Here is a 72,089-nt window from a genome sequence, read left to right as displayed (position 1 = left end):
TTCATGCATCACCAACGGTTCATGCACCGGGATCTGAAGCCGGAGAATCTTTTGGTGAACAATGGCGTCATCAAGATTTCGGATCTGGGTACTGCTACGGAGATCGACTGCGGCGGCCAAGTCCATCATCATTACGTCACCACAAGGTGGTACAGAGCCCCGGAGATGCTGTTTCGAGCCTTCGTGAAAAACGAGAGGCTTCGACCTTTTGAGTACGATGAGAAAGTAGACATGTGGGCGATGGGGACAATCATAGCAGAGCTGTTTCTCATGCGGCCTCTCTTCGAGGGTGACGATTCGCCGGATCAGCTGTACAAGATATGCGAAGTCATAGGGGCTCCAACTAGGGATTCACGGACGATGCCTAAACTTGGGCCGGAGAATGGTGTGGGTCTTCGAGCATTGATGCCATATGCCAGTGAATCGGCTATCGATCTCATAGCGTCTCTTTGTTCTTGGGACCCTTCGAAAAGGCCTACTGCTAAGGAAGCTCTCCAGCATCCCTTCTTCAAGAGAGGGCAGAATGTTGACGCTCCTCCTGGGTTCTCATATTGCACTCATACAAGGAACAATGTGGTTCCAAAGATGACAGAGTTATCAACCATGCAGCCAATACTGGGAGCCTATTGAGGCAAGGAGACCAGAGTTGCAGTAGATGTCCCTGTTTGACTATTGTAGGAGTCTTAACAATTTATTTGCCAGTAATTAATGAGGCACAAATAGATCTGATTTTGAATAGGAAGTAATGATGTAATTGTACAAACTTTGAACTGATCTGTTCTTTTAATGAAGATGGTGACATTCATCACCCTTATTGTTCCATCATTTCTTATGTAACTCTATTGTTAACTAGTCTGTTCTGCATTTCTTTCAAGTAATCTCTAATCTCATTTCTAGTCTGTTCTCCATTTCTTTCATGTATTATCTCGAATCTCATTTTCTGTACGAAAAACAAACAAAAATGTTACCAAAAATATCATCTTATGCGTAAGGAAATAGCCAAGAAAAGGAAAAACAACCTGCATATAATTGCTCGAGTACATGTAAAACGCCCACTATCTAAATTTACAGTACATCCTTCCAAAAGAAAAATGAAATTTACAAAGCATTTTCACCACCAAAGTTCTCTTCAACCATCTTGTATGAAAATAACTGCTATGATACTGCTGGTTATCCCGTAAATAGAAGTAATTTCATACATCAGTCAAGATTAATGAAGATATAATCACAACATATGCCAAGAAAAAGAAAATGGCTATCTGCATGACGAACTTTGGATTTTCCCTCATGTTTGGTGATGTAACTGCCCTGTAACCAGAAAGCATACATTTGTTAAAAAGCTACAAAGCATGAGGGAAGACAATGCCTGGTCCGGTTAAAACAGCTGTTACTAGATTGTCACCCTGATATATGTAAAACAGTTAGGGAAACTTGATTCTTGGAAACAAAAAGAAAAGGCAAGATTAAAGATGTAAAATCTGGGGATCCTAAAAGCATTTAGCAGAGGGTTATCATTATCTAAAGGAGAAACATCCCAAGAACAGGGTCATTTGCATCCGAAAGAATTTATCAGCACTGTGGAGGACTTTATTTGGTCATCCACTGTATACGGGTTCAATCAAATCACCTAACAGGTCGTTCCCACTATAACCCCTCAGTCCTAGTAATCCAGCTCTCAGGAGTTGAGGGTATGCAACCACGTTATCAATATAGAAGCAATAACACAAGGAGACTACAAAGTTCCAGAAATTGAAGCAACTTACACCAAACACTGCTTTTCTCATGGGCCCATTGTATTTGATTTGAACGTTGACTGTTGTAGTCACAGCCGCTATACAAGAAACATCAACAGATAGTACCTCGCCCACCTCAAGATTTTTTTGTACAACTAGCAAAAATGAAGAAAGCCAGAAAAATTCTAAGATTAGTCCAAGTCCAACTAAGTGATAACTATCTAGATTGGCCAAGAAGGAACATTATTCGAAGAGTTTTCAACAAAAGTGGCAGAACTTTTGGAGAGACATGACATGACTATGAATGTGCAGCATGTGCCATGTTCGTGCACAACTATTTTATCCAGTCCGTAATCCTTCAGAATTTCAAATCTGTGTCTGAAGTCTTGATAAAACAATTTCTGAATGGGGTGCCTTGATCATGCAGCCTGATATGATCAAGAATTATCCACACGATCCTAATGCAACACATGGACAATCTTTTTATGGACAAAGGACAGCCAGCAGGACCGATATCCAAACCAATCAGAAATATGATCTCATGCCTAACATCAATTTCCATAATCTTTCAACCTCACTATTCCCAAACCCGTAGACATCAAGATTCATTAACGAGAGCCTAAGACTACACTGCACGCCTTTCCCAGACTACAGATGAGTGCAAAAAGGTCGCCCCCAAAGCCAATGTGTTAGTTCCACAGAAACAAAGCCGCTAACTGTTGAGGCTGATGATCTTGGTTTCAATTATGAATATATAGACTAGTGGTGACCCAATCATACCATGAATGCAGCACCTATCATCCCTAACTGACTTGACTTCAGACAGGCAAAGCATTACCCATATTGAATTAGCGGTTAAATCACCACTGTTTTCAACCACATTCAGTGCAGTGTCAAACCTCTTAGCCACCATATTCTGGATCCCTAAAGTTAGAACTTGGAATTCAAGAATCAACCAAGTACCGTACAGCCGAAAATCAGAACTGAAAGTACTAGAATGGCCTAGAGGGGGGGTGAATAGGCAACGTTCTGGAATGTACGCACAAAATCGAAACTGATCTCAAGGATTATAATAAGATTGCTATCCCAAGACAATGAGAAATATAACAAGCAGAAATCAACGTAACAAGCAAACACACATATAAGAACCAAGGAAAACACAGAAGATGTTTGCGCAGTAAAAATCCTCAAAGTGAGGTAAACAACTGCGTGGCCTTAACTCTTGAAGGCCAAGTACTCAAGCACACACTATAAGATAGTAGTCAAATTACAAAGTAGACTTACAACCTCTCAGATAACTCTGAACGCGATTACCTCTAGCTAAACTCATTCAAGCTGGTTGAACTACTTCACACAAATTTGCTCACTTCCTCTAGATGCACTTCACACGTATCAACTCGTCAATATTCAATTCTTGAATATGCTTGACTCCTAACTGAACTCGTAGGTCTTTCAAACATGAGAATGATATGGATGATGTATGAATGAATCCTTGACTCACTAATTCACTTAGACATGAAACAAATGAATTAAAGATCAAGATACAGCTTTGCCTTTTGAAACAAATGAACTTTTCTGTCTTGCAAAGCGTAACACATGAAACCTAATGCAAAACCTATATATGCAACGAGAGCCGACTCCCCCTAAAACAATTAGGGTGTGATAAAGACTAATTAAAGTAGATTGATATCTAATAGGAATCTAATTTTCTAAAAGATAACAAAACGATTTTTATCCTAGATAAAACATATACATGCTTTACCAGTAACCGACTAAATCAGTGACTTAAAAACTGAAATAAAAACTTGATGACTTTCCTTAAACACATGACACATAGACAACGTACACAGAGGGAATACTAAACAGACGACCTCAGAATTGAAGCATAGCTAACAATCCTGGAACTCAACCATGCACAATGTAATGAATGAACCTTACCAAAAACTTCCATACGAGTCAGTAGGATCTTGTCTTGCGTTACATGCCTTGAACTTTAATTCCAATTATTTGGATCATTCTTTTCACACACTCTCTTAAGCTAGAACTCTCTAGTTTTGTATAAAGGGAATGCCAACATACAAGTTCCTATACTAACAATCTCCCCCTTTGGCATTCCTATACAAAACTACACTCTACTAATCCTAAACTCAACGCAAACGTCTTCCATCATATTTGACACTTCCATTGTACCTGAAACACTCAACCAACATACCAAGTGAAAAGCAACTGAAATTGCATTAATCAAAAGTTCAAAGCAAACAACAGTCACAAGATCAACTTCTAACCAAAAGTTTAGGTAAACAGAATCAGCTAGCACAAGGAAACCAAAACAGTAAGTAAGCACAAGCTAGCAAGAATCATTCTCCCCCTTTTTGTCTAGGAATGACAAGGGGACCTAATCGATATACTTAATGCGAACACCAGCCGGGAGAGCAAAGTGATAGCCTCCCATGTCAACAGAAAATGGTGCTAAAGGATCTGCAACCTCCTCAACAACAAAATCAGAAGAAAAAAAATAATAGAATACAAGGACCGAAAAACTTCTTCTTTTTTTTTTTTTGAAATGTAGCACAAAGTTGACATTGTATAATCAAGGCCCAATATGAAGACCAATGTCAAGTGGTGTGCAATTGATATATTGTACCCGGTAAGTTGCAAACACAAACAAGGACCCTAGTAGGAACAATAAGAATGGATCAAACTAAAGGCTAACAGGGTGTAGTGAGCAACTCCCCATCAATATGAGCCAATAGATAAAATGAAAAGCACAAACCTGATGATGAAGCAAGCAATGAGGCATGACTAGATCCCTGTGAGAGTAGTGAATCTCAATGAAGTGTGCATAAGCGAAGATTTTAACAATTTACTCACTTACCGCGTTAGACAAAATTAAGCGAGAACTAAGAGCAACCAGCCAACCTAGAGAATTTAGACACGAACAAAAGTATGTGCTCACTCCACTTGAATGAATAGTGAACAAGAACCAATGTGGGGTGTAACTCTATCGAAGTAGCCAAGCCGAGGCCTCAAAAACGTGTTCACATGCAAGGATCCATATCATTATTATGATATTTTTTTTTTTAATGGAATCCGCATCCTTATAACACCCTTCTCCTTTTTTTTTTTCTTTTTTTTTTCGGACATTAAAGCACAACCTTAGTGACCCATGTAGTGAGTTTTACATTAGTGGCTCTCAGACCAGTTGGTCTTAAGGCACTAAGTATAACAAGGATACCCCATGGACTTATCAACTCAAATCACTAGGTATGATATCAAACAACCACCGGGGGACCAAACCATTCCTGTTTCTTCCCAAACCTCATATCGTTCGTCACGACCGAGGCTTGTTTACTTTGGGAATAGCCTGACCAAACTCCTTCAAGAGTATATTTTATTTTGGAAGGAGCAAGATAACACACAAAAGAATCGAACCCAGTAATTGAGAAACCTCAAGTTCAGACAAACTTTGGACAAGGTGTGATCCCCACAAGAGATTCAAGTGTGCATGTGATTACATCAAGGGGCAAGAGTGACCAACAGACCTTGGGTCATGCTAGACTCCTAGGTTGGCAAGTGTAGCAAGGTCGGAACACTTGTCATTGTATTACCAGTAAGCATGAAATCAGGAATCAAACGCCTTAACCACAAGTCAAATTTCTCACAGAACCATCACAAGGAGTGCAGACATGCATGCAATCCTTATACTAGAATTAAGAAACAACGCAATGGGACAAAACATGCACCTATACTAAATGAATGAAACACACGGTACATGTATGCAAATGTAACTAGGCTCAGAAATGGAGAGAGAGGATCAGAGTTTAGCACACACCCCTATAGCTTTACGGAGTGATGCAAATCGAGTGTGATCTAGGGGTTTGGTAAGCAGATCAGCTAACTGATGTTCAGTGGGTACAAAGTCAAGTTCAAGTATGTCTTTTTCAACCAAATCACGAATGAAGTGATATCTAATATCAATGTGTTTAGTGCGAGAATGTTGAACAGGATTCTTTGATATATTGATGGCACTTGAATTGTCACAAAAAATAGCAAGCTTACCTTGGCTGAAACCATAATCCATAAGCATCTGCTTCATCCATAACATCTGTGTACAACAACTTCCAGCTGCAACGTATTCCGCTTCGGCAGTGGAAAGAGAAATACAATTCTGCTTCTTGCTATGCCATGCCACCAGGTTGTTGCCCACAAAGAAACAGCCACCAGAAGTGCTTCGTCGATCATCCAAGTTTCCTGCCCAATCCGAGTTCGAGTAACCTGCAACTTCCACATTAGTCTCAAAAGTATAAAAGATACCAAACTCGGACGTACCTTAGACATATCTAATGATGCGCTTAACTGCCTCAAGATGAGATACCTTGGGATTTGCCTGATGTCGAGCACATACACCGACACTGAATGAAACGTCTGGTCTACTTGCAGTAAGATATAGTAGACTCCCTATCATGATTCTATATAGTGTTTGGTCAACACTCTTTCCAGAAAGATCCTCACTAATTTTTGTGCTAGTGCTCATGGGTGTGGGGACTGCAGTTGCTGTTTCCATCCCAAACTTCTTCACCAAGTTTTTTGCATACTTGGATTGTGACAAAAACATACATTCTTTTAATTGCTGAACTTGCAGACCCAGAAAGTAATTTAATTCCCCACACATGCTCATTTCAAACTCACTTTCCATCACTGTAGTGAACTCTTTCACAAGAGTATCAGAGGTAGACCCAAATATTATGTCATCCACATATACTTGGGCTATCATTATGTGCTTATGAATTCTCTTAACAAAGAGTGTTTTATCCACTACCCCACGCTCATATCCTTTGCTCAGCAAATGAGCAGACAAACACTCATACCAAGCCCTAGGGGCTTGTTTCAAACCATACAAAGCTTTCAAACCATACACATGATCGGGATTGTGAGGGTCTGTGAATCCTTGTGGCTGTTCTACATAAACTTCTTCATGCAAAACACCATTTAAAAAAGCACTCTTAACATCCATTTGATAGACTTTAAACCTAAGATGACAAGCAATAGCAAGCAAAAGTCGAATTGATTCAAGTCTTGCAACCGGGGCAAAAGTCTCATCAAAATCTAATCCCTCAACTTGTGTATACCCTTGAGCTACAAGTCTAGCTTTGTTTCTAGTGACAACCCCTTTTTCATCAGTCTTGTTTTTGAAAATCCATTTTGTGCCAATAACATTGCAATTTTTACGTCTAGGAACAAGAAACCACACATCATTCCTACTGAATTGATTAAGCTCATCATGCATTGCATTAATCCAATCATCATCACACAAGGCTTCTTTGACATTTTTAGGTTCAATCAACGAAATAAAGCCAAAGTGTGAAACTTCATTGATTTTCTCAACATTATTTTCCACAAAACAGAACAAGGCAGATTCACTTACCTCACGGGCTGCTCGGCTCCTGGTTTTCAATCCATCGTTCAAATCTCCAATGACGTCTGAAGCAGAGTGATCCTTTTGAACTTGCTTATGTCCTCGTCTGTGTACCGGAGGAGCACCGAATAGTCCCTCATTTATTTCATTTTCCTCTTGATCACCTTCTCCCCCAAGTTGTACCTGATCCTTGCTAAGTGGAGGATAATCTTCATCTGCAAAGAAAGGCACTGAATGAACAACATAGTCATCAATAGTTACATTGATCGTTTCAAGAACAGCTTTAGTTCTCTTATTGTACACCCTATAAGCTCGACTATTTGACGAATACTCAAAAATACCATTATCACTACGAGCATCAAACTTTGCAAGATGTTCTCGATCTCGAAAAATGAAACAAGGACTACCAAAGGTTTTTAGATGACTCACATTGGGTTTTTTACCTTTCCACAATTCATAGGGAGTTTTCTCAGTACCTGGACAAAGAAAAACACGATTTGTGGTGTAGCAGGCAGTGTTGATAGCCTCTGCCCAAAACATGTGTGCTACTCCAGAACCACACAACAATACTCTTGCCATTTCAATCAAACCATGTTCTTCCTTTCAACAATACCGTTTTGTTGTGGTGTGATGGGTGCAGAATATTCATGCATAATACCAAGCTCATCACAAAAGTTAGCAAAAGATGCATTTTTAAACTCAGTACCATGATCTGTTCTAAGGTTAACAATGCAGGTATTTGAAGACAATTTCTCATTTAAAATTCTTTTGCATAGTCCTTTAAAGCTAGTGAAAGCATCAGACTTTTCTCTTAAGAAGTTTACCCATGTGAATCGTATAAAGTCATCAACAACAACAAGAATGTACCTCTTACCTCCTATACTCTCCGTCTGAATAGGCCCAACTAAATCCATGTGCATCAAATCCAATGGTTGAGAGGTTGTGACTTCATTGATTGCATGGTGTGAGCTCTTTGTCTGCTTACCTAGCTTGCACCCTTCACAAACAATATCTGTTTGTCCACTCAATTTTGGTAAGCCACGGACACCTTCCTTGTTGGACAACTTCACAAGATCTTGAAAGTTTACGTGCCCCAACCGCTGGTGCCAGAGTTCCAAAATATCATCTGAGGTTTTGATTTTCATGCATACCTGTGACATGTTAGTTTCATTTGCATGAATGCAAAAGCAATTATCTTTGGAGCGCTTACCTCCCATGATACTTTTACCACCATCATCAAGCACAACACAATTTTTCTTGTTGAAATAGACACCTTCATAATCATCGCACATTTGACTCACATTGATCAGGTTAGAATGCAAACCTTCCATATACAGAACATTTTGCAAGTTAGGGATACCTGGTGCACAAACACTCCCTTTGCCCATTACCTTTGCTTTCCTCCCATCTCCAAAAGTGACAGAACCACATGTGAACTCATTTGAGAATGAAGTGAACCAGCTTTTGTCACCTGTCATGTGTCTAGAGCAACCACTATCAATGTACCAAGTGTCAACCCTTCTTGCTTCTAAAACAGTTAAGGCAACAAGACAAGTAGCTTCTATAAAGTCTGAATCATTAGAATCCACAGATGTATGCAAGCAAGTATTATCAGTGACAACTGAATCAGAACAAGGAAAATTCACAGAAGCAACATGACAAGAAAGTGATCCTTTTTCTACCCAGATTTGTCTCAATTTAGGAGTCATGGACTTCGGGATTGAAACAATCTTAGCGATCCTGTTAACCTCTTTCAAATGTTCTTTCAGTTTGACTTGCAAGGACTGATTTTGAATTGACCTTCTAGACACACTCGACCCCTGGAAGGTTTTTCTGAGAAGATTACACCTAGGTCTAATGTGACCAGATACACCACAGTAGTAACAAACAGGGATGAACCTTCTAAACATTGAAAGGTTTTCAGTCTTGGGAGTCATATTTCCCTTCACAAACCTGATGGGCTTTGACTCTTTAGAGGTAGTGCCTGTAGAATATCCCAATCCCTTCTTGTCCCCTTCAGTTTTTCCAATGCCAATCATTTTTGAAACTTTTTCAGAACCTATGGAAAACTTGGAAAACCTTTCTTGTGATTCTTTCATGGAAAGCTCTAGACTCAATTTTTCAGAGGACAGAGAGTTAACAAGACTAATTTGAGTATTCAAATTTTCTTGCAGACTCTTGATACGATCAACATAAGTTGTTTTCTCAATCTCCCAGTTTTCAGTACAGGATTGCAGACGCCCAGCAATCCCCTCCTTCTCTTGTTCTGCCAGACTCAGTTTATCGCTCAAAGATTTATTGAGCTTCATCATTTTGGTCGAGGCTCTGCACATTTCCTGGTATTTGTCAGCCAAGGCTTGATCAGCTAATCTTCACCATCAAAATCCTCTCCTTCAGACTCACTTGAGGATGGATGATGCAGAGTAGCTGTCAAGGCAACATTTTCTTCTCCATACTCAGAATGAGTATCAGACTCAGAGTCACTCCAAGTAGTGTTCATGGCCTTGTTTGACCTAGCCTTGAATCTCTTATTTCCACAATCAGCCGCAAGATGACCGAAACCCTGACACTCAAAACACTTAGGTCTATCATTAGAAGATTTCTTATGAGTGAACCTAGCTTTAGTGTCTTTTTCTGAAAAGTAGTCATGACTCAAATTTCTCCTAGAACTAGACCCAGAGGAGTTCTTGGCATCTTGAAAAGACTTACCAGATCTAAGAAATTTTTTATACTGTTTAGACAAAAGAGCAAAATCTTCAGCAGTAAATTCAGAATCACTATCCTTTTCCTTTACAATTTCTTTTGGCTTTTCATCCTCTTTCCTAACAGCATTCAATGCAATGGTTTTCACTTTCCTATCTGGCTTGATTTTCATTTCAAAAGTTTGAAGATTCCCAAGAAGTTCATCTAAGGTATAGGTATCTAGATCATGATACCTCTTCAATGGCAGTTTGTTTGTTTTGAAAGCTCAAAGGCAAGGACCTAAGGAATTTCTTAATGATCCTATTCTCAGCAATAGGGTCACCTAGGCTATCACACTCATTTGTCACATTTATGAGCCTAGAATGAAAATCATCAATGGATTCATCATCTCCCATGGTCATGGTTTCAAACTCAGTAATTAGTTTCTGAAGTTTCTGAATCCTAACTCTCTTGTTTCCTTCATAAGTCATTTGAAGAAGATCCCATGCCTTCTTTGCAGTCTTACAAGTTCCAATACGCTTCTTTTCTTTCTTAGAAAGAGCCGTATACAAGCTGTGTCGTGCTTTAACATCATTGTTATAGTCACGCACTTCAGTTCTGACCACTCATTCCTCGGCTTAAGTTCTTTTACAGACTCAAAACTCTCAGCGGCTTTAGACTTAGATTCCTTTGTGGGAAGCTCCCACCCAGTTTCAACAATTTTTCAGATATGTTCATCCTGTGAATGCAAGAAAGCCTGCATCATAACTTTCCACTGAGAATAATCCGCCCCATCAAAGAAGGGCGGACAGTTTATAGACCCTGAACGCTCTCTATCACGACCCATCCTAGACAACCCACAGATCTCACTAGAAAGACTAGTGACCCGCTCTTATACCAAATGAAAGTACTAGAATGGCCTAGAGGGGGGGGTGAATAGGCAACGCTCTGGAATGTACGCACAAAATCGAAACTAATCTCAAGGATTGTAATAAGATTGCTATCCCAAGACAATGAGAAATATAACAAGCAGAAATCAACATAACAAGCAAACACACATATAAGAACCAAGGAAAACACAGAAGATGTTTGCGCAGTAAAAATCCTCAAAGTGAGGTAAACAACTGCGTGGCCTTAACTCTTGAAGGCCAAGTACTCAAGCACACACTATAAGATAGTAGTCAAATTACAAAGTAGACTTACAACCTCTCAGATAACTCTGAACGCGATTTCCTTTAGCTAAACTCATTCAAGCCGGTTGAACTACTTCACACAAATTTGCTCACTTCCTCTAGATGCACTTCACACGTATCAACTCGTCAATATTCAATTCTTGAATATGCTTGACTCCTAACTGAACTCGTAGGTCTTTCAAACATGAGAATGATATGGATGATGTATGAATGAATCCTTGACTCACTAATTCACTTAGACATGGAACAAATGAATTAAAGATCAAGATACAGCTTTGCCTTTTGAAACAAATGAACTTTTCTGTCTTGCAAAGCGTAACACATGAAACCTAATGCAAAACCTATATATGCAACAAGAGCCGACTCCCCCTAAAACAATTAGGGTGTGATGAAGACTAATTAAAGTAGATTGATATCTAATAGGAATCTAATTTTCTAAAAGATAACAAAACGATTTTTATCCTAGATAAAACATATACATGCTTTACCAGTAACCTACTAAATCAGTGACTTAAAAACTGAAATAAAAACTTGATGACTTTCCTTAAACACATGACACATAGACAACGTACACAGAGGGAATACTAAACAGACGACCTCAGGATTGAAGCAGAGCTAACAATCCTGGAACTCAACCATGCACAATGTAATGAATGAACCTTACCAAAAACTTCCATACGAGTCAGTAGGATCTTGCGTTACATGCCTTGAACTTTAATTCCAATTATTTGGATCATTCTTTTCACACACTCTCTTAGTCTCTTAAGCTAGAACTCTCTAGTTTTGTATAAAGAGAATGCCAACATACAAGTTCCTATACTAACAAGAACTATTATATCATCAACATTTCCATGAAACGTATGCCAATCACCAATCTACCTTATCTAGCTTTCGACTAATCGCCTACCTAATATGGTTCTCACTCGACTCCATTTCATCTCAATTTTATCATTACAACACTATCTAACCAAATCTCAAACATCCTATCAAACTTTGCAATTCTTCAATCAACATTGACACTCAAAATTCCAAGAAGATGCAAAGATCGCTACATCTTCCACATTACAGTCGACAAACACATATCAATTTCAGCTAACCAAAACACTACTCCCACAAATCAAAAACCCCAACCGGAACCAAAATTAACAGATCAAAAACCCTATATTTCAAAGGAAAACCCCGAACAGCGATTACCTGGTACACGTAAGGCTGAAATGACGTTGAGAAAAACGGTGCAGCCATGGCGAAGAACGACGATTCAGCTCAGAATTCACCAAGATCAAGCAGGAACGATGAATCAAATCTCACCAACTCCTCAGTTTTTTTTTTGACTTTGTCAAGGGGAACCCAAAGGCTTCCTAGGCCTAAGATAAACCCCTTCGGCGCATGTGAAATGCTCCAATGCACGTTGCCTGGCCACTTTGACAGCTTCGGGATTCGAACCTAGGTTGGGGAGCACACCCAACTAGACAAGAACCACTAGGCCACTTGCAGTGGTTTACCAACTCCTCAGTTCTTCCGTCCCATTTTGCTTTTGCTTCGTCTTCGATTTTCTTCTCTGTTTAATTTTGTCTACTTGGTTTTTAAGGGTACAGTAAATAAGTCTGATCGCTCCAGAAGAAAAGAGAGACGACACTGTAACTCCCGTAACGTCGTGCTTTGATGAGACGAGATAGAATTACTGAAATAACCTTCGTGGCAAGTGATATTACAGCTTCGAGCGGAGGGACTTGGTGGTTTGGTTTAGGGCAGTTTTGTCAGTGCGAGTGGGTTGGACGTTGTGTGCGAGGACTTATTGAAGTGGCGGGGCGTGATTGGTTTGGGTATCAAAAGTCGACGTGTTCAAATGTTGTGAGTCGTACCATTTATGGAAGGCCGGTGAAATGATTCTAAGGCGGAATACACCGGACAACGTCGTTGTGGTGCATGGGGCAGCCGCACGTGGCGGTGCGGCTGACCAATCAGTGCCCAGCAGGGAGGTATTTTGGATATTGCACTTTTAAAAAGCAGGGGCAGTTTTGGAATAAAGAGAAAATTTTCTGACATCTGATTGGGCAGACGTACCATGTGTCTGGTACGTCTAACATACGCAAAAAAAATTTCTTACCATTGTCTTCCATATGAGTAATTTTCTCTCATATATATTTATATATATACACACACACACAATGCCCTTCCACTAAGAGATCCTTTTTTTGGACATTTTAAGGGATCCATTGTAGGACCCACTTTTCGATCGTATTTTGACATTTCGACCGTTCAATTTTTTTGTTTTATGCAAATTTTCAGCTAAATTGATTACCGTTAAGGTATCAAACTAACTTAAATCATTGAATGAACCAAATCTATCCAACTTGAACCGTTCACGTTTATAATTGTAAATCACAGTTTTGAATGTATTAACGATTATTAATTTGGCTGAAAATTTGCTGAGATTATCTACTCATATAAACCTAAGGGGTTTTGTCTATTTACCTCATTTCTAGGGATTTTTTTCCCACTTACCCCATTAAGTTTTTTTAATTCCCTCTTACCCAATACACTCTAAGGGAGTCTTCCCTAATACCCCATTAAGATTTTTTTTTTGTTTTTAATTTTTTTTTAATACCATTTTACCCCTCACTCCATTGTTACTTAGAGAGAGAGAGAGAGAAAATGGAAGAGAGAGAAATCATAGGAGACTTCGCCGGAGCACGTCACCGGCCGCCAGAATCCGGTCACCGGTCGCCGGATTCCTGCCAACTTTCGCCGGATTCCGGCGACCGGCTGCCACCCACCGGAATTTGCTGAAAATCTCACCGAAAAGTTTTTTACCCCCCAATATACGTCTATTGCCCCAATATTCTATTGCACCCAAATAGACGTCTATTGGCCCCCAATAGACGACTATCAGTCATGTATTGCCCCCCAATAGACGTCTATTGCCCTCCAATAGAACTTTCGGTAGCCAGAATGGGAACTAATCTTCCTAAAATTAGACCAATAAAACTTTGATTAAAGAAAAAAACGAAGAGATTATATCAATTTTAAAACGTCTATTGCCCCCCAATAAAACTTTTTTCTTTTTCTTTGAGGGCCTTCTGCTCTCATTTTACCAAAAAAAGAAGAAAAAATAAACAGATTGTATAATTTATTCTAAAAAAGAACAGATTGTATAAAAAAAAACAAGTCCAAATTAGATGATGGAATTCTTTTCAAAGCAGTGCATGCATAGAACAAGACCAAATTGTCTAAAACTTTTTTTTTTCCCTTTCACTCTTGGCCTCTGCCCACAGTTTACTAAAAAAAAAAAAAAAAGATTTGGCCACCCAGAAAATACTCTGGGCACCAAATCGGAGCAAACCCAGAAATCGGGTCGGAAGTTGAGTGCAGCTGAGGGATCCAAACCAGCTTCAGCGGAGCCACCCACGACGATGACCAGATCGGAAACCCACGACTCTGTGGAGCACGAAGAAGAAGTCGAATCATCCAAGGATGGAAATTCGAGTCCTTTGAAGTTCCTAATCTCTCTGAACAAATGCGCCAGTAGCGCGATCCAGATCGGTGAAGTCCTTCCTGAAGGCCCCGCCGCTGTTGACGGACTTCCAGCGCCGACGACATAGTTGACGAGTTGCAAAAGCTCCGACACGCCGCCGGCAAGCTCCACAGCGAGGCTCTGCTTCGAGACGGAGTTTGACTCCGGTAACTCCGACCGGAGCTTCAGGTGTGGACTATCGCCACCATGTCGTCCAAGATCGTGATGCCGGAATTCGACGCCGCGCCAGAGGTGGAGAGAGAGAGAGAGAGAGAGACCGGATGTGGAAATCGGGGAGAGAGAGAACACGAGGGAGAGAGAGAGGATAAAATGTAGTTTATTAATTCAATCAAGGGCAAAAATGTCATTTTATTTTAAACAGGGTAAATGGGAATAAAAATTTGTTGCTGGGGTAATTGGGATAAGTTTGGCCAATTTTGGTGCTATAGGTCAAGAACCCTAAACCTAAAAACTGAACGGTTGATATGTGAATATGTGATCGAAAAATGGGTCTAATAAGATATCCCTTAAAATGGCCAAGAAAATGGACCTTAGTGTGTGTGTGTAGTCTTAAACGTGCAATTCAAGGCACATAAGAGCAAGAAACGACTTCAATATCGTTGAAGTTTTCGTCAATCTCTTCAAATCTTAATAAGGTGTGTCTTGAAAAATACACATTTAACCAACATATTCATAAAACAGTCGAAACAATCACCGTTGAGAAATATTTATTCAACTTAGATCTGGGAAATATCAAACCCAAATTGTAATTAAGCGCTACAAAAGAGAAGACATTGATGAGTTCATAACTCGTAACAATACTATCTCTATCGCCGTCGTTTCTGTCTCCATCGCTGCAAGCTCTGTTTTGGTTAAGCAGCTCAAAACTTGAAAGTTGCGAGGTCGTTTCCTTAGCTCTCTCTGTTGCTCTCTACGGCTCTATTCCATCAAGCCTTCCCATTATTGTATATAAAAAATAAAATGAGTTGTTTCACAAATGAAATTGAGTTTTTAATACCAATGCTTCACAGATGTGCAGTCAAATAACATTTACCTCGAAACTCTCATTGGAGATTGACTTTCCAACAGAATCAAAGAAATGTTTTACTCCTGCTAAGACGAACTTGTCTCGGATGGCTGAAGCCAGAAAATTCCGTGACATTTCCTACCATGCCCGGCAATATAAACGACGAAAAACTTGTAACAGGTGTATTGCAAACTCAACTTTTATCAATAACAACAAAAGTGAAATAAGCAGTCTAACCAGACTTTCTAAATAAGTTGCAAAAGTAATCAATTAATTTGAGGTTTGCGATACTCGAAGTTTGAAAGACAATCATGAAGAAAGATAAAGAGTGTTTATCAGCTTGGAGACTCACGATGTCTTGCAGGTCTAAGAATAACATGAAATTTGAAGTAGATTTGTGGACATTTTAGTTTATAAAGGTGATTACCAAAAAGAAAATGCTTCAGTCTAAGATAAGATTGGGTGATTGGCTTACTCTTTCAGTTCAGGGGAGTGTCCTTTTACATGAAAAATCTCATTCTGCAACTAATTTGGCTGCTTCATGAGGCTTCATGATAGCCACATTCTTTCTAATACTGCAAAAATCAAAACATAAGCATAAGAGTAAAACGCCACATTTTTTCTAGTAAGATTCAGCCCCAATTATTCAGTTTCAGTTATTCATTAATATGCTCAAATATGAAAGAAAGAATTCAGTATTATTATTACCTCCATTGTAATAATCCATTGGGAGCAATTTGATCCATATATACCACAAAGATCTTCCTGCAAGCATTGAAACATATAAAAATCTAATATTTTTCTTTTGTTTACAAATGTAAGTAACTGGGGACTTGACTTACAGGATTTAGCACACATATGTTCTTCTGAGGTTTGAGTATCAACTGGTTCATACATAAGCAACACGGCTATTTAGGTCTTTCCACAACCAGTTTCCAGATACACAATTATGTTCTCCTCCAAAGCTTTGTTTCACAATTAAATTGATACCTTCAAAAGCAACACATAAAAACCAATAAACAAAATAAAAAGACCCCACATGCAATGTATATTCATTCTCTTTGACCCATTTTGGGTGTAGAAATTAGGCAAGCAATCATGTGTTCGGGTTTTGCAACCAAAATTACCTCATTCTCATTGCCATAGACTGGAGCAAAATCAATATGCCGATATCGTGCCTGCAGTTAGAAGAATAAAAAAAGAGACTGAAATTTGATCTCAATCGGGTACAAAATTCAACAATCCTAAGGTTATTTTCTTCAATCTCTGAGAAGATTGGGTAAAAAGGGAAGAGGAAACCCTTGATGGCGGCGGCGGCGACACCGACCAATTACTGCTGCTGAGTCTGATACTGCGTAACAGTAAATGTCGATCTTGAGTCTTGACAAAGGCTTCCTGAAGACAGAAAGAGTTGGGAATTTTGCTTATACTGGGGAAAGAATTTGGCCTGAGCCGGAGAAAGATGAAATTTAACAGCGATTTGAGAGAGAAATGGAAGGGAGCGATACAGAAGAAAGAAGATCGGCGGTCGCAAACCTAGGACAGAAAATCAGGGCAAAATCGTAATTTCACAGTGACTGCTCAGCTCGAACCGGTACTGTTCATAAGCCGATTATGAACAGTGCATTGAGAATTACTGAATTAGTATATAGTAAATTTGTTTACTAGCTACTTATACCCAAGACGTTTTAAATATCTACGATATTTCCGATATCTCTCCCGATATCTCCTTTTTTCGACGGACCGATATATCTATGGGGGTAAATATCTTATCTTTTACCGTTTCTACGAAATTTCTCCGACATCGTCAAATATCTCCGATATATTAGATATTTGTGAAATATCCCCGATAAAGTGAAGAAATATCTGTAAAATTTGAGGTAAAAATAAAAAAAAAGCTCAGTAATTTTCTAAATGAAAATCTGTGTGAAGAGAGATCTCCTAAAGGTAAATCTTAGTGAGGAGAAATCCCTTCAAGGTGAATCTAGGTGAGTAGAAAATCCCCTCAAGGCGAATCTAGGTGAGGAGAATTGGAGAAATACCCTCAATAATCGATGGGATAACACATTAAGTCAACCATTGCATGCAGCAGGTATTATTTCTCTATCTCGAAATACGTTTGTATCTTGATAATTACTTAGTTAGATGAAGATCTATACTATATAACTTTTTGGTTTCTTGTTTGTAGCACATTTCTTAAACCCAAATTTTCATAGCACACGTTTCACAAACTCTCTGGCAACAGTTGTCGAACAATTTAACATAAATGGAGAAATTGCGAATACGTTTGTGGATGAGGTAACTTCTTATTGATGACAACCTTAAAAAAGTTATAAAAAGGGGTCGGATTTTCACGTATTATAGACGCGAGTGAAGCGCGTTTTGGCAACTGGCGCGGGCTTAACCGCCTATCTGGTGTTGACGCGTAGATTCGGATAATCTTCGTGGGGCCCAAGTAAACTAAGCCATTAAGAGCAAATCCAGCGGTTTGAACTTGACCGGGCATGGAGTCAGAATTGATGATGTGCTGCCCAGCTGAAGCAATTTTCAGCTTCCACCGGCCCAAGCTTCATCGGGCAAGAATTGGCTTTGCATGACCAAGGGCAAAAAAAAGGGCAAGGGCCTGACTATTTTCCTAACCCAGTCAAGCATGCTGCCAGGTCAGCCCAAGCCCCACACGTGGCTGACGTCAGCCACTGACGCCAAAAGTGAGACGCACTGGAGAAGAACGTGGAAGGCACGGACCAATTGTCCAGAAGAAGATGCGTATTTGCCACTATTTTGTCGCGTAGCGACAGACAGTGGCCAACGAGAAGGCAACACGTGCCTCTGAGACGTGGGGCAGCCGGCATTTTGATTCCAACGGTCCTTTAATCTGGGCCGTTGGTTTCAATTGGAACAGTGATCCAACGGTAATGAAGGGTGAGTGAAAAAAAAGGGTGATTCAACGGAAAGAAACGGGAAGAAAAAAAAAGGGTAATTCAACGGAAATAAACGGGAAGAAAAAAAATGTAAAAAATGTAAAAATTTCTCTATAAATACCTACAATTTTTTGTAACATCTCACACCCAAAAAATTATATTTCATAGTTACACCTTCCTCCTCTTCATATAACTTTGATTTTCCAAATTTGTTTATATCCAATATGGCCGAACAACCAAGAAACACACGTCCAGTGGCCGGACAAGAGGGAGATCAAAATGAAGATGATCATTCCCAAGACAAAAGGAGATGGACGGATGAGGAAGATGTTCAATTGTGCAAGTCTTGGAAAGCTGTAAGCCAATGTCCGGTTGTGGGCACAAATCAGAAAAAAAAAAAAAAAAAAAAAAAAAACGACTTATGGAGGCGCGTGAAGCGACATTTTGACGCAAATTGGCCGCAAAGCCGATCAGCCCAATCTTTGCAGGGAAGGTGGAAAATTTTGAAGGTTGAACTCTTTGAGTGGCATTGTGCATTAAGGCAAGCAAAAAATTAGTACAAGAGCGGTTCGAATGCGGTTGATGAGGTATGTATTTGTTGATAAATCATTTAATTTGTTGATACATTATAGTAAAATATTACATGATAAATAATGTAGTAATTATAATATCGTTTTAATTGTAGTAATTGCTTTTCGTTACAATTAAAATAATTATGTAATTACAACGATGTTTATATTTGTACTTATTGATTTTTAACGCAAAACGGTGAGATACTTTCTTATTAAAATTATGACCTTTATAATAGATGACCCTTCATAATAGCATTTATATTTGTACTAATTGCATTTTTTATTGTTTTTTTTTAATTACGTAGCAAGATGAAGCACAAAAATTGTGGCATGCCGGGATGAAGAGAAAAAGTGGGAAGTCCAAAAGACACAATTTTCAGAGTTTTGATAGTTACGCTGTTGTGGAGGGCTTTGAACAATTTAAAGACATCCCTAGTCATACATCCGGAGGAACATCAAATGAAGGAAGTCAACATATGCGCACACAACCAATTCCTGGAAATTCTCCCATCAACTTGGACATGGATGTAAATGAGGTAATTACAGTTGAAACTGCAGATCCTAACGTGAGGCCTCAAGGAAGGAAGGTTGCGAAAGAAGCAATTCGGAAAGGAAAGAAGGCAGCGAAAGATCAAAGTCCTTTATCAAGCACTCTCGAGAGTATAGCGAACAACCAAATAGAGGCAACCGCGGGCAAGAAAAAACTCGATGACCAATTCGCTCGAAGTCTCCAAGAGGAAAGTCAACGAGCATGTATCCTCTTGCAAATCGAAATGCGAAAAGAGCAACTCCTATTTCAAGAAAGGCAAGATCGAATTAAAGAGAAGGAAGAGCGAAATAAAGAGAGGGAAGAGCGTATTATGGAGATTGATACAAGTAAAATGACATCAAATAAAAAGCGTTATTGGTCAAGAAAACAACAGAAGATAGCGGAGAAAGAAGATCTTGACGAGCCGACGCCACCTTCTATGGGTGGATACTATCCACAACCAAATTTTGGTGGTGCATTCCCACAACCTCCTTACCCCGGTGCATACCCACAACCACCTTGCCCCGATGGATTCCCACAACCTCCCTTAACCGGTGGATTCCCACCACCTCCCTTCACCAGTGGATTCCCACAACCCCCTTACCCCGGTGGATACTATCCGCAACCACCTTACCCCGGGGGATATCCTACACAACCACAATTTTCACCTTTCTCTACGGGTGATTCCACCAATCCTAACCCTAATGATGACCCTTCAAACGCAAATTGAATTCCTAGAGAGGATGAGGATTATGATTTGAATAATTAGGTGATTATGCATGTTGTTAATTGTATTGTACTTATTCCTAGTTTTTCATTTATGTAAGCCTAAATTTTATGAAATAAAAGTTGTGTTTGAAAATTCCTTTTATTAAAGCACACACCCTATATTCAAAATAGTAAATTGCATAAATCTCCATTATTATCATCTATTTACATCAAATATATTCTAATTTTAAAATTTTTTTAAAAAAAAAATAATAATAATAATGAACAGTGAAAAATAAGTGAACAGTAAAAATGAGCAATTAAAACACTAAATTCCAGTGGAAAATGAATAGTTAAAATTGATGAATAGTTTTGACCAGTCAAGAAAAACAATGGGTGGAAATCCATGTCCAGTGGCAGTGAACAGTATCTTGACTGGTCGAATTCTTGACTTCTCGACTTTACCTTTTCTTGACTACGGGTGAACTTGCTCTAAGACATGAAGAGTTGAAGACAACCTGTTGAGTTCGAGAAACGGTGTCGCTTTGTTGGAACCTCTCAGTTCCTCGTGAGATCAGGACGCGTTGATTTCAAGCTTTGGGCTCACGCAAGTAAAGCAAATGACTGAAATGCCCTTGCCGAAACAAGTCCGCAGGCGAGTAGGAAAAGGGAGTAGGACAACCTGTTGAGTTCGAGAGAAACGGTGTCGCTTTGTTGGGCAGTTCCTCGTGAGATCAGATCAGGACGCGTTGATTTCAAGCTTTGGGCTCACGCAAGTAAAGCAAATGACTGAAATGCCCTTGCCGAAACTCAAGTCCGCAGGTGAGTAGGAAAAGGGAGTGATGGGAAATTATAAATAGGATCCGAGGACTCCACGAATGAATCCACTGCTCTTCTTCCCAATTTCGGTGGAGAGTACTGTTAAGTGTGCGCTAGGGTTTCCAATTCTTTGGGTTTCTAATTCTTCTGAGGATGAGTAGCTAGTGGTGCGAAATCAACACTGATTTCGTAGTCCAAGACTACTTGAGAGGTTTTCAATTCTTTGATTTGCGTCTGGGTTTTGTTCCATGGATAGATACGAGATAGTAAGGCTGGTTGGTGAGGGGAGTTTTGGGTGGGTGTATCAGGCCATCGACAACGACTCCCGTCAGCTTGTGGCGATCAAACTGCTGAAGGCAGACGGCGATCCGTCGGCATGTGCACCGGAAATCCGTGCTCTCCAAAATTTGGAGCACCCCAATATAGTGAGCCTCAAGGGTGTTGAATACGAAGACGACGACGTCTTCTTTGTTTTTGAGTACATGGAGGGGAGCCTTGGTGATCTTATTAATGAGAGGCTGAGCAGGAATTCCCCTTTCTCGGAGGCCGAAATCCGATCATTGAGCCGTCAGGTGTTGCAAGGCCTTGAATTCATGCATCACCAACGGTTCATGCACCGGGATCTGAAGCCGGAGAATCTTTTGGTGAACAATGGCGTCATCAAGATTTCGGATCTGGGTACTGCTACGGAGATCGACTGCGGCGGCCAAGTCCATCATCATTACGTCACCACAAGGTGGTACAGAGCCCCGGAGATGCTGTTTCGAGCGTTTGTGAAAAACGAGAGGCTTCGACCTTTTGAGTACGATGAGAAAGTAGACATGTGGGCGATGGGGACAATCATAGCAGAGCTGTTTCTCATGCGGCCTCTCTTCGAGGGTGACGATTCGCCGGATCAGCTGTACAAGATATGCGAAGTCATAGGGGCTCCAACTACGGATTCACGGACGATGCCTAAACTTGGGCCGGAGAATGGTGTGGGTCTTCGAGCATTGATGCCATATGCCAGTGAATCGTCTATCGATCTCATAGAGTCTCTTTGTTCTTGGGACCCTTCGAAAAGGCCAACTGCTAAGGAAGCTCTCCAGCATCCCTTCTTCAAGAGAGGGCAGAATGTTGACGCTCCTCCTGGGTTCTCATATTGCACTCATACAAGGAACAATGTGGTTCCAAAGATGACAGAGTTATCAACCATGCAGCCAATACTGGGAGCCTATTGAGGCAAGGAGACCAGAGTTGCAGTAGATGTCCATGTTTGACTATTGTAGGAGTCTTAACAATTTATTTGCCAGTAATGAGGCACAAATAGATCTGATTTTGAATAGGAAGTAATGTAATTGTACAAACTTTGAGCTGATATGTTCTTTTAATGAAGATGGTGACATTCATCACTTTTATTGTTCCATCATTTCATATGTAACTCTATTGTTATCTAGTCTGTTCTGCATTTCTTTCAAGATTACATTTCTAGTCTGTTCTGCATTTCTTTCATGTATTATCTCGAATCTCATTTTCTGTACGAAAAATAAACAAAAATGTTACCAAAAATATCATCTTATGCGTAAGGAAATGGCCAAGAAAAGGAAAAACAACCTGCATATAATTGCTCGAGTACATGTAAAACGCCCACTATCTAAATTTACAGTACATCCTTCCAAAAGAAAAATGAAATTTACAAAGCATTTTCACCACCAAAGTTCTCTTCAACCATCTTGTACAAAAAGAACTGCTATGATACTGCTGGTTATCCCGTAAATAGAAGTAATTTCATACATCGGTCAAGATTAATGAAGATATAATCACAACATATGCCAAGAAAAAGAAAATGGCTATCTGCATGACGAACTTTGGATTTTCCCTCATGTTTGGTGATGTAACTGCCCTGTAACCAGAAAGAATACATTTGTTAAAAAGCTACAAAGCATGAGGGAAGACAATGCCTGGTCCGGTTAAAACAGCTGTTACTAGATTGTCACCCTGATATATGTAAAACAGTTAGGGAAACTTGATTCTTGGAAACAAAAAGAAAAGGCAAGATTAAAGATGTAAAATTTGGGAATCCTAAAAGCATTTAGCAGAGGGTTATCATTATCTAAAGGAGAAACATCCCAAGAACAGGGTCATTTGCATCCGAAAGAATTTATCAGCACTGTGGAGGACTTTATTTGGTCATCCACTGTATACGGGTTCAATCAAATCACCTAACAGGTGGTTCCCACTATAACCCCTCAGTCCTAGTAACCCAGCTTTCAGGAGTTGAGGGTATGCAACCACGTTCTCAATATAGAAGCAATAACACAAGGAGACTACAAAGTTCCAGAAATTGAAGCAACTTACACCAAACACTGCTCTTCTCATGGGCCCATTGTATTTGATTTGAACGTTGACTGTTGTAGTCACAGCCGCTATACAAGAAACATCAACAGATAGTACCTCGCCCACCTCAAGATTTTTTTGTACAACTAGCAAAAATGAAGAAAGCCAGAAAAATTCTAAGATTAGTCCAAGTCCAACTAAGTGATAACTATCTAGATTGGCCAAGAAGGAACATTATTCGAAGAGTTTTCAACAAAAGTGGCAGAACTTTTGGAGAGACATGACATGACTATGAATGTGCAGCATGTGCCATGTTCGTGCACAACTATTTTATCCAGTCCGTAATCCTTCAGAATTTCAAATCTGTGTCTGAAGTCTTGATAAAACAATTTCTGAATGGGGTGCCTTGATCATGGAGCCTGATATGATCAAGAATTATCCACACGATCCTAATGCAACATATGGACAATCTTTTTAGGGACAAAGGACAGCCAGCAGGACCGATATCCAAACCAATCAGAAATATGATCTCATGCCTAACATCAATTTCCATAATCTTTCAACCTCACTATTCCCAAACCCGTAGACATCAAGATTCATTAACGAGAGCCTAAGACTACACTGCACGCCTTTCCGAGACTACAAATGAGTGCAAAAAGGTCGCCCCCAAAGCCAATGTGTTAGTTCCACAGAAACAAAGCCGCTAACTATTGAGGCTGATGATCTTGGTTTCAATTATGAATATATAGACTAGTGGTGACCCAATCATACCATGAATGTAGCACCTATCATCCCTAACTGACTTGACTTCAGACAGGCAAAGCATTACCCATATTGAATTAGCGGTTAAATCACCACTGTTTTCAACCACATTCAGTGCAGTGTCAAACCTCTTAGCCACCATATTCTGGATCCCTAAAGTTAGAACTTGGAATTCAAGAATCAACCAAGTACCGTACAGCCGAAAATCAGAACTGAAAGTACTAGAATGACCTAGAGGGGGGGTGAATAGGCAACGTTCTGGAATGTACGCACAAAATCGAAACTGATCTCAAGGATTGTAATAAGATTGCTATCCCAAGACAATGAGAAATATAACAAGCAGAAATCAACGTAACAAGCAAACACACATATAAGAACCAAGGAAAACACAGAAGATGTTTGTGCAGTAAAAATCCTCAAAGTGAGGTAAACAACTGCGTGGCCTTAACTCTTGAAGGCCAAGTACTCAAGCACACACTATAAGATAGTAGTCAAATTACAAAGTAGACTTACAACCTCTCAGATAACTCTGAACGCGATTACCTCTAGCTAAACTCATTCAAGCCGGTTGAACTACTTCACACAAATTTGCTCACTTCCTCTAGATGCACTTCACACGTATCAACTCATCAATATTCAATTCTTGAATATGCTTGACTCCTAACTGAACTCGTAGGTCTTTCAAACATGAGAATGATATGGATGATGTATGAATGAATCCTTGACTCACTAATTCACTTAGACATGAAACAAATGAATTAAAGATCAAGATACAGCTTTGCCTTTTGAAACAAATGAACTTTTCTGTCTTGCAAAGCGTAACACATGAAACCTAATGCAAAACCTATATATGCAACGAGAGCCGACACCCCCTAAAACAATTAGGGTGTGATAAAGACTAATTAAAGTAGATTGATATCTAATAGGAATCTAATTTTCTAAAAGATAACAAAACGATTTTTATCCTAGATAAAACAGATACATGCTTTACCAGTAATCGACTAAATCAGTCACTTAAAAATTGAAATAAAAACTTGATGACTTTCCTTAAACACATGACACATAGACAACGTACACAGAGGGAATACTAAACAGACGACCTCAGGATTGAAGCATGGCTAACAATCCTGGAACTCAACCATGCACAATGTAATGAATGAACGTTACCAAAAACTTCCATACGAGTCAGTAGGATCTTGTCTTGCGTTACATGCCTTGAACTTTAATTCCAATTATTTGGATCATTCTTTTCACACACTCTCTTAAGCTAGAACTCTCTAGTTTTGTATAAAGGGAATGCCAACATACAAGTTCCTATACTAACAATCTCCCCCTTTGGCATTCCTATACAAAACTACACTCTACTAATCCTAAACTCAACGCAAACGTCTTCCATCATATCTGACACTTCCATTGTACCTGAAACACTCAACCAACATACCAAGTGAAAAGCAACTGAAATTGCATTAATCAAAAGTTCAAAGCAAACAACAGTCACAAGATCAACTTCTAACCAAAAGTTTAGGTAAACAGAATCAGCTAGCACAAGGAAACCAAAACAGTAAGTAAGCACAAGCTAGCAAGAATCATTCTCCCCCTTTTTGTCTAGGAATGACAAGGGGGCCTAATCGATATACTTAATGCGAACACCAGCCGGGAGAGCAAAGTGATAGCCTCCCATGTCAACAGAAAATGGTGCTAAAGGATCTGCAACCTCCTCAACAACAAAATCAGAAGAAAAAAAATAATAGAATACAAGGACCGAAAAACTTTTTTTTTTTTTTTTTGAAATGTAGCACAAAGTTGACATTGTATAATCAAGGCCCAATATGAAGACCAATGTCAAGTGGTGTGCAATTGATATATTGTACCCGGTAAGCTGCAAACACAAACAAGGACCCTAGTAGGAACAATAAGAATGGATCAAACTAAAGGCTAACAGGGTGTAGTGAGCAACTCCCCATCAATCTGAGCCAATAGATAAAATGAAAAGCACAAACCTGATGATGAGGCAAGCAATGAGGCATGACTAGATCCCTGTGAGAGTAGTGAATCTCAATGAAGTGTGCATAAGCGAAGATTTTAACAATTTACTCACTTACTGCGTTAGACAAAATTAAGCGAGAACCAAGAGCAACCAGCCAACCTAGAGAATTTAGACACGAACAAAAGTATGTGCTTACTCAACTTGAATGAATAGTGAACAAGAACCAATGTGGGGTGTAACTCTATCGAAGTAGCCAAGCCGAGGCCTCAAAAACGTGTTCACATGCAAGGATCCATATCATTATTATGATTTTTTTTTAATGGAATCCGCATCCTTATAACACCCTTCTCCTTTTTTTTTTTTTTTTTTTTTCTTTCGGACATTAAAGCACAACCTTAGTGACCCATGTAGTGAGTTTTACATTAGTGGCTCTCAGACCAGTTGGTCTTAAGGCACTAAGTATAACAAGGATACCCCATGGACTTATCAACTCAAATCACTAGGTATGATATCAAACAACCACCGGGGGACCAAACCATTCTTGTTTCTTCCCAAACCTCATATCGTTCGTCACGACCGAGGCTTGTTTACTTTGGGAATAGCCTGACCAAACTCCTTCAAGAGTATATTTTATTTTGGAAGGAGCAAGATAACACACAAAAGAATCGAACCCAGTAATTGAGAAACCTCAAGTTCAGACAAACTTTGGACAAGGTGTGATCCCCACAAGAGATTCAAGTGTGCATGTGATTACATCAAGGGGCAAGAGTGACCAACAGACCTTGGGTCATGCTAGACTCCTAGGTTGGCAGGTGTAGCAAGGTCGGAACACTTGTCATTGTATTACCAGTAAGCATGAAATCAGGAATCAAACGCCTTAACCACAAGTCAAATTTCTCACAGAACCATCACAAGGAGTGCAGACATGCATGCAATCCTTATACTAGAATTAAGAAACAACGCAATGGGACAAAACATGCACCTATACTAAATGAATGAAACACACGGTACATGTATGCAAATGTAACTAGGCTCAGAAATGGAGAGAGAGGATCAGAGTTTAGCACACACCCCTATAGCTTTACGGAGTGATGCAAAGCGAGTGTGATCTAGGGGTTTGGTAAGCAGATCAGCTAACTGATGTTCAGTGGGTACAAAGTCAAGTTCAAGTATGTCTTTTTCAACCAAATCACGAATGAAGTGATATCTAATATCAATGTGTTTAGTGCGAGAATGTTGAACAGGATTCTTTGATATATTGATGGCACTTGAATTGTCACAAGAAATAGCAAGCTTACCTTGGCTGAAACCATAATCCATAAGCATCTGCTTCATCCATAACATCTGTGTACAACAACTTCCAGCTACAACGTATTCCGCTTCGGCAGTGGAAAGAGAAATACAATTCTGCTTCTTGCTATGCCATGCCACCAGGTTGTTGCCCACAAAGAAACAGCCACCAGAAGTGCTTCGTCGATCATCCAAGTTTCCTGCCCAATCCGAGTTCGAGTAACCTGCAACTTCCACATTAGTCTCAAAATTATAAAAGATACCAAACTCGGACGTACCTTAGACATATCTAATGATGCGCTTAACTGCCTCAAGATGAGATACCTTGGGATTTGCCTGATGTCGAGCACATACACCGACACTGAATGAAACGTCCGGTCTACTTGCAGTAAGATATAGTAGACTCCCTATCATGATTCTATATAGTGTTTGGTCAACACTCTTTCCAGAAAGATCCTCACTAATTTTTGTGCTAGTGCTCATGGGTGTGGGGACTACAGTTGCTGTTTCCATCCCAAACTTCTTCACCAAGTTTTTTGCATACTTGGATTGTGACAAAAACATACCTTCTTTTAATTGCTGAACTTGCAGACCCAGAAAGTAATTTAATTCCCCACACATGCTCATTTCAAACTCACTTTCCATCACTGTAGTGAACTCTTTCACAAGAGTATCAGAGGTAGACCCAAATATTATGTCATCCACATATACTTGGGCTATCATTATGTGCTTATGAATTCTCTTAACAAAGAGTGTTTTATCCACTACCCCACGCTCATATCCTTTGCTCAGCAAATGAGCAGACAAACACTCATACCAAGCCCTAGGGGCTTGTTTCAAACCATACAAAGCTTTCAAACCATACACATGATCGGGATTGTGAGGGTCTGTGAATCCTTGTGGCTGTTCTACATAAACTTCTTCATGCAAAACACCATTTAAAAAAGCACTCTTAACATCCATTTGATAGACTTTAAACCTAAGATGACAAGCAATAGCAAGCAAAAGTCGAATTGATTCAAGTCTTGCAACCGGGGCAAAAGTCTCATCAAAATCTAATCCCTCAACTTGTGTATACCCTTGAGCTACAAGTCTAGCTTTGTTTCTAGTGACAACCCCTTTTTCATCAGTCTTGTTTTTGAAAATCCATTTTGTGCCAATAACATTGCAATTTTTAGGTCTAGGAACAAGAAACCACACATCATTCCTACTGAATTGATTAAGCTCATCATGCATTGCATTAATCCAATCATCATCACACAAGGCTTCTTTGACATTTTTAGGTTCAATCAACGAAATAAAGCCAAAGTGTGAAACTTCATTGATTTTCTCAACATTATTTTCCACAAAACAGAACAAGGCAGATTCACTTACCTCACGGGCTGCTCGGCTCCTGGTTTTCAATCCATCGTTCAAATCTCCAATGACGTCTGAAGCAGAGTGATCCTTTTGAACTTGCTTATGTCCTCGTCTGTGTACCGGAGGAGCACCGAATAGTGCCTCATTTATTTCATTGTCCTCTTGATCACCTTCTCCCCCAAGTTGTACCTGATCCTTGCTAAGTGGAGGATAATCTTCATCTGCAAAGAAAGGCACTGAATGAACAACATAGTCATCAATAGTTACATTGATCGTTTCAAGAACAGCTTTAGTTCTCTTATTGTACACCCTATAAGCTCGACTATTTGACGAATACTCAAGAAAAATACCATTATCACTACGAGCATCAAACTTTGCAAGATGTTCTCGATCTCGAAAAATGAAACAAGGACTACCAAAGGTTTTTAGATGACTCACATTGGGTTTTTTACCTTTCCACAATTCATAGGGAGTTTTCTCAGTACCTGGACGAAGAAAAACACGATTTGTGGTGTAGCAGGCAGTGTTGATAGCCTCTGCCCAAAACATGTGTGCTACTCCAGAACCACACAACAATACTCTTGCCATTTCAATCAAACCCTGTTCTTCCTTTCAACAATACCGTTTTGTTGTGGTGTGATGGGTGCAGAATATTCATGCATAATACCAAGCTCATCACAGAAGTTAGCAAAAGATGCATTTTTAAACTCAGTACCATGATCTGTTCTAAGGTTAACAATGCAGGTATTTGAAGACAATTTCTCATTTAAAATTCTTTTGCATAGTCCTTTAAAGCTAGTGAAAGCATCAGACTTTTCTCTTAAGAAGTTTACCCATGTGAAGCGTATAAAGTCATCAACAACAACAAGAATGTACCTCTTACCTCCTATACTCTCCGTCTGAATAGGCCCAACTAAATCCATGTGCATCAAATCCAATGGTTGAGAGGTTGTGACTTCATTGATTGCATGGTGTGAGCTCTTTGTCTGCTTACCTAGCTTGCACCCTTCACAAACAATATCTGTTTGTCCACTCAATTTTGGTAAGCCACGGACACCTTCCTTGTTGGACAACTTCACAAGATCTTGAAAGTTTACGTGCCCCAACCGCTGGTGCCAGAGTTCCAAAATATCATCTGAGGTTTTGATTTTCATGCATACCTGTGACATGTTAGTTTCATTTGCATGAATGCAAAAGCAATTATCTTTGGAGCGCTTACCTCCCATGATACTTTTACCACCATCATCAAGAACAACACAATTTTTCTTGTTGAAATAGACACCTTCATAATCATCGCACATTTGACTCACATTGATCAGGTTAGAATGCAAACCTTCCATATACAGAACATTTTGCAAGTTAGGGATACCTGGTGCGCAAACACTCCCTTTGCCCATTACCTTTGCTTTCCTCCCATCTCCAAAAGTGACAGAACCACATGTGAACTCATTTGAGAATGAAGTGAACCAGCTTTTGTCACCTGTCATGTGTCTAGAGCAACCACTATCAATGTACCAAGTGTCAACCCTTCTTGCTTCTAAAACAGTTAAGGCAACAAGACAAGTAGCTTCTATAAAGTCTGAATCATTAGAATCCACAGATGTATGCAAGCAAGTATTATCAGTGACAACTGAATCAGAACAAGGAAAATTCACAGAAGCAACATGACAAGAAAGTGATCCTTTTTCTACCCAGATTTGTCTCAATTTAGGAGTCATGGACTTCGGGATTGAAACAATCTTAGCGATCCTGTTAACCTCTTTCAAATGTTCTTTCAGTTTGACTTGCAAGGACTGATTTTGAATTGACCTTCTAGACACACTCGACCCCTGGAAGGTTTTTCTGAGAAGATTACACCTAGGTCTAATGTGACCAGATACACCACAGTAGTAACAAACAGGGATGAACCTTCTAAACATTGAAAGGTTTTCAGTCTTGGGAGTCATATTTCCCTTCACAAACCTGATGGGCTTTGACTCTTTAGAGGTAGTGCCTGTAGAATATCCCAATCCCTTCTTGTCCCCTTCAGTTTTTCCAATGCCAATCATTTTTGAAACCTTTTCAGAACCTATGGAAAAATTGGAAAACCTTTCTTGTGATTCTTTCATGGAAAGCTCTAGACTCAATTTTTCAGAGGACAGAGAGTTAACAAGACTAATTTGAGTATTCAAATATTCTTGCAGACTCTTGATACGATCAACATAAGTTGTTTTCTCAATCTCCCAGTTTTCAGTACAGGATTGCAGACGCCCAGCAATCCCCTCCTTCTCTTGTTCTGCCAGACTCAGTTTATCGCTCAAAGATTTATTGAGCTTCATCATTTTGGTCGAGGCTCTGGACAATTCCTGGTATTTGTCAGCCAAGGCTTGATCAGCTAATCTTCACCATCAAAATCCTCTCCTTCAGACTCACTTGAGGATGGATGATGCAGAGCAGCTGTCAAGGCAACATTTTCTTCTCCATACTCAGAATGAGTATCAGACTCAGAGTCACTCCAAGTAGTGTTCATGGCCTTGTTTGACCTAGCCTTGAATCTCTTATTTCCACAATCAGCCGCAAGATGACCGAAACCCTGACACTCAAAACACTTAGGTCTATCATTAGAAGATTTCTTATAAGTGAACCTAGCTTTAGTGTCTTTTTCTGAAAAGTAGTCATGACTCAAATTTCTCCTAGAACTAGACCCAGAGGAGTTCTTGGCATCTTGAAAAGACTTACCAGATCTAAGAAATTTTTTATACTGTTTAGACAAAAGAGCAAAATCTTCAGCAGTAAATTCAGAATCACTATCCTTTTCCTTTACAATTTCTTTTGGCTTTTCATCCTCTTTCCTAACAGCATTCAATGCAATGGTTTTCACTTTCCTATCTGGCTTGATTTTCATTTCAAAAGTTTGAAGATTCCCAAGAAGTTCATCTAAGGTATAGGTATCTAGATCATGATACCTCTTCAATGGCAGTTTGTTTGTTTTGAAAGCTCAAAGGCAAGGACCTAAGGAATTTCTTAATGATCCTATTCTCAGCAATAGGGTCACCTAGGCTATCACACTCATTTGTCACATTTATGAGCCTAGAATGAAAATCATCAATGGATTCATCATCTCCCATGGTCATGGTTTCAAACTCAGTAATTAGTTTCTGAAGTTTCTGAATCCTAACTCTCTTGTTTCCTTCATAAGTCATTTGAAGAAGATCCCATGCCTTCTTTGCAGTCTTACAAGTTCCAATACGCTTCTTTTCTTTCTTAGAAAGAGCCGTATACAAGCTGTGTCGTGCTTTAACATCATTGTTATAGTCACGCACTTCAGTTCTGACCACTCATTCCTCGGCTTAAGTTCTTTTACAGACTCAAAACTCTCAGCGGCTTTAGACTTAGATTCCTTTGTGGGAAGCTCCCACCTAGTTTCAACAATTTTCCAGATATGTTCATCCTGTGAATGCAAGAAAGCCTGCATCATAACTTTCCACTGAGAATAATCCGCCCCATCAAAGAAGGGCGGACAGTTTATAGACCCTGAACGCTCTCTATCACGACCCATCCTAGACAACCCACAGATCTCACTAGAAAGACTAGTGACCCGCTCTTATACCAAATGAAAGTACTAGAATGGCCTAGAGGGGGGGGGGGTGAATAGGCAACGCTCTGGAATGTACGCACAAAATCGAAACTAATCTCAAGGATTGTAATTAGATTGCTATCCCAAGACAATGAGAAATATAACAAGCAGAAATCAACATAACAAGCAAACACACATATAAGAACCAAGGAAAACACAGAAGATGTTTGCGCAGTAAAAATCCTCAAAGTGAGGTAAACAACTGCGTGGCCTTAACTCTTGAAGGCCAAGTACTCAAGCACACACTATAAGATAGTAGTCAAATTACAAAGTAGACTTACAACCTCTCAGATAACTCTGAACGCGATTTCCTTTAGCTAAACTCATTCAAGCCGGTTGAACTACTTCACACAAATTTGCTCACTTCCTCTAGATGCACTTCACACGTATCAACTCGTCAATATTCAATTCTTGAATATGCTTGACTCCTAACTGAACTCGTAGGTCTTTCAAACATGAGAATGATATGGATGATGTATGAATGAATCCTTGACTCACTAATTCACTTAGACATGGAACAAATGAATTAAAGATCAAGATACAGCTTTGCCTTTTGAAACAAATGAACTTTTCTGTCTTGCAAAGCGTAACACATGAAACCTAATGCAAAACCTATATATGCAACAAGAGCCGACTCCCCCTAAAACAATTAGGGTGTGATGAAGACTAATTAAAGTAGATTGATATCTAATAGGAATCTAATTTTCTAAAAGATAACAAAACGATTTTTATCCTAGATAAAACATATACATGCTTTACCAGTAACCTACTAAATCAGTGACTTAAAAACTGAAATAAAAACTTGATGACTTTCCTTAAACACATGACACATAGACAACGTACACAGAGGGAATACTAAACAGACGACCTCAGGATTGAAGCATAGCTAACAATCCTGGAACTCAACCATGCACAATGTAATGAATGAACCTTACCAAAAACTTCCATACGAGTCAGTAGGATCTTGCGTTACATGCCTTGAACTTTAATTCCAATTATTTGGATCATTCTTTTCACACACTCTCTTAGTCTCTTAAGCTAGAACTCTCTAGTTTTGTATAAAGAGAATGCCAACATACAAGTTCCTATACTAACAAGAACTATTATATCATCAACATTTCCATGAAACGTATGCCAATCACCAATCTACCTTATCTAGCTTTCGACTAATCGCCTACCTAATATGGTTCTCACTCGACTCCATTTCATCTCAATTTTATCATTACAACACTATCTAACCAAATCTCAAACATCCTATCAAACTTTGCAATTCTTCAATCAACATTGACACTCAAAATTCCAAGAAGATGCAAAGATCGCTACATCTTCCACATTACAGTCGACAAACACATATCAATTTCAGCTAACCAAAACACTACTCCCACAAATCAAAAACCCCAACCGGAACCAAAATTAACAGATCAAAAACCCTATATTTCAAAGGAAAACCCCGAACAGCGATTACCTGGTACACGTAAGGCTGAAATGACGTTGAGAAAAACGGTGCAGCCATGGCGAAGAACGACGATTCAGCTCAGAATTCACCAAGATCAAGCAGGAACGATGAATCAAATCTCACCAACTCCTCAGTTTTTTTTTTGACTTTGTCAAGGGGAACCCAAAGGCTTCCTAGGCCTAAGATAAACCCCTTCGGCGCATGTGAAATGCTCCAATGCACGGTGCCTGGCCACTTTGACAGCTTCGGGATTCGAACCTAGGTTGGGGAGCACACCCAACTAGACAAGAACCACTAGGCCACTTGCAGTGGTTTACCAACTCCTCAGTTCTTCCGTCCCATTTTGCTTTTGCTTCGTCTTCGATTTTCTTCTCTGTTTAATTTTGTCTACTTGGTTTTTAAGGGTACAGTAAATAAGTCTGATCGCTCCAGAAGAAAAGAGAGACGACACTGTAACTCCCGTAACGTCGTGCTTTGATGAGACGAGATAGAATTACTGAAATAACCTTCGTGGCAAGTGATATTACAGCTTCGAGCGGAGGGACTTGGTGGTTTGGTTTAGGGCAGTTTTGTCAGTGCGAGTGGGTTGGACGTTGTGTGCGAGGACTTATTGAAGTGGCGGGGCGTGATTGGTTTGGGTATCAAAAGTCGACGTGTTCAAATGTTGTGAGTCGTACCATTTATGGAAGGCCGGTGAAATGATTCTAAGGCGGAATACACCGGACAACGTCGTTGTGGTGCATGGGGCAGCCGCACGTGGCGGTGTGGCTGACCAATCAGTGCCCAGCAGGGAGGTATTTTGGATATTGCACTTTTAAAAAGCAGGGGCAGTTTTGGAATAAAGAGAAAATTTTCTGACATCTGATTGGGCAGACGTACCATGTGTCTGGTACGTCTAACATACGCAAAAAAAATTTCTTACCATTGTCTTCCATATGAGTAATTTTCTCTCATATATATTTATATATATATACACACACACAATGCCCTTCCACTAAGAGATCCTTTTTTTGGACATTTTAAGGGATCCATTGTAGGACCCACTTTTCGATCGTATTTTGACATTTCGACCGTTCAATTTTTTTGTTTTATGCAAATTTTCAGCTAAATTGATTACCGTTAAGGTATCAAACTAACTTAAATCATTGAATGAACCAAATCTATCCAACTTGAACCGTTCACGTTTATAATTGTAAATCACAGTTTTGAATGTATTAACGATTATTAATTTGGCTGAAAATTTGCTGAGATTATCTACTCATATAAACCTAAGGGGTTTTGTCTATTTACCTCATTTCTAGGGATTTTTTTCCCACTTACCCCATTAAGTTTTTTTAATTCCCTCTTACCCAATACACTCTAAGGGAGTCTTCCCTAATACCCCATTAAGATTTTTTTTTTGTTTTTAATTTTTTTTTAATACCATTTTACCCCTCACTCCATTGTTACTTAGAGAGAGAGAGAGAGAAAATGGAAGAGAGAGAAATCATAGGAGACTTCGCCGGAGCACGTCACCGGCCGCCAGAATCCGGTCACCGGTCGCCGGATTCCTGCCAACTTTCGCCGGATTCCGGCGACCGGCTGCCACCCACCGGAATTTGCTGAAAATCTCACCGAAAAGTTTTTTACCCCCCAATATACGTCTATTGCCCCAATATTCTATTGCACCCTAATAGACGTCTATTGGCCCCCAATAGACGACTATCAGTCATGTATTGCCCCCCAATAGACGTCTATTGCCCTCCAATAGAACTTTCGGTAGCCAGAATGGGAACTAATCTTCCTAAAATTAGACCAATAAAACTTTGATTAAAGAAAAAAACGAAGAGATTATATCAATTTTAAAACGTCTATTGCCCCCCAATAAAACTTTTTTCTTTTTCTTTGAGGGCCTTCTGCTCTCATTTTACCAAAAAAAGAAGAAAAAATAAACAGATTGTATAATTTATTCTAAAAAAGAACAGATTGTATAAAAAAAAACAAGTCCAAATTAGATGATGGAATTCTTTTCAAAGCAGTGCATGCATAGAACAAGACCAAATTGTATAAAACTTTTTTTTTTCCCTTTCACTCTTGGCCTCTGCCCACAGTTTACTAAAAAAAAAAAAAAAAGATTTGGCCACCCAGAAAATACTCTGGGCACCAAATCGGAGCAAACCCAGAAATCGGGTCGGAAGTTGAGTGCAGCTGAGGGATCCAAACCAGCTTCAGCGGAGCCACCCACGACGATGACCAGATCGGAAACCCACGACTCTGTGGAGCACGAAGAAGAAGTCGAATCATCCAAGGATGGAAATTTGAGTCCTTTGAAGTTCCTAATCTCTCTGAACAAATGCGCCAGTAGCGCGATCCAGATCGGTGCAGTCCTTCCTGAAGGCCCCGCCGCTGTTGACGGACTTTCCAGCGCCGACGACATAGTTGACGAGTTGCAAAAGCTCCGACACGCCGCCGGCAAGCTCCACAGCGAGGCTCTGCTTCGAGACGGAGTTTGACTCCGGTAACTCCGACCGGAGCTTCAGGTGTGGACTATCGCCACCATGTCGTCCAAGATCGTGATGCCAGAATTCGACGCCGCGCCAGAGGTGGAGAGAGAGAGAGAGAGAGACCGGATGTGGAAATCGGGGAGAGAGAGAACACGAGGGAGAGAGAGAGGATAAAATGTAGTTTATTAATTCAATCAAGGGCAAAAATGTCATTTTATTTTAAACAGGGTAAGTGGGAATAAAAATTTGTTGCTGGGGTAATTGGGATAAGTTTGGCCAATTTTGGTGCTATAGGTCAAGAACCCTAAACCTAAAAACTGAACGGTTGATATGTGAATATGTGATCGAAAAATGGGTCTAATAAGATATCCCTTAAAATGGCCAAGAAAATGGACCTTAGTGTGTGTGTGTAGTCTTAAACGTGCAATTCAAGGCACATAAGAGCAAGAAACGACTTCAATATCGTTGAAGTTTTCGTCAATCTCTTCAAATCTTAATAAGGTGTGTCTTGAAAAATACACATTTAACCAACATATTCATAAAACAGTCGAAACAATCACCGTTGAGAAATATTTATTCAACTTAGATCTGGGAAATATCAAACCCAAATTGTAATTAAGCGCTACAAAAGAGAAGACATTGATGAGTTCATAACTCGTAACAATACTATCTCTATCGCCATCGTTTCTGTCTCCATCGCTGCAAGCTCTGTTTTGGTTAAGCAGCTCAAAACTTGAAAGTTGCGAGGTCGTTTCCTTAGCTCTCTCTGTTGCTCTCTACGGCTCTATTCCATCAAGCCTTCCCATTATTGTATATAAAAAATAAAATGAGTTGTTTCACAAATGAAATTGAGTTTTTAATACCAATGCTTCACAGATGTGCAGTCAAATAACATTTACCTCGAAACTCTCATTGGAGATTGACTTTCCAACAGAATCAAAGAAATGTTTTACTCCTGCTAAGACGAACTTGTCTCGGATGGCTGAAGCCAGAAAATTCCGTGACATTTCCTACCATGCCCGGCAATATAAACGACGAAAAACTTGTAACAGGTGTATTGCAAACTCAACTTTTATCAATAACAACAAAAGTGAAATAAGCAGTCTAACCAGACTTTCTAAATAAGTTGAAAAAGTAATCAATTAATTTGAGGTTTGCGATACTCGAAGTTTGAAAGACAATCATGAAGAAAGATAAAGAGTGTTTATCAGCTTGGAGACTCACGATGTCTTGCAGGTCTAAGAATAACATGAAATTTGAAGTAGATTTGTGGACATTTTAGTTTATAAAGGTGATTACCAAAAAGAAAATGCTTCAGTCTAAGATAAGATTGGGTGATTGGCTTACTCTTTCAGTTCAGGGGAGTGTCCTTTTACATGAAAAATCTCATTCTGCAACTAATTTGGCTGCTTCATGAGGCTTCATGATAGCCACATTCTTTCTAATACTGCAAAAATCAAAACATAAGCATAAGAGTAAAACGCCACATTTTTTCTAGTAAGATTCAGCCCCAATTATTCAGTTTCAGTTATTCATTAATATGCTCAAATATGAAAGAAAGAATTCAGTATTATTATTACCTCCATTGTAATAATCCATTGGGAGCAATTTGATCCATATATACCACAAAGATCTTCCTGCAAGCATTGAAACATATAAAAATCTAATATTTTTCTTTTGTTTACAAATGTAAGTAACTGGGGACTTGACTTACAGGATTTAGCACACATATGTTCTTCTGAGGTTTGAGTATCAACTGGTTCATACATAAGCAACACGGCTATTTAGGTCTTTCCACAACCAGTTTCCAGATACACAATTATGTTCTCCTCCAAAGCTTTGTTTCACAATTAAATTGATACCTTCAAAAGCAACACATAAAAACCAATAAACAAAATAAAAAGACCCCACATGCAATGTATATTCATTCTCTTTGACCCATTTTGGGTGTAGAAATTAGGCAAGCAATCATGTGTTCGGGTTTTGCAACCAAAATTACCTCATTCTCATTGCCATAGACTGGAGCAAAATCAATATGCCGATATCGTGCCTGCAGTTAGAAGAATAAAAAAAGAGACTGAAATTTGATCTCAATCGGGTACAAAATTCAACAATCCTAAGGTTATTTTCTTCAATCTCTGAGAAGATTGGGTAAAAAGGGAAGAGGAAACCCTTGATGGCGGCGGCGGCGACACCGACCAATTACTGCTGCTGAGTCTGATACTGCGTAACAGTAAATGTCGATCTTGAGTCTTGACAAAGGCTTCCTGAAGACAGAAAGAGTTGGGAATTTTGCTTATACTGGGGAAAGAATTTGGCCTGAGCCGGAGAAAGATGAAATTTAACAGCGATTTGAGAGAGAAATGGAAGGGAGCGATACAGAAGAAAGAAGATCGGCGGTCGCAAACCTAGGACAGAAAATCAGGGCAAAATCGTAATTTCACAGTGACTGCTCAGCTCGAACCGGTACTGTTCATAAGCCGATTATGAACAGTGCATTGAGAATTACTGAATTAGTATATAGTAAATTTGTTTACTAGCTACTTATACCCAAGACGTTTTAAATATCTACGATATTTCCGATATCTCTCCCGATATCTCCTTTTTTCGACGGACCGATATATCTATGGGGGTAAATATCTTATCTTTTACCGTTTCTACGAAATTTCTCCGACATCGTCAAATATCTCCGATATATTAGATATTTGTGAAATATCCCCGATAAAGTGAAGAAATATCTGTAAAATTTGAGGTAAAAATAAAAAAAAAGCTCAGTAATTTTCTAAATGAAAATCTGTGTGAAGAGAGATCTCCTAAAGGTAAATCTTAGTGAGGAGAAATCCCTTCAAGGTGAATCTAGGTGAGTAGAAAATCCCCTCAAGGCGAATCTAGGTGAGGAGAATTGGAGAAATACCCTCAATAATCGATGGGATAACACATTAAGTCAACCATTGCATGCAGCAGGTATTATTTCTCTATCTCGAAATACGTTTGTATCTTGATAATTACTTAGTTAGATGAAGATCTATACTATATAACTTTTTGGTTTCTTGTTTGTAGCACATTTCTTAAACCCAAATTTTCATAGCACACGTTTCACAAACTCTCTGGCAACAGTTGTCGAACAATTTAACATAAATGGAGAAATTGCGAATACGTTTGTGGATGAGGTAACTTCTTATTGATGACAACCTTAAAAAAGTTATAAAAAGGGGTCGGATTTTCACGTATTATAGACGCGAGTGAAGCGCGTTTTGGCAACTGGCGCGGGCTTAACCGCCTATCTGGTGTTGACGCGTAGATTCGGATAATCTTCGTGGGGCCCAAGTAAACTAAGCCATTAAGAGCAAATCCAGCGGTTTGAACTTGACCGGGCATGGAGTCAGAATTGATGATGTGCTGCCCAGCTGAAGCAATTTTCAGCTTCCACCGGCCCAAGCTTCATCGGGCAAGAATTGGCTTTGCATGACCAAGGGCAAAAAAAAGGGCAAGGGCCTGACTATTTTCCTAACCCAGTCAAGCATGCTGCCAGGTCAGCCCAAGCCCCACACGTGGCTGACGTCAGCCACTGACGCCAAAAGTGAGACGCACTGGAGAAGAACGTGGAAGGCACGGACCAATTGTCCAGAAGAAGATGCGTATTTGCCACTATTTTGTCGCGTAGCGACAGACAGTGGCCAACGAGAAGGCAACACGTGCCTCTGAGACGTGGGGCAGCCGGCATTTTGATTCCAACGGTCCTTTAATCTGGGCCGTTGGTTTCAATTGGAACAGTGATCCAACGGTAATGAAGGGTGAGTGAAAAAAAAGGGTGATTCAACGGAAAGAAACGGGAAGAAAAAAAAAGGGTAATTCAACGGAAATAAACGGGAAGAAAAAAAATGTAAAAAATGTAAAAATTTCTCTATAAATACCTACAATTTTTTGTAACATCTCACACCCAAAAAATTATATTTCATAGTTACACCTTCCTCCTCTTCATATAACTTTGATTTTCCAAATTTGTTTATATCCAATATGGCCGAACAACCAAGAAACACACGTCCAGTGGCCGGACAAGAGGGAGATCAAAATGAAGATGATCATTCCCAAGACAAAAGGAGATGGACGGATGAGGAAGATGTTCAATTGTGCAAGTCTTGGAAAGCTGTAAGCCAATGTCCGGTTGTGGGCACAAATCAGAAAAAAAAAAAAAAAAAAAAAAAAAACGACTTATGGAGGCGCGTGAAGCGACATTTTGACGCAAATTGGCCGCAAAGCCGATCAGCCCAATCTTTGCAGGGAAGGTGGAAAATTTTGAAGGTTGAACTCTTTGAGTGGCATTGTGCATTAAGGCAAGCAAAAAATTAGTACAAGAGCGGTTCGAATGCGGTTGATGAGGTATGTATTTGTTGATAAATCATTTAATTTGTTGATACATTATAGTAAAATATTACATGATAAATAATGTAGTAATTATAATATCGTTTTAATTGTAGTAATTGCTTTTCGTTACAATTAAAATAATTATGTAATTACAACGATGTTTATATTTGTACTTATTGATTTTTAACGCAAAACGGTGAGATACTTTCTTATTAAAATTATGACCTTTATAATAGATGACCCTTCATAATAGCATTTATATTTGTACTAATTGCATTTTTTATTGTTTTTTTTTAATTACGTAGCAAGATGAAGCACAAAAATTGTGGCATGCCGGGATGAAGAGAAAAAGTGGGAAGTCCAAAAGACACAATTTTCAGAGTTTTGATAGTTACGCTGTTGTGGAGGGCTTTGAACAATTTAAAGACATCCCTAGTCATACATCCGGAGGAACATCAAATGAAGGAAGTCAACATATGCGCACACAACCAATTCCTGGAAATTCTCCCATCAACTTGGACATGGATGTAAATGAGGTAATTACAGTTGAAACTGCAGATCCTAACGTGAGGCCTCAAGGAAGGAAGGTTGCGAAAGAAGCAATTCGGAAAGGAAAGAAGGCAGCGAAAGATCAAAGTCCTTTATCAAGCACTCTCGAGAGTATAGCGAACAACCAAATAGAGGCAACCGCGGGCAAGAAAAAACTCGATGACCAATTCGCTCGAAGTCTCCAAGAGGAAAGTCAACGAGCATGTATCCTCTTGCAAATCGAAATGCGAAAAGAGCAACTCCTATTTCAAGAAAGGCAAGATCGAATTAAAGAGAAGGAAGAGCGAAATAAAGAGAGGGAAGAGCGTATTATGGAGATTGATACAAGTAAAATGACATCAAATAAAAAGCGTTATTGGTCAAGAAAACAACAGAAGATAGCGGAGAAAGAAGATCTTGACGAGCCGACGCCACCTTCTATGGGTGGATACTATCCACAACCAAATTTTGGTGGTGCATTCCCACAACCTCCTTACCCCGGTGCATACCCACAACCACCTTGCCCCGATGGATTCCCACAACCTCCCTTAACCGGTGGATTCCCACCACCTCCCTTCACCAGTGGATTCCCACAACCCCCTTACCCCGGTGGATACTATCCGCAACCACCTTACCCCGGGGGATATCCTACACAACCACAATTTTCACCTTTCTCTACGGGTGATTCCACCAATCCTAACCCTAATGATGACCCTTCAAACGCAAATTGAATTCCTAGAGAGGATGAGGATTATGATTTGAATAATTAGGTGATTATGCATGTTGTTAATTGTATTGTACTTATTCCTAGTTTTTCATTTATGTAAGCCTAAATTTTATGAAATAAAAGTTGTGTTTGAAAATTCCTTTTATTAAAGCACACACCCTATATTCAAAATAGTAAATTGCATAAATCTCCATTATTATCATCTATTTACATCAAATATATTCTAATTTTAAAATTTTTTTAAAAAAAAAATAATAATAATAATGAACAGTGAAAAATAAGTGAACAGTAAAAATGAGCAATTAAAACACTAAATTCCAGTGGAAAATGAATAGTTAAAATTGATGAATAGTTTTGACCAGTCAAGAAAAACAATGGGTGGAAATCCATGTCCAGTGGCAGTGAACAGTATCTTGACTGGTCGAATTCTTGACTTCTCGACTTTACCTTTTCTTGACTACGGGTGAACTTGCTCTAAGACATGAAGAGTTGAAGACAACCTGTTGAGTTCGAGAAACGGTGTCGCTTTGTTGGAACCTCTCAGTTCCTCGTGAGATCAGGACGCGTTGATTTCAAGCTTTGGGCTCACGCAAGTAAAGCAAATGACTGAAATGCCCTTGCCGAAACAAGTCCGCAGGCGAGTAGGAAAAGGGAGTAGGACAACCTGTTGAGTTCGAGAGAAACGGTGTCGCTTTGTTGGGCAGTTCCTCGTGAGATCAGATCAGGACGCGTTGATTTCAAGCTTTGGGCTCACGCAAGTAAAGCAAATGACTGAAATGCCCTTGCCGAAACTCAAGTCCGCAGGTGAGTAGGAAAAGGGAGTGATGGGAAATTATAAATAGGATCCGAGGACTCCACGAATGAATCCACTGCTCTTCTTCCCAATTTCGGTGGAGAGTACTGTTAAGTGTGCGCTAGGGTTTCCAATTCTTTGGGTTTCTAATTCTTCTGAGGATGAGTAGCTAGTGGTGCGAAATCAACACTGATTTCGTAGTCCAAGACTACTTGAGAGGTTTTCAATTCTTTGATTTGCGTCTGGGTTTTGTTCCATGGATAGATACGAGATAGTAAGGCTGGTTGGTGAGGGGAGTTTTGGGTGGGTGTATCAGGCCATCGACAACGACTCCCGTCAGCTTGTGGCGATCAAACTGCTGAAGGCAGACGGCGATCCGTCGGCATGTGCACCGGAAATCCGTGCTCTCCAAAATTTGGAGCACCCCAATATAGTGAGCCTCAAGGGTGTTGAATACGAAGACGACGACGTCTTCTTTGTTTTTGAGTACATGGAGGGGAGCCTTGGTGATCTTATTAATGAGAGGCTGAGCAGGAATTCCCCTTTCTCGGAGGCCGAAATCCGATCATTGAGCCGTCAGGTGTTGCAAGGCCTTGAATTCATGCATCACCAACGGTTCATGCACCGGGATCTGAAGCCGGAGAATCTTTTGGTGAACAATGGCGTCATCAAGATTTCGGATCTGGGTACTGCTACGGAGATCGACTGCGGCGGCCAAGTCCATCATCATTACGTCACCACAAGGTGGTACAGAGCCCCGGAGATGCTGTTTCGAGCGTTTGTGAAAAACGAGAGGCTTCGACCTTTTGAGTACGATGAGAAAGTAGACATGTGGGCGATGGGGACAATCATAGCAGAGCTGTTTCTCATGCGGCCTCTCTTCGAGGGTGACGATTCGCCGGATCAGCTGTACAAGATATGCGAAGTCATAGGGGCTCCAACTACGGATTCACGGACGATGCCTAAACTTGGGCCGGAGAATGGTGTGGGTCTTCGAGCATTGATGCCATATGCCAGTGAATCGTCTATCGATCTCATAGAGTCTCTTTGTTCTTGGGACCCTTCGAAAAGGCCAACTGCTAAGGAAGCTCTCCAGCATCCCTTCTTCAAGAGAGGGCAGAATGTTGACGCTCCTCCTGGGTTCTCATATTGCACTCATACAAGGAACAATGTGGTTCCAAAGATGACAGAGTTATCAACCATGCAGCCAATACTGGGAGCCTATTGAGGCAAGGAGACCAGAGTTGCAGTAGATGTCCATGTTTGACTATTGTAGGAGTCTTAACAATTTATTTGCCAGTAATGAGGCACAAATAGATCTGATTTTGAATAGGAAGTAATGTAATTGTACAAACTTTGAGCTGATATGTTCTTTTAATGAAGATGGTGACATTCATCACTTTTATTGTTCCATCATTTCATATGTAACTCTATTGTTATCTAGTCTGTTCTGCATTTCTTTCAAGATTACATTTCTAGTCTGTTCTGCATTTCTTTCATGTATTATCTCGAATCTCATTTTCTGTACGAAAAATAAACAAAAATGTTACCAAAAATATCATCTTATGCGTAAGGAAATGGCCAAGAAAAGGAAAAACAACCTGCATATAATTGCTCGAGTACATGTAAAACGCCCACTATCTAAATTTACAGTACATCCTTCCAAAAGAAAAATGAAATTTACAAAGCATTTTCACCACCAAAGTTCTCTTCAACCATCTTGTACAAAAAGAACTGCTATGATACTGCTGGTTATCCCGTAAATAGAAGTAATTTCATACATCGGTCAAGATTAATGAAGATATAATCACAACATATGCCAAGAAAAAGAAAATGGCTATCTGCATGACGAACTTTGGATTTTCCCTCATGTTTGGTGATGTAACTGCCCTGTAACCAGAAAGAATACATTTGTTAAAAAGCTACAAAGCATGAGGGAAGACAATGCCTGGTCCGGTTAAAACAGCTGTTACTAGATTGTCACCCTGATATATGTAAAACAGTTAGGGAAACTTGATTCTTGGAAACAAAAAGAAAAGGCAAGATTAAAGATGTAAAATTTGGGAATCCTAAAAGCATTTAGCAGAGGGTTATCATTATCTAAAGGAGAAACATCCCAAGAACAGGGTCATTTGCATCCGAAAGAATTTATCAGCACTGTGGAGGACTTTATTTGGTCATCCACTGTATACGGGTTCAATCAAATCACCTAACAGGTGGTTCCCACTATAACCCCTCAGTCCTAGTAACCCAGCTTTCAGGAGTTGAGGGTATGCAACCACGTTCTCAATATAGAAGCAATAACACAAGGAGACTACAAAGTTCCAGAAATTGAAGCAACTTACACCAAACACTGCTCTTCTCATGGGCCCATTGTATTTGATTTGAACGTTGACTGTTGTAGTCACAGCCGCTATACAAGAAACATCAACAGATAGTACCTCGCCCACCTCAAGATTTTTTTGTACAACTAGCAAAAATGAAGAAAGCCAGAAAAATTCTAAGATTAGTCCAAGTCCAACTAAGTGATAACTATCTAGATTGGCCAAGAAGGAACATTATTCGAAGAGTTTTCAACAAAAGTGGCAGAACTTTTGGAGAGACATGACATGACTATGAATGTGCAGCATGTGCCATGTTCGTGCACAACTATTTTATCCAGTCCGTAATCCTTCAGAATTTCAAATCTGTGTCTGAAGTCTTGATAAAACAATTTCTGAATGGGGTGCCTTGATCATGGAGCCTGATATGATCAAGAATTATCCACACGATCCTAATGCAACATATGGACAATCTTTTTAGGGACAAAGGACAGCCAGCAGGACCGATATCCAAACCAATCAGAAATATGATCTCATGCCTAACATCAATTTCCATAATCTTTCAACCTCACTATTCCCAAACCCGTAGACATCAAGATTCATTAACGAGAGCCTAAGACTACACTGCACGCCTTTCCGAGACTACAAATGAGTGCAAAAAGGTCGCCCCCAAAGCCAATGTGTTAGTTCCACAGAAACAAAGCCGCTAACTATTGAGGCTGATGATCTTGGTTTCAATTATGAATATATAGACTAGTGGTGACCCAATCATACCATGAATGTAGCACCTATCATCCCTAACTGACTTGACTTCAGACAGGCAAAGCATTACCCATATTGAATTAGCGGTTAAATCACCACTGTTTTCAACCACATTCAGTGCAGTGTCAAACCTCTTAGCCACCATATTCTGGATCCCTAAAGTTAGAACTTGGAATTCAAGAATCAACCAAGTACCGTACAGCCGAAAATCAGAACTGAAAGTACTAGAATGACCTAGAGGGGGGGTGAATAGGCAACGTTCTGGAATGTACGCACAAAATCGAAACTGATCTCAAGGATTGTAATAAGATTGCTATCCCAAGACAATGAGAAATATAACAAGCAGAAATCAACGTAACAAGCAAACACACATATAAGAACCAAGGAAAACACAGAAGATGTTTGTGCAGTAAAAATCCTCAAAGTGAGGTAAACAACTGCGTGGCCTTAACTCTTGAAGGCCAAGTACTCAAGCACACACTATAAGATAGTAGTCAAATTACAAAGTAGACTTACAACCTCTCAGATAACTCTGAACGCGATTACCTCTAGCTAAACTCATTCAAGCCGGTTGAACTACTTCACACAAATTTGCTCACTTCCTCTAGATGCACTTCACACGTATCAACTCATCAATATTCAATTCTTGAATATGCTTGACTCCTAACTGAACTCGTAGGTCTTTCAAACATGAGAATGATATGGATGATGTATGAATGAATCCTTGACTCACTAATTCACTTAGACATGAAACAAATGAATTAAAGATCAAGATACAGCTTTGCCTTTTGAAACAAATGAACTTTTCTGTCTTGCAAAGCGTAACACATGAAACCTAATGCAAAACCTATATATGCAACGAGAGCCGACACCCCCTAAAACAATTAGGGTGTGATAAAGACTAATTAAAGTAGATTGATATCTAATAGGAATCTAATTTTCTAAAAGATAACAAAACGATTTTTATCCTAGATAAAACAGATACATGCTTTACCAGTAATCGACTAAATCAGTCACTTAAAAATTGAAATAAAAACTTGATGACTTTCCTTAAACACATGACACATAGACAACGTACACAGAGGGAATACTAAACAGACGACCTCAGGATTGAAGCATAGCTAACAATCCTGGAACTCAACCATGCACAATGTAATGAATGAACGTTACCAAAAACTTCCATACGAGTCAGTAGGATCTTGTCTTGCGTTACATGCCTTGAACTTTAATTCCAATTATTTGGATCATTCTTTTCACACACTCTCTTAAGCTAGAACTCTCTAGTTTTGTATAAAGGGAATGCCAACATACAAGTTCCTATACTAACAATCTCCCCCTTTGGCATTCCTATACAAAACTACACTCTACTAATCCTAAACTCAACGCAAACGTCTTCCATCATATCTGACACTTCCATTGTACCTGAAACACTCAACCAACATACCAAGTGAAAAGCAACTGAAATTGCATTAATCAAAAGTTCAAAGCAAACAACAGTCACAAGATCAACTTCTAACCAAAAGTTTAGGTAAACAGAATCAGCTAGCACAAGGAAACCAAAACAGTAAGTAAGCACAAGCTAGCAAGAATCATTCTCCCCCTTTTTGTCTAGGAATGACAAGGGGGCCTAATCGATATACTTAATGCGAACACCAGCCGGGAGAGCAAAGTGATAGCCTCCCATGTCAACAGAAAATGGTGCTAAAGGATCTGCAACCTCCTCAACAACAAAATCAGAAGAAAAAAAATAATAGAATACAAGGACCGAAAAACTTTTTTTTTTTTTTTTTGAAATGTAGCACAAAGTTGACATTGTATAATCAAGGCCCAATATGAAGACCAATGTCAAGTGGTGTGCAATTGATATATTGTACCCGGTAAGCTGCAAACACAAACAAGGACCCTAGTAGGAACAATAAGAATGGATCAAACTAAAGGCTAACAGGGTGTAGTGAGCAACTCCCCATCAATCTGAGCCAATAGATAAAATGAAAAGCACAAACCTGATGATGAAGCAAGCAATGAGGCATGACTAGATCCCTGTGAGAGTAGTGAATCTCAATGAAGTGTGCATAAGCGAAGATTTTAACAATTTACTCACTTACCGCGTTAGACAAAATTAAGCGAGAACCAAGAGCAACCAGCCAACCTAGAGAATTTAGACACGAACAAAAGTATGTGCTTACTCAACTTGAATGAATAGTGAACAAGAACCAATGTGGGGTGTAACTCTATCGAAGTAGCCAAGCCGAGGCCTCAAAAACGTGTTCACATGCAAGGATCCATATCATTATTATGATTTTTTTTTAATGGAATCCGCATCCTTATAACACCCTTCTCCTTTTTTTTTTTTTTTTTTTTTCTTTCGGACATTAAAGCACAACCTTAGTGACCCATGTAGTGAGTTTTACATTAGTGGCTCTCAGACCAGTTGGTCTTAAGGCACTAAGTATAACAAGGATACCCCATGGACTTATCAACTCAAATCACTAGGTATGATATCAAACAACCACCGGGGGACCAAACCATTCTTGTTTCTTCCCAAACCTCATATCGTTCGTCACGACCGAGGCTTGTTTACTTTGGGAATAGCCTGACCAAACTCCTTCAAGAGTATATTTTATTTTGGAAGGAGCAAGATAACACACAAAAGAATCGAACCCAGTAATTGAGAAACCTCAAGTTCAGACAAACTTTGGACAAGGTGTGATCCCCACAAGAGATTCAAGTGTGCATGTGATTACATCAAGGGGCAAGAGTGACCAACAGACCTTGGGTCATGCTAGACTCCTAGGTTGGCAGGTGTAGCAAGGTCGGAACACTTGTCATTGTATTACCAGTAAGCATGAAATCAGGAATCAAACGCCTTAACCACAAGTCAAATTTCTCACAGAACCATCACAAGGAGTGCAGACATGCATGCAATCCTTATACTAGAATTAAGAAACAACGCAATGGGACAAAACATGCACCTATACTAAATGAATGAAACACACGGTACATGTATGCAAATGTAACTAGGCTCAGAAATGGAGAGAGAGGATCAGAGTTTAGCACACACCCCTATAGCTTTACGGAGTGATGCAAAGCGAGTGTGATCTAGGGGTTTGGTAAGCAGATCAGCTAACTGATGTTCAGTGGGTACAAAGTCAAGTTCAAGTATGTCTTTTTCAACCAAATCACGAATGAAGTGATATCTAATATCAATGTGTTTAGTGCGAGAATGTTGAACAGGATTCTTTGATATATTGATGGCACTTGAATTGTCACAAGAAATAGCAAGCTTACCTTGGCTGAAACCATAATCCATAAGCATCTGCTTCATCCATAACATCTGTGTACAACAACTTCCAGCTACAACGTATTCCGCTTCGGCAGTGGAAAGAGAAATACAATTCTGCTTCTTGCTATGCCATGCCACCAGGTTGTTGCCCACAAAGAAACAGCCACCAGAAGTGCTTCGTCGATCATCCAAGTTTCCTGCCCAATCCGAGTTCGAGTAACCTGCAACTTCCACATTAGTCTCAAAATTATAAAAGATACCAAACTCGGACGTACCTTAGACATATCTAATGATGCGCTTAACTGCCTCAAGATGAGATACCTTGGGATTTGCCTGATGTCGAGCACATACACCGACACTGAATGAAACGTCCGGTCTACTTGCAGTAAGATATAGTAGACTCCCTATCATGATTCTATATAGTGTTTGGTCAACACTCTTTCCAGAAAGATCCTCACTAATTTTTGTGCTAGTGCTCATGGGTGTGGGGACTACAGTTGCTGTTTCCATCCCAAACTTCTTCACCAAGTTTTTTGCATACTTGGATTGTGACAAAAACATACCTTCTTTTAATTGCTGAACTTGCAGACCCAGAAAGTAATTTAATTCCCCACACATGCTCATTTCAAACTCACTTTCCATCACTGTAGTGAACTCTTTCACAAGAGTATCAGAGGTAGACCCAAATATTATGTCATCCACATATACTTGGGCTATCATTATGTGCTTATGAATTCTCTTAACAAAGAGTGTTTTATCCACTACCCCACGCTCATATCCTTTGCTCAGCAAATGAGCAGACAAACACTCATACCAAGCCCTAGGGGCTTGTTTCAAACCATACAAAGCTTTCAAACCATACACATGATCGGGATTGTGAGGGTCTGTGAATCCTTGTGGCTGTTCTACATAAACTTCTTCATGCAAAACACCATTTAAAAAAGCACTCTTAACATCCATTTGATAGACTTTAAACCTAAGATGACAAGCAATAGCAAGCAAAAGTCGAATTGATTCAAGTCTTGCAACCGGGGCAAAAGTCTCATCAAAATCTAATCCCTCAACTTGTGTATACCCTTGAGCTACAAGTCTAGCTTTGTTTCTAGTGACAACCCCTTTTTCATCAGTCTTGTTTTTGAAAATCCATTTTGTGCCAATAACATTGCAATTTTTAGGTCTAGGAACAAGAAACCACACATCATTCCTACTGAATTGATTAAGCTCATCATGCATTGCATTAATCCAATCATCATCACACAAGGCTTCTTTGACATTTTTAGGTTCAATCAACGAAATAAAGCCAAAGTGTGAAACTTCATTGATTTTCTCAACATTATTTTCCACAAAACAGAACAAGGCAGATTCACTTACCTCACGGGCTGCTCGGCTCCTGGTTTTCAATCCATCGTTCAAATCTCCAATGACGTCTGAAGCAGAGTGATCCTTTTGAACTTGCTTATGTCCTCGTCTGTGTACCGGAGGAGCACCGAATAGTGCCTCATTTATTTCATTGTCCTCTTGATCACCTTCTCCCCCAAGTTGTACCTGATCCTTGCTAAGTGGAGGATAATCTTCATCTGCAAAGAAAGGCACTGAATGAACAACATAGTCATCAATAGTTACATTGATCGTTTCAAGAACAGCTTTAGTTCTCTTATTGTACACCCTATAAGCTCGACTATTTGACGAATACTCAAGAAAAATACCATTATCACTACGAGCATCAAACTTTGCAAGATGTTCTCGATCTCGAAAAATGAAACAAGGACTACCAAAGGTTTTTAGATGACTCACATTGGGTTTTTTACCTTTCCACAATTCATAGGGAGTTTTCTCAGTACCTGGACGAAGAAAAACACGATTTGTGGTGTAGCAGGCAGTGTTGATAGCCTCTGCCCAAAACATGTGTGCTACTCCAGAACCACACAACAATACTCTTGCCATTTCAATCAAACCCTGTTCTTCCTTTCAACAATACCGTTTTGTTGTGGTGTGATGGGTGCAGAATATTCATGCATAATACCAAGCTCATCACAGAAGTTAGCAAAAGATGCATTTTTAAACTCAGTACCATGATCTGTTCTAAGGTTAACAATGCAGGTATTTGAAGACAATTTCTCATTTAAAATTCTTTTGCATAGTCCTTTAAAGCTAGTGAAAGCATCAGACTTTTCTCTTAAGAAGTTTACCCATGTGAAGCGTATAAAGTCATCAACAACAACAAGAATGTACCTCTTACCTCCTATACTCTCCGTCTGAATAGGCCCAACTAAATCCATGTGCATCAAATCCAATGGTTGAGAGGTTGTGACTTCATTGATTGCATGGTGTGAGCTCTTTGTCTGCTTACCTAGCTTGCACCCTTCACAAACAATATCTGTTTGTCCACTCAATTTTGGTAAGCCACGGACACCTTCCTTGTTGGACAACTTCACAAGATCTTGAAAGTTTACGTGCCCCAACCGCTGGTGCCAGAGTTCCAAAATATCATCTGAGGTTTTGATTTTCATGCATACCTGTGACATGTTAGTTTCATTTGCATGAATGCAAAAGCAATTATCTTTGGAGCGCTTACCTCCCATGATACTTTTACCACCATCATCAAGAACAACACAATTTTTCTTGTTGAAATAGACACCTTCATAATCATCGCACATTTGACTCACATTGATCAGGTTAGAATGCAAACCTTCCATATACAGAACATTTTGCAAGTTAGGGATACCTGGTGCGCAAACACTCCCTTTGCCCATTACCTTTGCTTTCCTCCCATCTCCAAAAGTGACAGAACCACATGTGAACTCATTTGAGAATGAAGTGAACCAGCTTTTGTCACCTGTCATGTGTCTAGAGCAACCACTATCAATGTACCAAGTGTCAACCCTTCTTGCTTCTAAAACAGTTAAGGCAACAAGACAAGTAGCTTCTATAAAGTCTGAATCATTAGAATCCACAGATGTATGCAAGCAAGTATTATCAGTGACAACTGAATCAGAACAAGGAAAATTCACAGAAGCAACATGACAAGAAAGTGATCCTTTTTCTACCCAGATTTGTCTCAATTTAGGAGTCATGGACTTCGGGATTGAAACAATCTTAGCGATCCTGTTAACCTCTTTCAAATGTTCTTTCAGTTTGACTTGCAAGGACTGATTTTGAATTGACCTTCTAGACACACTCGACCCCTGGAAGGTTTTTCTGAGAAGATTACACCTAGGTCTAATGTGACCAGATACACCACAGTAGTAACAAACAGGGATGAACCTTCTAAACATTGAAAGGTTTTCAGTCTTGGGAGTCATATTTCCCTTCACAAACCTGATGGGCTTTGACTCTTTAGAGGTAGTGCCTGTAGAATATCCCAATCCCTTCTTGTCCCCTTCAGTTTTTCCAATGCCAATCATTTTTGAAACCTTTTCAGAACCTATGGAAAAATTGGAAAACCTTTCTTGTGATTCTTTCATGGAAAGCTCTAGACTCAATTTTTCAGAGGACAGAGAGTTAACAAGACTAATTTGAGTATTCAAATATTCTTGCAGACTCTTGATACGATCAACATAAGTTGTTTTCTCAATCTCCCAGTTTTCAGTACAGGATTGCAGACGCCCAGCAATCCCCTCCTTCTCTTGTTCTGCCAGACTCAGTTTATCGCTCAAAGATTTATTGAGCTTCATCATTTTGGTCGAGGCTCTGGACAATTCCTGGTATTTGTCAGCCAAGGCTTGATCAGCTAATCTTCACCATCAAAATCCTCTCCTTCAGACTCACTTGAGGATGGATGATGCAGAGCAGCTGTCAAGGCAACATTTTCTTCTCCATACTCAGAATGAGTATCAGACTCAGAGTCACTCCAAGTAGTGTTCATGGCCTTGTTTGACCTAGCCTTGAATCTCTTATTTCCACAATCAGCCGCAAGATGACCGAAACCCTGACACTCAAAACACTTAGGTCTATCATTAGAAGATTTCTTATGAGTGAACCTAGCTTTAGTGTCTTTTTCTGAAAAGTAGTCATGACTCAAATTTCTCCTAGAACTAGACCCAGAGGAGTTCTTGGCATCTTGAAAAGACTTACCAGATCTAAGAAATTTTTTATACTGTTTAGACAAAAGAGCAAAATCTTCAGCAGTAAATTCAGAATCACTATCCTTTTCCTTTACAATTTCTTTTGGCTTTTCATCCTCTTTCCTAACAGCATTCAATGCAATGGTTTTCACTTTCCTATCTGGCTTGATTTTCATTTCAAAAGTTTGAAGATTCCCAAGAAGTTCATCTAAGGTATAGGTATCTAGATCATGATACCTCTTCAATGGCAGTTTGTTTGTTTTGAAAGCTCAAAGGCAAGGACCTAAGGAATTTCTTAATGATCCTATTCTCAGCAATAGGGTCACCTAGGCTATCACACTCATTTGTCACATTTATGAGCCTAGTGTTAATGCTTGGATCCGTGGGGATCCAATTAACGATAAATAAAGAGAGAGAGAGGCAGAGAGAGAGAGATTGACACAAGATGTATAGTGGTTCGCCTCCGCATGAGTGGGAGACTACGTCCACTTGAAAGCTTATACTAGTGTGTCGAGCCTTGCGGCCCAAGAGGGATTACAAAGTATGTAATGGGATGGATGAATGTGTTGAGTTGTGGGAGGAGGCATTCCTTTTATAGATGAAGGAATGCCTCTCCTTTACTTGTTCTTCGATGTGGGACAAGAAACCACACTATTCTAGTCTATTTAACATGCAGAAAGCTATGTTATGGAGGCATCTTGGCAAGGGAGGGAATGTGGCTTCCCGGTGGCGGATTTGCGACTTCCGGATACCGCCGCGTAGCCTGAACATAGGGCTACACAATGTATGTCTCGGTTGGGCCTTGCCATGTCTTGTGGATGTCCCAAAGTGGGCGTTACTTATGCTTGGTGATGTAGTAAATACTCCATATTGTTGGAGGTATGTACAAGTCCCCGAAGTCCCCGAGTAAGAGTAGCTTCTTGGTTGGGGAGTTCAAATCATGAAGTCATCAAGCATAAGTAATATCCGAGAGGCGCACGGCCCCTACAAGTCCCCGAACTCTGTAAGAAAGAAGGGACTTGTTAACCTGCACAACAAAAACAAAAAGCAGGCATACGTATAATGCTCGTTGCATTGAGCAACAAATGTGAATTGTATGGATATGCGTTGGCATATATAAACGTATGGGGTGTGTGATTTGATGTATACACGCGAATGGCGCCGAGTACGATCGATTATGACGTACAAACTCGAGAGCGCGTATGGTCGTGTGAGCATATGGATTGCATATGATAAATGTAAGTTGTATGAGCGCGGCGAAGGTAAGCGTTTGTTTGGTTGTCGCTTGTATTAATGGAACGCAAAAAGAATTTGATTTGTCGCGGGCGACAAATGGTAGAAAAATTCCATGTTCCATTAACGTGTGGTGTGCCGAGTAGACATGAGCGGGAAGCTCGAGGATTGCCGGGAAGGCGTGAGCGGGAAGCTCGAGGATTGCCGGGAAGGCATGAGCGGGAAGCTCGAGGATTGCCGGGAAGGCATGAGCGGGAAGCTCAAGGATTGTCGGGAAGGCATGAGCGGAAGCTCAATGGGTTGCCGGGAAGGCATGAGCGGAAGCTCAATGGGATGTCGGGAAGGCATGAGCGGAAGCTCAATGGGATGCCGGGAAGGCATGAGCGGAAGCTCAATGGGTTGCCGGGAAAGCATGAGCGGAAGCTCAATGGGGTGGGCCCCTGCTAGGCCCGCTAGAGAGTCCCCGACTCCCCAGCCATGTTTGTTGAGGGGGAGCTGCACAGAGCAGAGGGTGTTGGGTAGCGATCCCAATCTTTGGTACCCAACCGTCGGGGTTAACTGCCGGATCAATGGCTGCCGTAGGCTGTGTTAACTAGTCCCTTGCTGCCGGATCAATGGCTGCCGTAGGCTATTATGAGGCGTTGCCTGACCGCTTGGCGGTTTGGTCGTAGACCGTGGACTCGTAAAGTATGTATCTGCATGAAAAAATGACAAACACATAGAGCAAGCATGTACAAGTAGTAAAGTGGCCAAGAACATGTCGTAGGCATGCTTAAGGGTCATGGAGACATGTATAGACATGGCAATAGCTCTAAGTGCAAGAGCGTAAGAGATAAGATATAGTGACGTATCTTGTGCCGATTTGGAGGCTAGCGGAGTTATCCGAGCACGACGGTCCGTTGCTTGTGGCGGATAAAGTATTCCGATAATGTTCGTCAACTCGTAGTTGAGGTTGAATGCTCCATAGAAATAATGGAATTTCCTTAGAACCAAATAGGTGATTAGTACATGAGTATGTAAAATCAACACTAGTATTTTGCATATGTACTTTGATAAGATATTAAGCAAAAGTATATATGCGAAGTAGTAGTTGACGGCAAAATGACATATTTAATTATGTGCTCCAACATGCATGTCAATTTGGCCATGAAATGACGAATTTTAATTTTGGCCACGAAATTTGTTGACATAAGATATTGAACCTAGATAGGCATAAATATCATTTACACACGAAGTACAATGCGTCGAGGTATGAATGAGTACTTGTTGCTAGATTGCTAGCCCATAAATATAATCATATTGTCACAAGCTAATGAAGCCATGCAAAGTGCATCTTCATATTGTGAGCTATTGTCACTGACCATAAATGAAAGTAGTGATATAGTAGTGGTATTGATTGAAACGACACTTGCATATTTGGGGAAAGTATTGAAGCAATGTCACGTTGACAACATATTTCGGTGCACTCACCTAGATAATTATATGCGTGACACATGCATAATTTAGCTTGAGCTTAGCACGCACCATGTGGTGGTAGACATATCTTATCTCAAAAGGTATTTAATGTACGTTGCACATGTGAGGTAGTCTTTGGCATGCTCAATTTAAATTTACATTGACATAAGAAAGACATGGTACCTGACGTGCATGCTTGACTAAACATATGGTCCTTAAATGTCAAATATAAAACTCACAGCAAGGTCATGTCCATATCCAGTGCATCATAATTGGTAGTGAGTCCTAGAGACAATACTAGACCATATATATATATATATATATATATATATGCAGAGCATGTATATATAACTGTGCCGTGTCAGATGCTATTGAGCTTGACAACTCACTATGTCAAAAGACATTACGCGTATAATGTGTATGCACATGCTCATAATGGTCTCAAGTGGGTAGGGTCAGAGGCATTCACGCACTTGAGATATAAATGACATTAAAATAAGATTACAGTACTTATCTGTTGGGTGCATGCGTGGAACAGAACCAGCCCATGTCTCCTGATACAACAGTAGTTGAGTATAAAGAGAAGATTTGCAGGTGTGCCCAGTGAAGCCTCTATAAGATTCGTGAATTGCAGCATGCCAATCAACCAACGAGTATCCGCTGTGATGGTACCGGAAACTTGACCCAGAAGGTGAGTCAAAGCAAGAAGGTGATCCGAAGGGGTGTGGCGGGTATTGGCCGCTAGGCCTTGCTCAGCGGAGGTTTTCTCCACGGTGGTTGACCGGCGGAGATGCTGTCCAGAGGAAGTTGCCAGCGGTGGTGCTGGTTGGCGGAGCCTTTAGCTAGCTGTGGTGGATCCTAGCGGTTGGCCGGTAGCGAAGCGAAGCTTGTTGACGTCGATGGCTAGTGGTGTACGCCATGCGGAGCATGGCCGGCAGTGGCTTTACCCAACGGTTTAGCGGAGGAAGTTCTGGTCAGTGGAGGAGCAATGGTGATGCCCAGCGGAGGAACTCAGCCACTGACATAGCAGAGGCTCGAGGCTTGGTGGAGTTCAGCGGGGACTCGGCGCTGGTGATGCCTAGCGGAGGCTACCCGGCAGTTGACTTGTGCTCGTTGACGGTGACGTTGTTGTGCGTTAGCTTCACAACTTCATGGGTTACTGTGATCATTGAAGAAGATGCTTGGGGGTTTCTAGCGTGCCGCTAGGTTGGGGTTTTGCCCCTGGGCTTGGAGCTCGACGGGGACAGCGGAAGCTTCGAGCTCGGCGGGGGTTTCGTCCGCCACAAAATTTCGCAGCCGGAAACCAAAATTAAGGTTGAAAGTTGGCGGGACCCTTTAGCGGAGGCTTGTCAGCAGTGCTCTTGGTCAGCGGAGCTTGTCCGTGGTCCCCAAAGTCCGCGGTGCTCTTGGTCAGCGGAGCTTTTGGTCAGCGGTTGCCGGTTGAAAGTTCTTTGGCGGTTGAGTGTGCCACTTGACCGTCAGTGAGCTTTGCCTAGCTGTTGCTGGTTGGCGGAGCTGTTGAGGCTTGGCGGAACTTAGAGCTTGGCGGTCCAAGACTCAATGTTACCGCTGGCTTGACACGAGGGAGCAACACAGGTGAGCAACTTCTGGGCGGCTTGATGCAATGAAGAAGGAGAAGGTTGGGCCACAGTAATTCTTTGGGTGTCCAGAGACAAAAGACTCGCTGCTGGAGTTAGGCCGGATGCCGCTGACTGAAGTACCACTACGGATAGAAGTCCTCCGCTACAGATTGGGGCTCTACGACGAAGTGAAGTCTTCCACTGCAGATTTAAGTTTGGCGGAGGATCTCGGCAGAGAGGTTAGCTGAGGTGTTCCGGCGGAGGGTGCCTTGGTTGGCGGAAGTTACGTTCGGCGGATAAACTGCTCAGCGGAGACCACCAGCGGTGAAGTCCGAAGGAGGATGTTTGGCGGAGGCGCCAGTGTTTCTGGCGATACTCTGCTAGCGGTAGAGCTTGCAGTGGGTTAACTCTAGCGTGCCGGCGGTGACGTGCCGCTGATGAGGCAGACCGCTAAGCTATTCCAGAAGCTCGTCATGAAGGCAGGTTGCCCAAAGTTTTTTGGTGGGTGTCCAGAGAACATTGGCACCCAAAGATGTGCTTGTTTTTTTTTTGTGATTTGGCGTTGACCAACTCTGCTGACGTTGACTGAGCCCGAGTTGTGGACTTGTGGGCGTAGCGTTGACTTGACAGATGGCACAAGTTGCCGCTACGAATAGCAATTATATGACGAGGAAAAAATTATTTTGAGATGACTTAACTCAATGGTAAGTGACGAAGCCTTTGTGTTGGCTTCCCACAGACGGCGCCAATGTTAATGCTTGGATCCATGGGGATCCAATTAACGATAAATAAAGAGAGAGAGGCAGAGAGAGAGAGATTGACACAAGATGTATAGTGGTTCGCCTCCGCATGAGCGGGAGACTACGTCCACTTGAAAGCTTATACTAGTGTGTCGAGCCTTGCGGCCCAAGAGGGATTACAAAGTATGTAATGGGATGGATGAATGTGTTGAGTTGTGGGAGGAGGCATTCCTTTTATAGATGAAGGAATGCCTCTCCTTTACTTGTTCTTCGATGTGGGACAAGAAACCACACTATTCTAGTCTATTTAACATGCAGAAAGCTATGTTATGGAGGCATCTTGGCAAGGGCGGGAAGGTGGCTTCCCGGTGGTGGATTTGCAACTTCCGGATACCGCCGCGTAGCCTGAACATAGGGCTACACGATGTATGTCTCGGTTGGGCCTTGCCATGTCTTGTGGATGTCCCAAAGTGGGCGTTACTTATGCTTGGTGATGTAGTAAATACTCCATATTGTTGGAGGTATGTACACCTAGAATGAAAATCATCAATGGATTCATCATCTCCCATGGTCATGGTTTCAAACTCAGTAATTAGTTTCTAAAGTTTCTGAATCCTAACTCTCTTGTTTCCTTCATAAGTCATTTGAAGAAGATCCCATGCCTTCTTTGCAGTCTTACAAGTTCCAATACGCTTCTTTTCTTTCTTAGAAAGAGCCGTATACAAGCTGTGTCGTGCTTTAACATCATTGTTATAGTCACGCACTTCAGTTACTGACCACTCATTCCTCGGCTTAAGTTCTTTTACAGACTCAAAACTCTCAGCGGCTTTAGACTTAGATTCCTTTGTGGGAAGCTCCCACCCAGTTTCAACAATTTTCCAGATATGTTCATCCTGTGAATGCAAGAAAGCCTGCATCATAACTTTCCACTGAGAATAATCTGCCCCATCAAAGAAGGGTGGACAGTTTATAGACCCTGAACGCTCTCTATCACGATCCATCCTAGACAACCCACAGATCTCACTAGAAAGATTAGTGACCCGCTCTTATACCAAATGAAAGTACTAGAATGGCCTAGAGGGGGGGGTGAATAGGCAACGCTCTGGAATGTACGCACAAAATCGAAACTGATCTCAAGGATTGTAATAAGATTGCTATCCCAAGACAATGAGAAATAGAACAAGCAGAAATCAACATAACAAGCAAACACACATATAAGAACCAAGGAAAACACAGAAGATGTTTGCGCAGTAAAAATCCTCAAAGTGAGGTAAACAACTGTGTGGCCTTAACTCTTGAAGGCCAAGTACTCAAGCACACACTATAAGATAGTAGTCAAATTACAAAGTAGACTTACAACCTCTCAGATAACTCTGAACGCGATTTCCTTTAGCTAAACTCATTCAAGCCGGTTGAACTACTTCACACAAATTTGCTCACTTCCTCTAGATGCACTTCACACGTATCAACTCGTCAATATTCAATTCTTGAATATGCTTGACTCCTAACTGAACTCGTAGGTCTTTCAAACATGAGAATGATATGGATGATGTATGAATAAATCCTTGACTCACTAATTCACTTAGACATGGAACAAATGAATTAAAGATCAAGATACAGCTTTGCCTTTTGAAACAAATGAACTTTTCTGTCTTGCAAAGCGTAACACATGAAACCTAATGCAAAACCTATATATGCAACGAGAGCCGACTCCCCCTAAAACAATTAGGGTGTGATAAAGACTAATTAAAGTAGATTGATATCTAATAGGAATCTAATTTTCTAAAAGATAACAAAACGATTTTTATCCTAGATAAAACATATACATGCTTTACCAGTAACCTACTAAATCAGTGACTTAAAAACTGAAATAAAAACTTGATGACTTTCCTTAAACACATGACACATAGACAACGGACACAGAGGGAATACTAAACAGACGACCTCAAGATTGAAGCATAGCTAACAATCCTGGAACTCAACCATGCACAATGTAATGAATGAACCTTACCAAAAACTTCCATACGAGTCAGTAGGATCTTGTCTTGCGTTACATGCCTTGAACTTTAATTCCAAGTATTTGGATCATTCTTTTCACACACTTTCTTAGTCTCTTAAGCTAGAACTCTCTAGTTTTGTATAAAGGGAATGCCAACATACAAGTTCCTATACTAACAAGAACTATTATATCATCAACATTTCCATGAAACGTATGCCAATTACCAATCTACCTTATCTAGCTTTCGACTAATCGCCTACCTAATATGGTTCTCACTCGACTCCATTTCATCTCAATTTTATCATTACAACACTATCTAACCAAATCTCAAACATCCTATCAAACTTTGCAATTCTTCAATCAACATTGACACTCAAAATTCCAAGAAGATGCAAAGATCGCTACATCTTCCACATTACAATCGACAAACACATATCAATTTCAGCTAACCAAAACACTACTCCCACCAATCAAAAACCCCAACCGGAACCAAAATTAACAGATCAAAAACCCTATATTTCAAAGGAAAACCCCGAACAGCGATTACCTGGTACACGTAGGGCTGAAATGACGTTGAGAAAAACGGTGCAGCCATGGCGAAGAACGACGATTCAGCTCAGAATTCACCAAGATCAAGCAGGAACGATGAATCAAATCTCACCAACTCCTCAGTTTTTTTTTTGACTTTGTCAAGGGGAACCCAAAGGCTTCCTAGGCCTAAGATAAACCCCTTCGGCGCATGTGAAATGCTCCAATGCACGGTGCCTGGCCACTTTGACAGCTTCGGGATTCGAACCTAGGTTGGGGAGCACACCCAACTAGACAAGAACCACTAGGCCACTTGCAGTGGTCAACCAACTCCTCAGTTCTTCCATCCCATTTTGCTTTTGCTTCGTCTTCGATTTTCTTCTCTGTTTAATTTTGTCTACCTGGTTTTTAACGGTACAGTAAATAAGTCTGATCGCTCCAGAAGAAAAGAGAGACGACACTGTAACTCCCGTAACGTCGTGCTTTGATGAGACGAGATAGAATTACTGAAATAACCTTCGTGGCAAGTGATATTACAGCTTCGAGCGGAGGGACTTGGTGGTTTGGTTTAGGGCAGTTTTGTCAGTGCGAGTGGGTTGGACGTTGTGTGCGGGGACTTATTGAAGTGGCGGGGCGTGATTGGTTTGGGTATCAAAAGTCGACGTGTTCAAATGTTGTGAGTCGTACCATTTATGGAAGGCCGGTGAAATGATTCTAAAGCGGAATACACCGGACGACGTCGTTGTGGTGCGTGGGGCAGCCGCACGTGGCGGTGCGGCTGACCAATCAGTGCCCAGCAGGGAGGTATTTTGGATATTGCACTTTTAAAAAGCAGGGGCAGTTTTGGAATAAAGAGAAAATTTTCTGACATCTGATTGGGCAGACGTACCATGTGTCTGGTACGTCTAACATACGCAAAAAAAATTTCTTACCATTGTCTTCCATATGAGTAATTTTCTCTCATATATATTTATATATATATACACACACACAATGCCCTTCCACTAAGAGATCCTTTTTTTGGACATTTTAAGGGATCCATTGTAGGACCCACTTTTCGATCGTATTTTGACATTTTGACCGTTCAATTTTTTTGTTTTATGCAAATTTTCAGCTAAATTGATTACCGTTAAGGTATCAAACTAACTTAAATCATTGAATGAACCAAATCTATCCAACTTGAACCGTTCACGTTTATAATTGTAAATCATAGTTTTGAATGTATTAACGATTATTAATTTGGCTGAAAATTTGCTGAGATTATCTACTCATATAAACCTAAGGGGTTTTGTCCATTTACCTCATTTCTAGGGATTTTTTTCCCACTTACCTCATTAAGTTTTTTTAATTCCCTCTTACCCAATACACTCTAAGGGAGTCTTCCCTAATACCCCATTAAGATTTTTTTTTTGTTTTTAATTTTTTTTAATACCATTTTACCCCTCACTCCTTTGTTACTTAGAGAGAGAGAAAGAAAAAATGGAAGAGAGAGAAACCATAGGAGACTTCGCCGGAGCACGTCACCGGCTGCCAGAATCCGGTCGCCGGATTCTGGCGACCGGCTGCCACCCACCGGAATTTGCTGAAAATCTCACCGAAAAGTTTTTTTACCCCCCAATATACGTCTATTGCCCCAATATTCTATTGCACCCTAATAGACGTCTATTGGCCCCCAATAGACGTCTATTGCCCTCCAATAGAACTTTCGGTAGCCAGAATGAGAACTAATCTTCCTAAAATTAGACCAATAAAACTTTGATTAAAGAAAAAAATGAAGAGATTATATCAATTTTAAAACGTCTATTGCCCCCCAATAAAACTTTTTTTTTTTCCTTTTCTTTTTCTTTGAGGGCCTTCTGCTCTCATTTTACCAAAAAAAGAAGAAAAAATAAACAGATTGTATAATTTATTCTAAAAAAGAACAGATTGTATAAAAAAAAACAAGTCCAAATTAGATGATGGAATTCTTTTCAAAGCAGTGCATGCATAGAACAAGACCAAATTGTATAAAACTTTTTTTTTTCCCTTTCATTCTTGGCCTCTGCCCACAGTTTACTAAAAAAAAAAAAAGATTTGGCCACCCAGAAAATACTCTGGGCACCAAATCGGAGCAAACCCAGAAATCGGGTCGGAAGTTGAGTGCAGCTGAGGGATCCAAACCAGCTTCAGCGGAACCACCCACGACGATGACCAGATCGGAAACCCACGACTCTGTGGAGCACGAAGAAGAAGTCGAATCATCCAAGGATGGAAATTCGAGTCCTTCGAAGTTCCTAATCTCTTCGAACAAATGCGCCAGTACCGTGATCCAGATCGGTGCAGTCCTTCCTGAAGGCCCCACCGCTGTTGATGGACTTTCTAGCGCCGACGACATAGTTGACAAGTTGCAAAAGCTCCGACACGCCGCCGGCAAGCTCCACAGCAAGGCTCTGCATCGAGACGGAGTTTGACTCCGGTAACTCCGACCGGAGCTTCAGGTGTGGACTATCGCCGCCATGTCGTCCAAGATCGTGATGCCGGAATTCGACGCCGCGCCAGAGGTGGAGAGAGAGAGAGACCGGATGTGGAAATTGGGGAGAGAGAGAACACGAGGGAGAGAGAGAGGATAAAATGTAGTTTATTAATTCAATCAAGGGCAAAAATGTCATTTTATTTTAAACAGGGTAAGTGGGAATAAAAATTTGTTGCTGGGGTAATTGGGATAAGTTTGGCCAATTTTGGTGCTATAGGTCAAGAACCCGAAACCTAAAAACTGAACGGTTGATATGTGAATATGTGATCGAAAAATGGGTCTAATAAGATATCCCTTAAAATGGCCAAGAAAATGGACCTTAGTGTGTGTGTGTAGTCTTAAACGTGCAATTCAAGGCACATAAGAGCAAGAAACGACTTCAATATCGTTGAAGTTTTCCTCAATCTCTTCAAATCTTAATAAGGTGTGTCTTGAAAAATACACATTTAACCAACATATTCATAAAACAGTCGAAACAATCACCGTTGAGAAATATTTATTCAACTTAGATCTGGGAAATATCAAACCCAAATTGTAATTAAGCGCTACAAAAGAGAAGACATTGATGAGTTCATAACTCGTAACAATACTATCTCTATCGCCGTCGTTTCTGTCTCCATCGCTGCACGCCGTCGTTTCTGTCTCCATCGCTGCAAGCTCTGTTTTGGTTAAGCAACATTCCTTAGCTCTCTCTGTTGCTCTCTACGGCTCTATTCCATCAAGCCTTCCCATTATTGTATATAAAAAATAAAATGAGTTGTTTCACAAATGAAATTGAGTTTTTAATACCAATGCTTCACAGATGTGCAGTCAAATAACATTTACCTCGAAACTCTCATTGGAGATTGACTTTCCAACAGAATCAAAGAAATGTTGTACTCCTGCTAAGACGAACTTGTCTCGGATGGCTGAAGCCAGAAAATTCCGTGACATTTCCTACCATGCTTCCAATGGTATGCCCGGCAATATAAACGACAAAAAACTTGTAACAGGTGTATTGCAAACTCAACATTTATCAATAACAACAAAAGTGAAATAAGCAGTCTAACCAGACTTTCTAAATAAGTTGCAAAAGTAATCAATTAATTTGAGGTTTACGATACTCGAAGTTTGAAAGACAATCATGAAGAAAGATAAAGAGTGTTTATCAGCTTGGAGACTCACGATATCTTGCAGGTCTAAGAATAACATGAAATTTGAAGTAGATTTGTGGACATTTTACTTTATAAAGGCGATTACCAAAAAGAAAATGCTTCAGTCTAAGATAAGATTGGGTGATTGGCTTACTCTTTCAGTTCAGGGGAGTGTCCTTTTACATGAAAAATCTCATTCTGCAACTAATTTGGCTGCTTCATGAGGCTTCATGATAGCCACATTCTTTCTAATACTGCAAAAATCAAAACATAAGCATAAGAGTAACACGCCACTTTTTTTCTAGTAAGATTCAACCCCAATTATTCAGTTTCAGTTATTCATTAATATGCTCAAATATGAAAGAAAGAATTCAGTATTATTATTACCTCCATTGCAATAATCCATTGGGAGCAATTTGATCCATATATACCACAAAGATCTTCCTGCAAGCATTGAAACATATAAAAATCTAATATTTTTCTTTTGTTTACAAATGTAAGTAACTGGGGACTTGACTTACAGGATTTAGCACACATATGTTCTTCTGAGGTTTGAGTATCAACTGGTTCATACATAAGCAACACGGCTATTTAGGTCTTTCCACAACCAGTTTCCAGATACACAATTATGTTCTCCTCCAAAGCTTTCTTTCACAATTAAATTGATACCTTCAAAAGCAACACATAAAAACCAATAAACAAAACAAAAAGAGCCCACATGCAATGTATATTTGGGTCTAGAAATTAGGCATGCAATCATGTGATCGGGTTTTGCAACCAAAATTACCTCATTCTCATTGCCATAGACTGGAGCAAAATCAATATGACGATATCGTGCCTGCAGTTAGAAGAATAAAAAAAAAGACTGAAATTTGATCTCAAACGGGTACAAAATTCAACAATCCTAAGGTTATTTTCTTCAATCTCTGAGAAGATTGGCGGCGGCGGCGGCGACACCGACCAATTACTGCTGCTGAGTCTGATACTGCGTAACAGTAAATGTCGATCTTGAGTCTTGACAAAGGCTTCCCGAAGACAGAAAGAGTTGGGAATTTTGCTTATACTGGGGAAAGAATTTGGCCTGAGCCGGAGAAAGATGAAATTTAACAGCGATTTGAGAGAGAAATGGAAGGGAGTGATACAGAAGAAAGAAGATCGACGATCGCAGTGATAGAAAATAGCTTTGACAGAAAACAGTAAACAAGAAGAAGAATATCTGGAATTCAAAAGTACTTTTATTGACTGATCAGCATGGTTTAAATAGTAAACCTACAACCAACTTTACGGAAAGAAAGCAACAGCTAGTCCACTACAATATGACTAGTCTAATCATCATGATAACAACAACTAAACAATGTCTCCTAAACTTTAGGGATATTCCTAAAGAATTGGTCATCACAAACCAATTCGTGTAGATTAGGATTTCCACAATTATTCAAATAAAACAAACTCTTTCACTCTCCCTTAAACTGAAGTCCTAGGACATCAGTTTACAAAGAAAACTCCAGCAACTCACTTTTCCAGCAGAGACTCCATAATCCACAGCCTCTTTCCAAGAACACATACCCAGCTCTCCACGTAACTTCATAAAAGCAGCTGATTTGAGAGGCTTAGTTAAAATATCTGCCACTTGATCATTACTACGACAATACACCAGTTCGATTGCTCCTTCCTTAATAAGATCACGAAGGAAATGATACCTCACATCAATGTGCTTGCTTCTCCCATGTAAAACTGAATTTTTTTAGAGTTTAATTGTTGAACTGTTGTCACAATAAATAATGGTTGGACCCTGCAGCTGGTTTTGTAAAACTCCAAGCATCCTCCGTAACCAAATAGCCTGACATGAACTCGAAGCAGCTGCAACAAACTCAGCTTCAGTAGTTGACAATGTCACTATTTGTTGCTTCTTTGTTGACCACGAGATAGCTCCTGAACCCATCATAAACACAAACCCAGACGTACTCTTTCTATCGTCCATATCACCCGCATAATCACTATCTGTGAAGCCACACAAACTTGGACTTTGAAACTTCTTATAAAAGATTCCAAGATCAGCAGTACCTTTCAAGTAGGGCAGTATCCTCTTTACTGCTACCAGATGATCCTCCATAGGTTTCTCCATGTACCGACTAACCATACTCACAGCAATAGTTGGGCTCCGATTAAGTACATGAACACTCCAATTCACTGCCTCAGGCCAAAACTCCTTTGGAATCCCACTGGTCTTCAACATGCTTCGCACCATATTTAGAATAGTGCGATTCTTTCTTTCGGACACGCCATTCTGCTGTGGTGAGTAGGCTGTTGTCAATTGTCTGCGAATGCCATAGGAAGCACAGAAGCTCATGAATGCACTTGAGTGATATTCCCCACCACGATCAGTTCGAAGAATCTTAATTTCCTCCCCAGACTCTTTCTCCACTAGAGACTTAAAACTTTTAAACACACCAAGAGCCTCAGACTTCTGCTCCATGAAGTATACCCATGTCTTCCTACTAAAATCATCAGTAAAAGTGATAAAGTACCTTTTTGTTCCCATTTGAGACCGAATTGATAGGACCACAGATGTCTGAATGAACAAGCTGCAGTACCTTTTTAGCGCTCCATGCTCCTGCTTTCGGAAACGGGTCTCGGTGTTGCTTCCTAACTACACACTCTTCACAGACTCTAGTAGGACAAGTGATATGAGGAAGACCTGTCACTAAACTCCTTTGTTGCAGCGTCTTTAAGCCTTTGAAATTAAGGTGACCATAGCGCATATGCCACAGCCATGATACATATGACATTTGCATAGTATAGCAAGTTTGAATATCATGTTGGATGTGTAGGGGAAACATACAGTTTGTTGTCATGGTAACTTGAGCTATCAGCCCTTTCTCTGGATGCATGATTTGGCAGCGGCCTTTCCTCACAATGATCGTGTACTTCTTTTCTTGCAACTGTCCAATGCTGATGAGGTTGCTCTTCAAATCTGGGACGTAGAAAACATCACAGATTTTTACAACATGACCTCTAATTTTCAACTTGATATTGCCCTTCCCTATAACAGTCATCTTGGCATTGTTTCCAAGCTTTACAGTATCTTTGAAGAATTCATCATAATCTGAAAATAAGTACTTGTTACCGCACATATGATTGCTGCAACCCGAGTCCAAATACCACACATCTGTATTTGTCTTCTCATGATATGCCATCAGCAGAATTTCCTCCTCCTTCTCTTCTTTCTCTGCATAATTTGCCTTCTCTCCTCTACCGTAACGCAAATTGGAGGTGCACTCAGATTTGAAGTGGCCATACCCATGACATCGATAGCATTCGATATTGGACTTATCGAATCCTCCTCTGCCACCATCATAACTTCCTCTGCCTCTTCCTCGTCCTGCTCGAAACCATCCACGACCGCTACCAGAGCTTCTCCAATTTGTGGATACCTTCAATTCTTGCTCCTCCACATAATTGCTCTTCATTCTCTGTTCATGCATCAACAGTGAGCTGTGTAATTCCTCAATGGACATCTCTTCAACATTCTTCGACTCCTCAATTGAGCAGACCACATTGTTTGGCTCCAATTTTGTTGCAGCTGGTCAACAGTTTCTTTTCTGCGCGGGCGTGCCAGCACCGTTCGGGTGCGGTCGTCGGGGGTGTCCCTTGACCTGACTTCTATCAAGCGATTGTAGACGAGGAGAGCACCAACCTCGTCGTGGGATTCTTTGTGCCTCGTGGTGAGGACTTTGCTGAAGTTTCTTCTTGTTCACAAGTCGATACTCAATATTGCAGATTGAGCAGAGCGAAATCACCGGGAAGTATTGAGATCTTGCTAAAACGTGACTTTAGCTTGGCTGGGTTGCTAGGGCGTTACCCTTGCTTGGCTGGTTCTGTAACCGTTGTGGTCGTGGCACTACCGTCGGCTCCCGAGGAGACTAGGACCGAAGCACGTTGACAGAGGGTTTGGTGGCACTGAAAGTCGGCTTCTGAGAAGACTAGGACTAGGAGTGTGATCACCGATAAGAGAAAGAGAAGGAGAGGAGTTGCTCTAGAGAGAACTTAGATCATCTTAGAGATGTTGTTGAATATCTGAGAGTAGTGCTAACAGATATTCAACAACATAGAGGCTCTTCGGCAGGTTCCCATCCGCCGTCCCATAGCGGCTCTTCGACAGGTTCCTGGTGATTTTAGCTGTTGGGGACCAAGGAGGAAAGTGGGCTACTGGCCTACCGTTGCTCCCGAGGAAAATGTTTGGTATCAGGAGGTCCGAGCGAGAGATTTGGCCCGATGGGATGCGGTGGGTATCACCCAAACCATCGATCTATGCTTCTGTCTTCCCAATAATACTAGCCCTGCACCGCTAGCCGCCGCTCTTTGCTTCTAGAACACCTCCAGCAATACATTCAATTTCCGGTTTGGGCAGATGAGCATAACTCTGCTGGATGTTCTTACCATCACAGGGTTGCCCATTGACTTTGACCCCTATGTGCATGGTCAGTTTGATGGCACTCAATTTTCTTTGAGAATGGATATGGCTGGTCGAGGGCATCACAGCAGATCCTACCTATCCTGGCGCGACTATTACTGCACCCGGCGTGACCATACAGGAGGTATTGCATTCCTGGAATTCTGGCTTTGCAAATTTATCTTTTGCACTTCTTCCAACAAACCTACTGGGCCTTGGAATTCTCTGGCCACTGCTCTCTACAATGGTATTTGTGTTGGCCTTGGGCAACCTGTATTGGGTGCGTTATATCGCTCCCTTTATAGAGCCGTAATGCGCCCATTTGATACCGACATTAGTGGCCCCTTCTGGATCCTTGCCTTTTGGCTGCAGATTTATTTCCCTCTCTTCCGTCGCGGTGATATTCCAAAGGAACAAAGATACTTGGGGGGCAAGATTACTCCTCCTACGAGCTAAATTTCTTCCAATTTTGTCACGCGAAGTATCTTTGTTGCTTTCCTTCAAGCTCTCACAAGGGGGGTTTTCATGCTATAAATTTTTACGCATCTGAGCTTGGAGTGAAGCATAGCTTGAGCCACTGACTTTGGCTCAATTTCTCCAAGACGTGCCTTGTCAGGCAAAAATGCTCATTTTGGGTCCAAACACACATAATCGAATTTCGACGTCATGGATCGCAGGACCTTCTCCACCACTGTTACATTCTCAAGCTTTCCACCATGAACACTCATCTTGTTGGCTATTGAAAGTGTTCTTGAAAAATACTCACCAGTGGACTCTCCTTCCTTCATGTGGAGAACCACAAATTCTTTGCGAAGAGCTTGCAGCTGCTGCCTTTTCACTCTTGTGGACCCTTGATATTTCTGCTTCATGGCATCCCAAATCTGTTTCGATGTGTCCTTTTGGAGAATGGTCTCCAAAAGATCACGGTCAATTGCTTGAAACAAATAATTCTTAGCCTTAAGATCCTTCAACTTCAGTTCCTCTAATTTCTTCTGTTGAGCCTCTGTCTGTGCCACTCCAGCTGCTGATTCATTAACCCCATTTTCAACAACACACCAGTACTCCTTTGACCGCAAGAAGTTCTCCATGAGCATACTCCAGTGATCATAATGACCGTCAAACTTTGGGATTGAAGGCTGCACAAAGTTTGATTCTGCTACCATGATACTTGCTGCTGCAAATTGAAAGCTGCTGCTTTCTTCCTACCTCAGGCCCAGTGGGGGCTCTGATACCACTGATAGAAAATAGTTTTGACAGAAAACAGTAAACAAGAAGAAGAATATCTAGAATTCAAAAGTACTTTTATTGACTAATCAGCATGGTTTAAATAGTAAACCTACAACCAACTTTACGGAAAGAAAGCAACAGCTAGTCCACTACAATATGACTAGTCTAATCATCATGATAACAACAGCTAAACAATGTCTCCTAAACTTTAGGGATATTCGTAAAGAATTGGTCATCACAAACCAATTCGTGTAGATTAGGATTTCCACAATTATTCAAATAAAACAAACTCTTTCACGCAGAAGAAGGCTTTTATACCTAGGACAGAAAATCAAGGCAAAATCGTAATTTCACAGTGACTGCTCGGCTCGAGCCGGCACTGTTCATAAGCCGATGAACAGTGCGTTGAGAATTAGTATATAGTAAATTTGTTTACTAGCTACTTATACCTAACATTTTAAACAATTTCATCCATGAACTTCTATATAAGTACAACATCATTCAAAACTATTTGTAATTACAAGTTGTAAAGTGAAAATGGCCAAAGTTGGGATGTTAATCAGCTTTCACATTATCCTAGTTGTTCTTGATTCAAGTAAACTCTCATTGTTCTTGGTAATTGTCCACATTTATTGGTTGAAGTTTTCATCCATTATTAAAGTTGGTTGATCGAATTATTAAATATGACTCAAATAATAGTTATAGTTATACTTTATTATTACCACTGAATTGCGTTAAGAGTCATGAAAAATTTTCCTCCGCTGTTGGTTGTAATTCAATTGAATGGCTGCTTGCATAACATTATTGATGTCTTATTGCCGAAGAAAATATATACTTGAACATTAGTCATTGTACCTATTTCTAGGAATTCACGTATATAATTTTCGTTTTTCGATTTTGAAACATCTATATGCTTATATGTATTAGCTACTATGATGGCTGCGAATGCTAACGGGTGTCCCAAAGTGTTTTACAATGTATGGTGTGAAAAAGACAAATATGACCCAGAATGTAATGCTAAATCTTTGGCGGTAGATCCTCAAAGTACTTCATATTGCGAAAAAGCCCCATGCTTAAAGGATAAATATTTCTATATATGTATACTTCCTTCTTGCTAGATGCTCTTCCTAGTTCTTCTCATGGCATTCCATGGAAATAAAGGAGGAGAAAATTAAATAAATGAATAAATGCTTTGCATAATGCAAGCAATATCCATCGATTTAAAATTATAGGATGAAGCTATTTTCACCTTACCAAATGCTTTGGTCACCCTCCAATTAAACTTTTACTTTGAAACTTTCAATTTCTTCCTCAACTAGGTCCATGATCCAACACAGCACAAAAGTTTTGATAGCCAAATTATGTGCATTCCGTACCAGCCACCAATGCCAACAATATTTGTGCATTCCATTCAATATAAATTGTAAAGACATCCATATGAAGTCAATCTAAAGTCAAGGCACACGGTGGCAACTAGTGAACTAAATGTGAACTCAAGTTTAGCAATATAACATCCTTCTAGATTTGAGATCACTTAAAATTTAAGACAACCCCAAAACTAGTTTTGAAAACCCCAAAATCATACCAATCAACTCACACTCCCAGGACCCATATTTCAATTAGAAAAAAGTTAAGAAGGGAATAACTAAAACTTAATCGAACCAACCTTCATTAGTCTGGGCATTGGTGACCACAAGGTCGAAATCAGTACCCCTCCCAAAATGCTTGGATTCAAATATTTTTTCTTTGAGTATACCAACTGAGATGAAAGGACCGTTCATAGCAATAGAATCATAATCTCTTGCGCTCTTAAATTTATAGTACACCGCCATGGTAAATATTCTTTTTTTTTTCTTTTCCTTCCAAATAAGAAATTAGGTATAACACCACAACAAGAACAAACACCCAACGATAATCAAAGGCCTTGATTTTAAAAAATATAAAGGCCTTATATTAAACTCCAAAGAAAAAATAATCAAACAGTACAAAAATTCAAGCTCTTA

The 72,089-nt window shown here is 40.3% G+C and overlaps 3 protein-coding genes and 3 long non-coding RNA genes across 16 annotated transcripts in view; 3 read left to right on the top strand and 3 right to left on the bottom strand.

Annotated features, from left to right (window-relative positions):
• LOC133744817 (cyclin-dependent kinase F-3-like) overlaps positions 1–630 on the top strand; it is a 972-nt gene extending 342 nt beyond the window's left edge. Inside the window, exon 1 of the mRNA XM_062172860.1 lies at positions 1–630. This exon is cut by the window's left edge and continues 342 nt beyond it. Coding sequence (XP_062028844.1) covers positions 1–630 — 630 coding nt within the window.
• Positions 631–15,201: 14,571 nt separating this feature from the next.
• Positions 15,202–17,104, bottom strand: LOC133745639 (uncharacterized). 3 transcript variants are annotated; one of them, XR_009863690.1, is made up of 6 exons: positions 16,693–17,104; positions 16,408–16,555; positions 16,274–16,330; positions 16,041–16,140; positions 15,593–15,762; positions 15,202–15,491 (listed from the first exon to the last, which is right to left on the bottom strand). It is a non-coding gene; the product is annotated as an uncharacterized LOC133745639 (long non-coding RNA). The 3 variants fall into 3 exon arrangements; XR_009863691.1 differs by having other exon boundaries at positions 15,593–16,140; positions 16,693–16,743; positions 16,865–17,104; XR_009863689.1 differs by having other exon boundaries at positions 15,593–16,140.
• A 1,606-nt stretch (positions 17,105–18,710) lies between these two features.
• On the top strand, positions 18,711–22,334 carry LOC133744816 (cyclin-dependent kinase F-3-like). Its single transcript, XM_062172858.1, has 3 exons — positions 18,711–18,842; positions 19,364–19,863; positions 21,371–22,334. The coding sequence occupies exons 1-3, from the start codon at positions 18,711–18,713 to the stop codon at positions 22,332–22,334; spliced, it is 1,596 nt and encodes a 531-aa protein (XP_062028842.1).
• Positions 22,335–36,891: 14,557 nt separating this feature from the next.
• Positions 36,892–38,799, bottom strand: LOC133746123 (uncharacterized). 5 transcript variants are annotated; one of them, XR_009863968.1, is made up of 7 exons: positions 38,555–38,799; positions 38,383–38,433; positions 38,098–38,245; positions 37,964–38,020; positions 37,731–37,830; positions 37,283–37,452; positions 36,892–37,181 (listed from the first exon to the last, which is right to left on the bottom strand). It is a non-coding gene; the product is annotated as an uncharacterized LOC133746123 (long non-coding RNA). The 5 variants fall into 5 exon arrangements; XR_009863970.1 differs by having other exon boundaries at positions 36,892–37,167; positions 38,383–38,798; XR_009863966.1 differs by having other exon boundaries at positions 38,383–38,797.
• A 1,601-nt stretch (positions 38,800–40,400) lies between these two features.
• Positions 40,401–44,024, top strand: LOC133744814 (cyclin-dependent kinase F-3-like). The gene is made up of 3 exons (XM_062172857.1): positions 40,401–40,532; positions 41,054–41,553; positions 43,061–44,024. Exons 1-3 carry the CDS (start codon positions 40,401–40,403, stop codon positions 44,022–44,024), a joined length of 1,596 nt encoding a protein of 531 aa, XP_062028841.1.
• Positions 44,025–63,664: 19,640 nt separating this feature from the next.
• On the bottom strand, positions 63,665–65,605 carry LOC133746532 (uncharacterized). 5 transcript variants are annotated; one of them, XR_009864216.1, is made up of 6 exons: positions 65,194–65,603; positions 64,928–65,075; positions 64,794–64,850; positions 64,561–64,660; positions 64,099–64,217; positions 63,665–63,997 (listed from the first exon to the last, which is right to left on the bottom strand). It is a non-coding gene; the product is annotated as an uncharacterized LOC133746532 (long non-coding RNA). The 5 variants fall into 5 exon arrangements; XR_009864217.1 differs by having other exon boundaries at positions 64,099–64,209; XR_009864218.1 differs by having other exon boundaries at positions 64,099–64,181.
• Positions 65,606–72,089: the final 6,484 nt, after the last annotated feature.

This window comes from Rosa rugosa, chromosome 4 (assembly GCF_958449725.1).
Source record: "Rosa rugosa chromosome 4, drRosRugo1.1, whole genome shotgun sequence".
Classification (NCBI taxonomy): Eukaryota; Viridiplantae; Streptophyta; class Magnoliopsida; order Rosales; family Rosaceae; genus Rosa; species Rosa rugosa.
This window is presented reverse-complemented; position numbering and strand designations above follow the sequence as displayed.

Bases quoted from the DNA above. Each gene is read 5' to 3' on its own strand.
- LOC133744816 (XM_062172858.1), top strand. From the start codon at position 18,711: ATGGCCGAACAACCAAGAAACACACGTCCAGTGGCCGGACAAGAGGGA. The intron at 18,843-19,363 runs GTAAGCCAATGT...TTAATTACGTAG, and splicing joins TGTGCAAGTCTTGGAAAGCT to CAAGATGAAGCACAAAAATT. The intron at 19,864-21,370 runs GCAAGATCGAAT...TTCCATGGATAG, and splicing joins CAACTCCTATTTCAAGAAAG to ATACGAGATAGTAAGGCTGG.
- LOC133744814 (XM_062172857.1), top strand. From the start codon at position 40,401: ATGGCCGAACAACCAAGAAACACACGTCCAGTGGCCGGACAAGAGGGA. The intron at 40,533-41,053 runs GTAAGCCAATGT...TTAATTACGTAG, and splicing joins TGTGCAAGTCTTGGAAAGCT to CAAGATGAAGCACAAAAATT. The intron at 41,554-43,060 runs GCAAGATCGAAT...TTCCATGGATAG, and splicing joins CAACTCCTATTTCAAGAAAG to ATACGAGATAGTAAGGCTGG.